This window comes from Sminthopsis crassicaudata, chromosome 1 (genome assembly GCF_048593235.1).
Source record: "Sminthopsis crassicaudata isolate SCR6 chromosome 1, ASM4859323v1, whole genome shotgun sequence".
NCBI classification, from domain to species: Eukaryota; Metazoa; Chordata; class Mammalia; order Dasyuromorphia; family Dasyuridae; genus Sminthopsis; species Sminthopsis crassicaudata.
In genome coordinates this window covers 314,206,374-314,278,462 of record NC_133617.1, presented here as the reverse complement: position 1 = coordinate 314,278,462, position 72,089 = coordinate 314,206,374, and positions in this window count along the sequence as shown.

Here is a 72,089-nt window from a genome sequence, read left to right as displayed (position 1 = left end):
TTTCTTTTATAAAAAATCTCTTTTGGAATTCATATCTAATAGTGATATTGTTAGGTCAAAGTATATCTATGATTTTATACCCTTTGGATCTTGGTCATATTGTTTGATCATTTATCAATTGGGGAATGACTCTTATATTTTTTTATAAATTTGGCTCAGTTCCTTGTACAGTTAGGAGATTGGGCTTTCAGATTTTTTATTTCAGATAATTTATACCATTCCACATATCCCTTTCCCTTTTCCCAAGTACATTCTTCTCTTTCCCCTCCATTTAATTTTTAGGTATTGAACTAATGTTCAATTCATAATTATCTCTTCTCTCTCTCTCTCTCTCTCTCTCTCTCTCTCTCTCAGTCTCTCTCTCTCCATATGACATATATATATATATATATATATATATATATATATATATATATACTCATATTTGTCATAATGTTAAGAAAGTTATAAATGAGTTATAAATATCATCTTATGATATTTATGATTTATAAGTTGTTATAAATATCACCTTCCTATGTAGGAATATAAACAGACAAACTTTATTAAGTTCCTTATGATTTCCATTTCCTGATCATATTCTAGTATTTCTATTAAATCTTGTTTTTGAAAATGAAATTTTTTATTCACCTCTGATATTTTCATCATGAATGCTTGAAAGTATTCTGTTTCCCAGAATATCTATCTTTTCCCCTGAAGGATTATAGCCAGTTTTGCTGGGAAGGTGATTCTAGTTTTTAATCCTAGCTTCCTTGCTCTCAGAAACATCATATTTTAAGTCTTCTAATTGTGTAAAGTAGAAGCTGCTATTGCTGCTAAATCTGGTGTTATTCTATCTTTGGCTCCATTACCCTTGAATTGTTTTTTTTTCTGGATATTTACAATATTTTCTCCTTTGACCTGGAAGTTCAGGAATTTGGTTATAATATTCCTGGGTGTTTTCATCTTTGGATCTTTTTCAGATGTTTTGTGAAATTCTTCAAATTCTGTTTTACCATCTGGTTCTATAATTTCAGGGCAGTTTTCCATGATAATTTCTTGAGACATGATGACTAGGTTGTTTTATTCATTTATTTATTGATTGATTGATAACGGCTTCAGGTAGTAAAATTATTTTAAAATTATCTCTCGGAGCTATTTTTCCATATCAGTTGTTTTTCCAATAAGATATTTCATACTTTCCTATTTTAAATTAGTTTTTCACTTTATGTTATTGTTGCTTGATTTCTTTGAAATAATTACTTTTCATTTGTTCATTCTAATTTGTAAGGAATCCTTTCCTTCAGTGAACTTTTGTACCTTCTTTCCAATTTGGCCATTTTTTGTTTTTTAAGTGATTCTTCTCCTCATTAGCTTCTTGCATTTCCTTATTTTTTTCCTTTTACATTTCTTACATTTCTTTTTGCATCATTCTTATTTCTCTTCCCAATCTTTCCCCTATCTCACTTACTTGATTTTCAGAATATTTTTAAGCTTCCATGGCCTGAATCTAGTTCTTTTTTCTTGGATGCAGGACATTTGATTTTGTTATCTTCTTCTGAGTGTTTGTTTTGATTTTCCTTCTCATCATGGTAACTTTCCAAGGTTAGAATTTTTTTCTTTTTTTCTTTGTTTTTGTTTTTATTTTTATTTTGTGTTTTTATTTTTTTTTTTTTTGGCTCATTTCACCAGTTCATTACTCATCTTTTATATCTCTGTTAAACTAGAACTCTGTTTTCTTGGTGGATGGTATAATGTCCAAAACTTCAGGTGGTTTTATGCAGCTGTTTTTAGAGATACTTCGATTATAAATTTTAATACTTTTAAGTTGTTATAATCCCAGGAGAAATATGATTGAGTGACCACAAGCACTCTTTTTTGCCCTGGACTTATGCTCCACTGTAGCTGTAAGTTCTAGTATACTATATATTATTAGGAATATAATAGTCCCCAAATTAAAACTAAGATTCTCAGTTGATCATTTTATTTTTCTAAGTTTATAGAAATTTTTTTGAATCAATTTTAGAGGGAAACAATTTCTCCAAACACATTATAGCTTGTACCTCTGCTGAAAGTATGTTATAATATAGATTGGGTTTTACATATTTTGTAATAGCCTGTGAATACAGGAAGAGTCATGTACTAAAATTCAGAAGCTGCTCTACACAAGTAAATTATATACATATATATATATATAATATATATATATATATCATTCCATGTAGTCAAATATTTTATGATATGTATATGTACCTGTATACAAACATATATACTTCAAATATGAACCTGTACATCTTTACATACAAGCACACACATAATATAACTGCTGGATAGGTTAGTAGGTAGAGCACCTGGGAATGAAGATGTTTTCCCATCTATTCTCAGGTATCAATTCTACACTGAGAAAGTCATGTGAATTTCTATATGACTCAGTTTTTTCATTCATAAAATGGGGATAAAAATATTTAAATGAAGTAATATTTTAAAAGCCAGGGTCACATAGTCAGTATGTGTCACTGACAGAAGACTCAGATCCAGATCTCATTAGTTTTAAAGTTCTCTTCCTATTCTCTATGTAATTATAACTTTCACTCTATTATATAAACACATTAATGAAATAAAAATTATAATAAAAACAATAACACATTATTTAACTATTAGCTCTTTATAACATACTTAAATAAGGAAGTTTATTTTATATTTTAGTTATAAATTAATGAATGAATGAAAAGACAATATAGCTGTTAGTTTACATGCAGAAATATACACAAATGCATAAATATCATAAGGTTTGTGTGAAAGTCATAAGATGACAGGTGCATGGGATTTTTACACAGCTCTATATGATTTCCTACAAGAATAAAGTTTGGAAAATATATCATATAGTATCATGCTATATATTGGTACTAATTTACAAATCTTTCTTTGCATGTCTTTGCATGATGGACATCAATACTACCTTTTATTCGCTTTATGGTTCTCTGCGGTTCCTCATAGGTGGTAACTGTCACAATTTCAAATTTGAAAGAGATCTCAGAAAGCAAGAATAAATGAAGGAATTAAAAAAAAATAAACATTTACTATGTGCAAAGAACTGTTGGCATGTGCTATGGATAAAAATAGAAAAGTAAGAAAATCCTTACTTTTGAGGAGTTTAGTAAGGAGTTTACACTCTAATTGAATAAACTGCACATAAAAATAAAATCAGTTGCAAGGCAGATGGGGTAGTGGAAAGGGAACAAACTATGTACTAAGTAGTATGCTAAGTTCTTAACAAACATAATTTTATTTGACTTTCCCAACAACCCTAGAAAAATGGATATCTTTTTTATCTCTATAATATAACTGAGGAAACTGAGAAATCTAGGTGTTAATTCAGGGAGTTCTGGGCTTTGAGTTGTTTAAGAGTTTAGTGCAAATCCATCCTAAGGTATTTACTAGCTGTGTGACATTAGGCAATTCACTGCATCCTAGTTTGCCTCAGTTTCTTCAACCATAAAATGGGAGGGGGGTAATAATATTATCTGCTTCAAGGGTTGTTGTGAGGATCAAATGAGATAATAAATGCAAACAGCACAGAATAGATGTTTTATAGAAATAAATTCCTGTTCCTTGTAATGGAGTCTTAAATCTGAACTGGTCTTAGGTGCAGAATATGAAGTTTACAGATGCAGGACAGATGGTAAACCTTGGTAATTCTGCAACTTATTGTAAGGAACAAAATGATTGCTACCTCTTCTAAACATTATGTCAAGTTCAAAAGGTTTTAGGGGTAAAAAAAAAAGCTTTATCTTTCTATTTCTCTGTCTCTTTCTCTTCTCTGTCTCTTCCTGTCTACTTCTCTGAAGTCCCAGCTCATCTCCAAGGAGCTTCCCATAGGGTATATGGGAATGAACAACAAATGTCCATCATTTTCCAGAGTAATTATATGATAAAAATAAATATTATAATCACATTTTTCCTATCCACATTAGAATGATTAATATTTTATAATTTGATGGCACTTTTGAAAGTGAATGCATATAACAACTCCTTGAAATAGATAGTACTGGCATTATTGTAATTTTGAAGAAATGGAAACTGAATCTAAGAAAATTTTCATCCAAAGTATTATACAACAAGTACACTTTGCTGTATGACATCATAATGCTTCTCCATTTCATAGAAGAAGAAATATATATTGCAAGTTTAAGATCTATAATTTTAATTTTATATATATATATATATATTTATATAAAATATCATATTTTCATCTTAAGAAAGTTTTCCTTGCTTCCAAATAGAAAATATATGCATATAAGATTATTGTTGATTGCCACAATATAAAATTTTATAACAATATCAAAATGTAAAATAGCATAATGTATTATTTTATTAGTTTTTAGCATTTTGATAACATGGAATGAAATTTTAATGATGTTAATATTTCCCACTGCTATAATACTCTAGAGCCACATTTGACTAGTCAAAGTGAAGTTGTTCTTGAAGCAGCTTTCTAGGGAATTCAGGCTGTTTCAAAAATCAATTCAGACTTTTTTTAAATCTGAAAATGTGCCATGAAAAAGCAATGCTGAGGATCAAGGACTCACCCAAAAGGAAATTTTTGTTATGCGGAAAAGGCACATACTTCACAGAGATGAGCAAGAGTCAATCATTTTGAGGAACTTTATCTTACAATATTTTTATATAAACATTAGAATGAGAGAAAGTATTTTTATAACTAAATTTTATTTCTGCACATTTGATCAGGGATAGCAAAGCCATTAGTATGATGTTTCCTTCCCACTACCCTGTCAAATATCATGCCTCCAGGTCATAGAAAACTTAAAATTTACTTAACTTTGGCCTTAGAGCTAAACTGTTTTCAATATTGAGTAAATCAGGGCAAACTCAACTGGTCCATTATATCTATTAGACCCTAATATTCAACAGCTTCTTTCATTTAATTGTCCATTCAATTCATTTTGCTATTCATTGGTCCTGCCTCTTCTTCCCTGCCTCCCTCAAACTTTTCACCTCTTACTGTAATTAAAATAATTGAAAGAATACTGCTGAGGTAGCTGGATGGTGCAGTGGATAGAGCACCAGCCCTGAAGTCAGGAGGACTTATGTTCAAATGTGGCTGCATATACTTAACAATTCTTAATTCTGAGACCCTGGACAAGTCACTTAACCTCCATTATCTCAGAAACATGTGTGTGTGTGTGTGTGTGTGTGTGTATGTGTGTGTGTGTGTATTCTATAAATAAAAAAAAATAAAAATGCTGCTATGGCTTCTGAAAAGTGCATATCAAAAAATTGTCCTATGTGTCAGATTGATATTTTTCAGACTATCCAGGACAATACTTTCTCTGGCTTCTGTGTCCTTTCCTTCTATTAGAATGGAAGGTTTTATAAGTGGGGATCAATTTTTAAATTTATATTCCAAATGGAGCTTATTTTATATTTAATAAATGGTTTATCCATTCATTCATAGGAATGATTTCAAATCTCTTTATCATTCTGGAAATTCTCCTTTAGAGGATGTCTCTTCAAATTGTCCATGTCTCTATTGCACTGTGTCAACCAGAACTGTTTGCATTAATCATTTTTTTTGTCAGGGAAGAATATATATTAACATTTATGGCTAGTTCCCTCCACAAAATACTTTAACCATGTGTGATTTTATAATTTGTAATAGCTTTATTTCATTTCATATTATTGATTCAAATTACTTTTGCACTATACTTCATCTTGCTCATATTCATTCAATACATATGTAACTTTGTCTTTTAACTCCTTACTTTAAAATAGCTTAACTATTTAAAGAAATAGATTCTATTTGTTTTATTTTCTGTCAAAGTCAAAACTATTCCCACTTATGTTCTTATATAATAAAGAAAAAAATAAAAAAGAGAACAAATCTTTCAATATACACAACTGTCTGGCCTATCACTGTCTAATTTCTGTGTTGAAATCACAGAAATTTAATTTATCATCTGTTCTCCATAGTTACTACTACTTTTTAAGTTACTCAATCAAAACTCCTTTCATTGATCTTTTTAATATGCTATTTTGAATTAAATCATGCATATTGTTCTTTTTAATCTGCTTATAAATTCAATATCAACTCAATAAATTTTTGTTTTGGTAAATTCCTCATATTCATAATTTCTAACTATAAAGTAATATTGCTTTATATTCATATGCCTGCTTTTTATCAATCATCAACCTGGAGTATTCATTATTTCTAGATATTTTCTTCCGTCAATAATGTATCTCTAAATGCATTATTTAGATAGCCTTTGTTTCTAACTTTGATTTTCTTATGGCAAAATACCAAAAATAAGATCACTAGGTGAAAGGAATAAAGAGTTTAGTTAATTTGGGGAGAATAAGGAGGGTCAGAATTTTAACTGATGTAAATATATATATCCACCATTCCATGGCTCCAACAAGTAGGTATTAACATTTCTCTATTCCCATGTTCTCAAGTTTGTTTGTGTGGTGTTTTTTGTTTTTTGTTTTTTGTTTGTTTTTTTTTGTTTGTTTGTTTTTGTATTTGTTTTTTGTCGGGGGGGGAGCTCTGTCAATTTGCTGTGAATGAAGTGAGATTTTAAGATCACTTAAACTTAATAAAACAATGCTATCTTTATGAAACGTACTTGAAATAAATCACAAAAAAAGTAAAAAAGAAAAGAGCTGAAGTAAAATGTATTGATTCAACTGAATTAAAAAAAAAGAGTGGAATGCAGATTTCAAACAAGAGAAAAGCAAAAATAGATTTGACTAAACAAAAAATAAATAGAAAAATTAGAAGATAAAAAGTATTAAAGAATGTTAATTAAAAACAGAAAATAAGACTAGAATTAGAGAAGCCTCATTATAATTCTTTTACAATTAGATAAATAAAAACAAAAGAATAATTTTATGGTACATTTCTTATTAAAATTTATTTTCAAAGAACTATTTTTATTCCAAAGTTAATTAAATAAAAGTTGTTTATACTTTTTTTGTGAATTATTTAATGAGGTGTGGTTTCTGTAGCAATATATATTTGTGATAAATTCTTTTAAAATGTATTTATATTAATATGCATTACTTTATGGATCACATTGAGAGAAAAATAATCAGAACAAAAGGGAAAAACAATGGGAGAGAAAAAAAAAGAAACAGAAAAACGAATTGAACATAGGACATGGTGATTAACATTTAATCTCTGTATTTATTTTTCTGTGATGCAGATAGCACTTTCTGTCTAGTTTGCTGGGGTTGCTTTGGATCACTGAATCAATAAGAAGAACTGAGCTTTTCATAGTTAATCCATCACATATTCTGGCTATTATTGTTTACAATATATTTGTGGTTCTACTTTTTTTTTTTTCTTCAACATCACTTCCTGTAAATCTTTTCAGACTTTTCTAAAATCAGCTTGTTTACATATTTATAGAACAATAATAATCAATTATTCAGCCATTTCCCCCATTGTTGGTCTCTACTCATTTTCCAATGCTTTGTTAACACAAAAAGAGCAGCTACAAACATTTCTGTGGGTCTTTTCCCTTCATTTAGGATTTACATAGGATATAGACCCAGTAATGGTATTGCTGAGAGATAAAGAGTATGTACGGTATTTCTGTAATCTTTTTGCCAATAGTTTATTAAAGATTTTTGCATGAATACTCATTAGGGAGATTGGTGTATAATTTTCTTTCTTTGTTTTCATCCTACCTGGTTTAGATATCAGTACCATGTCTGTGTCCTAAAAGGACTTTGATAGGACTCCTTCATTCTCTATTTTTTCATATATTTTTATAGCATTGGAGTTAATTGTTCTTTAAATGTCTGGTAGAATTCACATATAAATCCATCTGATGCTGGGGATTTTTTCATAGGGAGTTGATTAATAGCTTGTTCTATTTCTTTTTCTAAAATAGGCTTATTTAACCAATTTACTTCTTCCTCTGTTAATCTGGGCAGTCTATATTTTTGAAGGTATTCATTCATTTCAATTAAGTTATCAAATTTGTTGGGATAAATTTGGGCAAAGTAACTACTAATTTTTGCTTTAATTTCCTATTCATTAGTGGAAAGTATTCCCTTTTCATTTTCAAGACTAACAATTTCATTTTCTCTTTCATTTTTCTAATCAAATTTTCCAAGAGTTTATCTATTTTTTTTCATAAAACTAAACTAACTCTTAGTTTTACTTATTAATTCAATAGTTTATTTATTTATTTTTTTTTTACTTTCAATTTTATTGATTTAGAATTTCAAATTTAGTGTTTGACTGAGGTCTTTTTCTAGCCTTTTTAGTTGCAAGCCTAATTCATTGATTTTCTCTTTTTCTATTTGATGCATATAAGCCTGTAGACATATAAAATTTCTCCTTATTACCACTTTGGCTGCATGCCACACATTATTGTCATTCTCTTGGGTGAAGTTATTAATTGTGTCTATGATTTGCTGTTTCACCAATCATTCTTTAGGGTGAGAATATTTAGTTTCCATTTACTTTTTGGTCTATTTTCCACTGGCTTTTTATTAAATGTAATTTTTATTGCATCATGATTTGAGACATATGCATTTACCATTTACTATCAGCCTTTCTGCATTTGAATTTTTGTGTAGGTCCCACGAATAGCCAAGAAGAAAATATACTCCTTTCTGTCTCCATTCAGTTTGCTCCAAAGACCTCTCATAACTTTTCCAGTGTTCTTTTTGCCTCTTTAATTTTTTTTATTTATTTATTTTGTGTTTTGATTTATCTAATTCTGAGAGTACAAGGTTGAGATCACCCACTATTATAGTTCTGCTGTCCATTTCTTCTTGCAGCTCTCTTAATTACTTCTCTAGGAAGTTAGATGCTCTACCACTTGGTACACATATATTTAGTATTGATATTGCTTCATTGTCTATGCTACCCTTTAGCAAGATATAGTTTCCTTCCTTACCTCTTTTAATTAATTTTTTTTAAATTAAAAGTAATTAATTTTTTCTTTTACTAGATCTGATATCAAGATCATTACCCCTGCTTTTTTGGCTTTACCTGAAGCGTAATAGATTCTGCTCCAGTCATTTACCTTTACTCTGTATGTATCACTCTGCTTCAGGTGTGTTTCCTGTGAACAACGTATATTAGGATTCTGGCTTTTAATCCAGTCTGCTATCCATCTCTTCTTTATGGGGTTGTTTACCCCATTCATAATTATCGTTAAAACGACTAATTCTGTATTTCTTGCTATTTATTATCCCCAAATTATGCCTTTATCTTTCCTTTCCCTCTTACCTAGCTCTTCAGTATTAGACTTATGAGAACCCCTTGCCTCACGCAGCCCTCCCACTTTATAATCCCTCCCTCCCCCTTGAAGTTATTTCCCTTTTCTTAAACCTGTTCCTTACTATTTCTGTGTTCCCTTCTATTTATCCTAGCCCTTCTTGTTTCATTTTACCCCTCCCACTTTTCAATGAGCTGGAAGAAAATTCTATGTAATCCAAATATGTCTAATATTTTCTCTTTGAACCAAATCTGATGAGAGTAAGCTTCACACTATGTTCATCTTCCTCCTTTTATTACCTCAGACATAATAAGTTTCCTTTGCCTCTTTGTGAGATGCAGTTTCCCTCTTTTTACCTCTATTGACTGCAGCATAGAAGCTGCTCTACTGATTTGCTTCTCTACTGAGCCAGTATTGAGTATCTTAGTTGCTGACTTTCTGTGATGAAGACACTGTCACTTGCTTTCTTAAAATCAATATGACCTGGGCAGAATACCATTTTCACCCAGTGAGAATGACCTTTCTTGAAGTTTTCCCAGTCTATATTGACTATATGGAGAATGATTTCATTCCTTTAGGCTCTGTTCAGAATCTTGCTTTCATATGATTTTTGAGGGAAAGTGGAAGAGCTTGAGCAGCTTTCTTACTTTTGTCCACAACCTTGCTTCTAACCTCTGAAGTTTTATAATTCTTTTTTTTTTTTTTTTCCTTCGAGACAATTGGGGTCAAGTGATTTGCCTAGGGTCACACAGTTAGGAAGTGTTAAGTGTCTGAGGTCAGATTTGAACTCAGGTCCTCCTGACTTCAGGCCTATGCACTATCCACTGCACCACTCAGCTAGCCCAATTTTATAATTCTTAAATCGTTACATTTATTCTATTTTATATATGACTGTGTAAAGGCATTGGGAATTGTTTTAAATTTATTTCTAAAAATAAATATTTCTAGGTTGTCAGGATTTCTCTATATCAGTGAATAATATCTCATGTGATATAATAAAAAAACTCATCAGTACAAGCTTTTTAAAAATGATATATTTATCATAATTTATACAAATGTTATTCCTATATAACAGAGAATTGAATTTTTCACCATCAAAATTTGACTTTTTAAATCACTAATAGAAAAAGGAAACAGTTTCATAAATTAGACACTCTCTCCTCAAATATACATATTTTCTTTATTTGGGAATAATATAATGACTCACTTTTCATATTACCTGTCATATAACTAAAATCTACACAGATAAGAAGACCACCTGTTATATGTGTGGATGGATATATAAATCATTTTTCAAGTACTTATTATGTACCAGACAGAGGCCTAAGCACTAGGATTACAAATATGTTTCTTTCACCCTACTCTCTCCAAAAAAGCTTTTATATCAAAAATTTTACATTCTAATGAAATTCTAATTCTAATGAAAGAAGACAATACATATAAGAGGCCTGGAAAATTAGTGGCCTATATGCGCAGGGAGGGTGAAAGGTAAATGGTATCCATACAAGTACTGGCTACTATTGAAAAGACAGAAATGTCTATAAATCAAAGAGTGGCACCAAGAATAACATCCATAATTTCAAAACTAGAGGAAACCTTAGAGGTAATTTGCAAAAGAGCAGAACTAATTAAAGCTGGTATATAGTTGACTAAATATTAATAGTATTGAATACTATCCCTCTTGGGGAAAATGATCAGGGAGGAAAAATATAAGCCAGAAAATCCTTAAAAGGCAATGAAATGGCCTTTATCGTCAAGGATTCTTCTGTGGCATCAAATAGTACGGAAGTTAGATATTTTTTAATTGTCTGAGCATCAATCTAACTAAATGAGAAGAGGCTCTTCACAACAAAGTTGCATATCCCATCTATCTATCATTGTCTACATTACATAGGATGCTAGAGACCCAATATATACTGAGGATTTTTTTTTTCTGCTTATGATGGAAATACTGTGAGGAGAACACATTTGTATATCAGGTTCATGTACAGATATGTACACAAAAACATATATATAGTCATCATTTGCATAACTATGCAAAATATTAAATTTTCATGATTTTGTATATATCTATCTTTTTACAAAATCTGCAAACTTTTGAATACCATCTTTTTTGTTTGAAAGTTTTGTCATATATGGGGGGGTGGAGCCAAGATGGTGGAGAAGATACACGCGATTTTGTGAGCTCCCTTCTTCCCTCATTACCAATTAGTTAAATCAGCCTCAAAAATAATGCTGGACTGATAGAAAGCACAAGGACTGGAAGCACAACTTACCAGCTGAAGAGAAACTGGAATTTCAACAGAAAAGGTCGGTTCCCAGGGGAGGGAAAAAAAAAAAAAAGAGGCTCTGGGATCAGAGAAGCCACTGAGATAGAAGAATCCGGCACAGGCTGTTAGCTCTTCTCTGCTTATGAAACAGCAGTTCAGAAGAGAAATCAAGCCAAGTTAAAATATAAAGCCAGATACTAGTACCACCCCAATCTGGAAGTGACTCAACAGATCTCAGCACTGTGGGTGTGGCCGACTTAGGCTGTCCAGGCTTTCACCAGGGGGTAGTTAAGAGATTGAAAAGCAGGTGGACACAGCCCAAGGCAAGACATAGTGCCTGGCTGGGCTGGACGCTGTGGAACTCAGCCCCGGAAGTACCACAGAAGAGGAACCTTTAAATAGGGATTGCAGTTTCAGGGCAGACACTTCCAGTTTGAGCACAGGGGCTTTTCACTTCAGCTGCTGACATCCACGCCCCACCTAAGCGCATAGGCTGGGCTTTGTGTTGCCTTTACTGTTCAGTCTTAAACCTCAGGTAAGTCTCTAGGACACACAGCGCCCTCAAAGCACATCCCTGCTAATCGCCTCCAAGGCACTTCCAGGGAGGGGGAGGGGAACTCTCTCCAAGAGCTCTCTCTCAGCTCAGGCTCAGGAGCCACTGCATCCATCCGGTCTGGGAAGAAGCTGGTAAAGAGATAAATAAATAATTTCCTACCCCAGGGACAACCATAAAAGATTTTTTAAATATGAGTAAAAAGCAGAAAAGAACCATTGATTCCTTCTACACAGAGAAAGAGCGGGTATCCAACCCTGAAGAAGTTAACAGCAGAGAGTCAGCAGATAACAACCTAAAGGGGAACTATTCCTGACCCCCATAACATAACTCTCTCCTAGAAGAGACTATTAAAAAATTAAGAGAGTTTGAAGAAAAATGGGGAAAGGAAAGAGAAGCTATGGTAGAGAATAACAACGTTCTGAAATTGGAGTTGGAAAAAAATAATGAATTAACAGGAGATTCAGGGAAATAAAATCAAAGGAAAGTAGAGTTTCTGAATTGGAAAAGATAAAAATATCTCAAGAAAGTAAGATTTCTGAATTGGAAAACATAAAAAAAGTCTCAAGAATATAGAATTTCTGAATTGGAAAAAGAAAATAATTCTCAAAAAAAATTAAGGAAATGGAAAAAAAATCAATAGAGCAAAATAATTCATTTAAAAAAATCAATCGGGCATATAACAAAAGAACTAAAAACTGTGAATGAAGAAAATAACTCCATAAATTTCAGGATGGAACAAATAGAAATGAATGATTCATTAAGAACCCAAGAATCAGTCAAACAAAACAAAACAACAACAATAACAACAACAACAAAAAAAAAAGAAAAGCTGGAGAATAACATCAAATACTTACTGGGAAAATCTATAGACCTGGAAAATAGATCTTGGAGAGATAATCTGAGGATCATTTTACTTCCCGAAAACTATGACCAAAAAAAGAGCCTAGATTCTATTTTACAGGAAATCATCAAAGAGAATTGTCCAGAGATAATAGAAATAGAAGGGAAAATAGACGATGAAAGAATTCATCGAAGGTCTGAAATAAACCCTAAAAAAAGAACGCCACGGAATATTGTGGCAAAGCTGCAGAATTACCACACAAAGGAGAAAATCTTGCAAGCAGCTAGAAAAAAACAATTTAAATACCAAGGTGCCACAATAAGAGTCACTCAAGATCTGGCTGCCTCCACATTAAAAGATCAAGGGGGCTGGAACCTGATATTCCTAAAGTCAAAAGATCAAGGATTGCAACCAAGAATAAACTACCTAGCTAAGTTTAGCATTTTTTTCCATGGAAGAAGATGGTCATTCAATGAAATAGAGAACTTCCATATGTTTCTAAGAAAAAAAAACAGACTTAAACAAAAAATTTGATCTATATCCACAAGACTGAGGAGAAACAGAAAAAGGTAGACAGAACCCTTCAGAACTGTATCTCTGTTGTGGATATATAGAAAGTATGCATGGATAATTTGAATTTACTGATATAAAAAAGGGGAGTGTATTAAAAGGAAGGGGGTAGTATCAGAAAAAGGGGAAGGAATGATAAAAAGAGGGAAACTGCATCCCAGGAAGAGGCATAGAAAACATACCATATCTGAGGGAATTTAGAGAGGGAGAGAAATATTGTGTGAATCTTACTCTCATCAGAAGAGGCTCAAAGAGTAAATAATTGACATATTTGTTTTTCAGAGAATTCTCTCTCACGTCATTAAAAGGGGGGAGAGGAAAAGGGAAAAGGCAAAGGAGAATAAGGGAAGGGACTTGGAGGGAGGGGGGAGGGATACTAAAAAAATGGAGGGCTGAGCATCACAAGTGGGGTCTATAAATTAAATATCAGGGAAGGGGTTCAGGGGGGTCAAGGGAAAAGGCATAATCTGGGGATAATATGATGGCAGGAAATACAAAATTAGTAATTTTAACTATAAATGTGAATGGGATGAACACTCCCATCAAATGGAGATGGATAGCAGACAGGATCAAAAATCAGAACCCTACAATATGTTGTTTACAGGAAACACACTTAAAACAAGGAGATACATACAGAGTAAAGGTAAAAGGTTGGAGCAGAATCTATTATGCTTCAGGTAAAGCCAAAAAAGCAGGGGTAGCTATCCTTATCTCAGATCAAGCAAAAGCAGAAGTTGATCTAATTAAAAGAGATAAGGAAGCAAACTATATCCTGCTGAAAGTTAGCATAAATAATGAAGTCATATCAATACTAAACATATCTGCACCAAGTGATATAGCATCTAACTTTCTAAAGGAAAAGTTAAGAGAATTGCAAGAAGAAATAGACAGTAAAACTATAATAGTGGGAGATCTCAACCTTACACTCTCAGATTTAGACAAATCAAACCACAAAACAAATAAGAAAGCAATTAAAAAAGTAAATAGAACATTAGAAAAACTAGGTATGATAGAACTTTGGAGAAAACTGAATGGCAAGAGAAAGGAATATACTTTCTTCTCAGCAGTTCATGGAACCTATACAAAAAATGACCATATATTAGGACATAAAAATCTCAAAATGAAATGCAGGAAGGCAGAAATAGTAAATGCCTTCTTCTCAGATCACAATGCAATAAAAGCTACATTCAGTCAGAAGTTAGGGGTAAAAAGACCAAAAAGTAATTGGAAACTAAATAATCTCATCTTAAAGAATGATTGGGTGAAACAGCAAATTATAGAAACAGTTAATAATTTCACCCAAGATAATAACAATGATGAGACATCATACCAAAATCTGTGGGATGCAGCTAAAGCAGTAATAAGGGGAAATTTTATATCTTTAGATCCTTATTTGAAGAAAATAGAGAAAGAGAAAATTAATGCATTGGGCTTGCAACTTTAAAAAGCTAGAAGAAGACCAAATTAAAAACCCCCAACCAAAAATTAAACTTGAAATACAAAAATTAAAATGAGAAATCAATAATATTGAAATTAAAAAAAAAAAAACTATTGAATTAATAAATAAAACCAAGAGTTGGTTTTATGAAAAAGCCAATAAAATAGAAAAACCTTTGGTAAATCTGATCAGAAAAAAGAAAGAGGAAAATCAAATTATTAGTCTTACAAATGAAAAGGGGGATCTTTCCACCAATGAAAAGGAAATTAGAGAAATAATAAGGAGTTACTTTGCCCAACTTTATGCCAATAAATTTGATAACTTAAGTGAAATGGATGACCTCCTCCAAAAACATAGGCTTCCTAGATTAACAGAGGAGGAGATAAATTGCTTAAATAGTCCCATTTCAGAAAAAGAAATAGAACAAGCTATTAATCAACTCCCCAGGAAAAAATCCCCAGGACCAGATGGATTCACATGTGAATTCTACCAAACATTTAAAGAACAATTAGCCCCAATGCTATATAAACTATTTGAAAAAATAGGGGATGAAGGAGTCCTACCAAACTCCTTTTATGACACAGACATGGTACTGATACCTAAACTAGGTCGATCGAAAACTGAGAAAGAAAATTATAGACCAATTTCCTTAATGAATATTGATGCTAAAATCTTAAATAAGATATTAGCAAAAAGACTTCAGAAAATCATCTCCAGGATAATACATTATGAGCAAGTGGGATTTATACCAGGAATGCAGGGCTGGTATAATATTAGGAAAACTATTAATATAATTGACCATATTAATAATCAAATTAATAAGAACAATATGATCATCTCAATAGATGCAGAAAAAAGCATTTGACAAAATCTAACATCCATTCCTACTAAAAACACTTGAGAGTATAGGAATAAATGGACTATTCCTTAGAATAATCAGGAGCATATATTTAAGACTGTCAGTAAGCATAATATGCAATAGAAATAAACTGCAACCTTTCCCAGTAAGATCAGGAGTGAAACAAGGTTGCCCACTATCACCATTACTATTCTATATAGTACTAGAAACTCTAGCCTGGGCAATAAGAGCCTAGAAAGAGATTCAAGGAATTAGAGTAGGAAATGCGGAAATCAAACTATCACTCTTTGCAGATGATATGATGGTATACTTAGAGAACCCTAAAGACCCTGCTAAAAAGCTATTAGAAATAATTCAGAATTTCAGCAAAGTGGCAGGATACAAAATAAATCCACATAAATCCTCAGCATTTTTATGTCACCAACAAAATGCAATAGCAAGAGATACAAAGAGAAATTCCATTCCAAACAAATGTTGAGAGTATAAAATATTTGGGAATCCATCTACAAAAGAATAGTCAGGAATTATATGAGCAAAATTATGAAACACTTTCCACAAAAAAATAAAGTCAGATTTAAATAATTGGAAAGACATTCAGTGCTCTTGGATAGGCTGGGTGAATATAATAAAGATGACAATATTCCCCAAACTAATCTATTTATTTAGTGCTGTACCAATCAGACTCCCAAGAAACTATTTTAATGACCTAGAAAAAATAACAACAAAATTCATATGGAACAATAAAAGGCCAAGAATTGCAAGGGAACTAATGAAAAAAACTCAGATGAAGTTGGTCTAAGTGTACCTGATCTAAAGCTATATTATATAGCAGCAGTCACCAAAACCATTTGGTATTGGCTAAGAAATAGACCAGTCGATCAGTGGAACAGATTAGTTACGAAGGACAAAAAAGGATACATCTATAGCAATCTAATCTTTGACAAACCCAAAGATACCAACATTAGGGACAAAAATTCATTATTTGGAAAAAAACTATTGGGAAGACTGGAAATTAGTATGGCAGAAATTAGATATGGATCCACACTTAACACCATATACCAAGATAAGATCAAAATGGGTCCATGATTTAGGCAAAAAGAATGAGATAATAAATAGATTAGAGAAACAGAAAATAGTCTACCTCTTAGGCCTGTGGAGGAGGAAGGAATTTATGACCAGAGGAGAACTAGAGATCATTATTGATCACAAAATAGAAGATTTTGATTAGATCAAACTAAAAAGTCTCTGTACAAACAATACTAATACAAACAATATTAGAAGGGAAGTAACAAATTGGGACAATATTCTTAAAGTTAAAGGTTCTGACAAAGGTATCATTTCCACAGTGAGAACTGACCTTAATTCATAAGAAATGAAACCATTCTCCAATTGATAAATGGTCAAAGGATATGAACAGACAATTCTCAGATGATGAAATTGAAAGTATATCCACTGATATGAAAGAGTGTTCCAAATCACTACTGATCAAATTAAGACAACTCTGAGATACCACTAGACACCTGTCAGATTGGCTAAGATGACAGGGACTAATAATGATGATTGTTGGAGGGGATGTGGGAAAACTGGGACACTAATACATTGTTTGTGGAGTTGTGAAAAAATCTGGCCATTCTGGAGAGCAATTTGGAACTATGCCCGAAAAGTTATCAAACTGTGCATATCCTTTGATCCAGCATTGCTTTTATTGGGCTTAATATCCAAAAGAAATACTAAGGAGGGGAAAGGGACCTGTATTTGTCAAAATGTTTATGGCAGCTCTTTTCATAATGGCTAAAAACGGGAAGATGAATGGATGTCCATCAATTGGAGAATGGTTGGGTAAATTATGGTATATGAATGTTATGGAATATTATTGCTCTGTAAGAAATGACCAGCTGGAGGAATACAGAGAGGCTTGGAGAGACTTACATCAACTGATGCTGAGTGAAATGAATAGAACCAGAAGATCCCTGTACACTTCAATTTTGTATGAAGATGTATTCTGATGCAAGTGGATATCTTCAACAAAAAGAAGATCCAACTCACTTCCAGTGGATCAATGATGGACAGAAATAACTACACCCAGAGAAGGAACACTGGGAAGTGAATGTAAATTGTTAGCACTACTCTCTATATACCCAGTTTACTTATACCTTCAGAATCTAATACTTAATGTGCAACAAGAAAATGGTATTTACACACATATATTGTATCTGGGTTATATTGTAACATATGTAAAATGTATGGGATTGCCTGTCATCGGGGGAAGGGAGTGGAGGGAGGGCGGGATAATTTGGAAAAATGAATACAAGGGATAATATGAAAAAATTACTCATGCATATATACTGTGGAAAAAATTCTAAATAAAATTAAAAAAGAAAGTTTTGTGGTATATAAGTGGAAGTATATTCTATAACAATTTATATATCTTTGGAATAAGTGAATAAGAATAATCTTTAAAATCTATTTTTAGATTACCATTCTAAGGACACAATTTTATACAAATTTGGTTTTATATTTCGTTGATTTAATTTTGTTGTAAAAGTTAAAGAACAAACTAAATATGTCCAGTTTTTCTGATTATGGCAAATGAAGGTCAATGAAAGCTGCCTTGGTCTGATGAACTTCACATCATTTCCTAGGTTATGAAGACTTTTAGCAGCAGGGAAAGAAACTGAAAATGGTAAGTAAAATAATTAAGAATAGAAAGTATGATACATATAGATTAAAAATGATTTATCATAAACAGAGCACTGATTCTGAAATCATAGGTTCTGAGTTCAAAACCTAGCTCTGACATTTACTTCCTGTGTGCTCATTTGCTGGAGCTTAATTTTCATTTCTATAGAATGAAAAACTTTTATGGCTTATGTTTTCCTTTTTAGTTTTACATCTATCATGTGATACTAAAGAGATATATAGGCCAGCCAAAAATAGAGGAAATGGCCATATATGAAAATGTGTGTGTGTGTGTATGTGTGTGTGTGTGTGTGTGTGTGTGTGTGTGTGTGTGTGTGTGTTGTGTGTGGTATAATACATTTAAATGCATATGAAGCCAAATATCAGGAAACTAGAAAAGAATTACCTGAAGTTTGGGTGTATGATTAAGAATTAAAAACTAACAAAAAAATAATGACAAAGGTCTTTTTGATTCATGTATTTTTAATGGAGATACAATATTATCCAGCTCCCAACCCTTTTGCATCTTAAGATATGTACCAAGTCCTAGACCTATTAAAATTATTTCTCAATATCTTTTTTCTGAAGAAAATAAGAAAAGAGAAAAATTAGAAAATATACATCAAATGCTAATTTTTGATTTCATGTGTACATGAAGTATTAATGGGGAAACAAAAGTCAAAAATTATTCAGTTAAAATAATTATTCAGGGTACAATATTAACAATACTGGGAATAGAACAGTACCTCTCTTCTTTCCTTATTAGTTTTATAAAATTATATTTAGTCACTGCAATTTCATCTAGTTTTCAAAACTCCAGGTGGAGAGGTAAGGGTAACTTTGCAATAATTTGCTGTTATATAGTACCATAAGACATAGGAATAAGCACAAAACTCAGAGCTCCATTAGAATAGGGAGCAGTTTTTCGTTCCCTTTTTATTTTAAATGTTTAGTACATGCCTGGAACTAAATAGGCATTTAATAAAATCCTAATAGACTGACTAAATGGGGCCTTATGTGGCCTACTCAGGGTTACACAGCTAGCAAGGGAAGAATTTCAATCCTGATGCTGCCTCCCTACTTTTATATTAACAATAGGGAAAAAAATAATTAAATGACATAAATCACCCAGAAAAATTAAAAAAAAAATTAAAAAAAACTTTTCTCAGTAGGCATAACTTGCCATCTCTTTCTTGTACTGTTCATGGAATCTTCAATTCAGTGGGAGAAAACTATGGCATTGCTATACAAGAGAAATTCATCAATGACCTCCCTAAATAATTTTTATGAAGTAAGTTAGAACCTAAATTTTGCATGTGCTTGTATCAAATGTCATTTAGAAAGATGAATTACCTGTATTTATTAGAAAAATGGTTCTAAGAAGGCCAGATTAGATATAGATCCTGTTTATTGTGGTAATCTGCTGACAGAAATAGCTGTCTCTCGTATATCAATTCATTTCCAAGACATTAAACAATCCTATCATTTATATAGATGCATGTAGACAAATTATATATCATTTAATATATTCACTAAATTGTATCAGACATTTTTAGGGTACATAAAAGTAGATTATGTCTATAATATGTTATTTCTAATAAAAATAGATTAAATGTATTCAGTGGACAAAGAAAAAACAATGTACTCTATGAAACAAGTGTGGAAGAAATAGAAAATCATGAAAATTAGATGTTATGCATATGTTTTCAAATACTTAATATATGTGCATGCACACACACACACATACACACAAAGACAGAGAGACAGAGAGACAGACAGAGGCAGAGAGAGATGGGGAAAGGGGGAAAAGGGGAAAAGCTATAGCTATTGCTATGGTTATGGGTATAGAGTTGTACTCTTCTCACAGTATTTCAGTAATAAGAAGGAATAGAAATTTATCAATGATATGTTTGGTTTTCAAACATTATAGTTATTCAGTCATATACTATTTAATAACTATAAATTATATTTTAGAAGAATTCAAATAGGACCAAATTTGACAATCTTCTGTATGATCATCTATTGAGAACAACTCCATAAATCATTACCATGTTTCACTAAAAAAAAATTCTTCTGATTCCTTATTATAAAAAATGTCCTCATCTTCCCTGGAGATACGCTTTTTGGGGGGTCTTGGAAAGCTATATTAGAAACTATAGTTAACTAAGATCCTTCAACTTTTGATTCAAAGCATCTTCCCCTATTGCAATTTCTGAAATTCTATTCTAACCTTATTTTTGATTCCCTCTTTCCAATGGTGGTGAGCCCATCAGTTGCAGACTTTTTGTTCTATGTAAGAGATACTTTCATGTACCTTGAAGATTCCTGGACATCTGATCTTCTCTCATAAGTCCTCTTTCCCCTTTATATTATAAATTTTTAGATTATACTTTTCAAATTAATGGACAGCTTTATTAAGAAATGACTTTTCATGTTTGTCTATCAATCCAATGATCTATTTCTGTATTCACATCTATAATCCACCTAATGTATGAGTTTAGAATCTAAAATTTATAGAAAATATATAAATTTACATACATGTTTATCTATCTATCTACCTATCTGTCTGTCTGTCTATCTTTCTATATATGTATAGATATCAAATTCTACTATATGTCTTCCTGACATTTAGCACTTTGGTTGGCACATAGTATTCAAGAATTCTTTCCATTTATCCATTCATTTTCTTTCATTTATAAAGGTAACCTTTAATTTATAAAAGCTATGATACTTCATATAAAGCGACAAACCCACATCTGCATTGGTCATTTTAAAAATATATGTCTCATTATAAACAATGAGTTATTGAGTTCTTTATTTCTCTTTGAGGAAATAAATGTGTTTGATTCTATTATCTTTTGTAATAATAATTGGTAATTGTTCTTGAGTCTTTCAAATTTCTTCATCTGTACCATCATGCTGTCTTTGTAAAAATTGTTCTCCTGGGCAGCTAGGTGGTGCAGTGGATAGAGCACAAGCCCTGAATTCAGGAGCACCTGAGTTCAAATCTGATCTCAGACACTTAACACTTCCTAGCTGTGTGACTCTGAGCAAGTCACTTAACTCCAGCCTCAGAGGGAAAAAAAAAACAAAAAACAAAACAAAACAAAACAAAAAAAAAAACAGAAAATTTGTTCTCATTCCATTCATTTCAGTCTGTATTGATTTACTGATTTACCTAAAATTCTCTTAAAACATCCTCTTTGTCAGAGAAGGAATATGGGGAAATAGTTTGTTGTGTTTTGTTTTGTTTTGTTTTTTGTGCAAATATTTTATGTAATTGGGGAAGTAATTGTTCTTTAAAAGTTTGACACAATTTAGGGGAAAAGCCATCACATTTTTTTTTTGGAGGGGGATGTAATTTTTAGCTTTTAAAATTTTTTTGACTTGTTTTACATTCAACATAGATGTGCTATGTTTTTGAAAACAGTGGTTTCACTTGTGTTCTCACTTTTGTGAGTATATAATTTAGCATTTTTTCTTTTCCTAAGACAGATTTTCTTGAAAGATCTTGATTTTTACAAGACTAGAATTTTTGCTAGTTTTTATGTCTTTCTATACCGATATTCTTTGTTAAAATAAAATGAAAAAGAAAAAAAAAGCACATTTTTTTTAAAGAAAAAGAGGAGAAGAAAAGAAAAAAAAGTTCAATAACTTTTGAGTCAGTCTGAAAATATATATAATGTCCTTCACCTCATAAATTCCTACAGAAATGTAAGGGTGTGGAGTTTAATAGGGAGAGAGTCTTTTCCCTTCTATTATTTAAGGATGTATTTACTTTCTGTAATCTTGCCACAAACAGTTTTGTTTTGTTTTGTTTTGTTTTGGCCTCTCTTATAAATATGTATTAATGAAAACTAAATTCAAAATATGAAAAAAAATGAAAAAGAAAGATAAGGATTCTTTTTTTTTTAATTGTCAAATGCTTAGCTGAACATCAAGGATAATTCAAAATATGTAACAATAAATTTCCATTTCAAGAAAACATATACAATAATAAGATTGCATTCATGGCTTCCATCTTTGTTTCCTTGTTGATTATTTGTTTGTGTACTTTTTCTTTTTTTTTCTTTTATTCCCTTTCATTCTCCCCATCTTCCCCAGAAAAGACTATAGGACAGATATCTTTACACAAACACACATGCACACACACATAATCCACACACTCCCATGAACCCACACACATTCATATATCTATATACACACATTCATATACCTACAAACATATATTCATATATACAATATGTATATACATACAAAGATGTATTTACACAAATATAAACATGAATGTAAAACAATATTAATATGACCGACATATAATGTAGATTTTTATTCATTGAATGTTTTAAGTTTAACTTCATGTGAGATCAATTCTTATTCTCACTTTTTTTTTCCCTAATGCATTCTATTTCTGATCCTTCTTGTAGTGTTTTTGTTTATCTATATCTCCTAATCTTATTAATTCTTCTACTTTACTCCTACTTCTTAACTATTATTACTTAATCTCTCCCCCTATAGATCTTTCCTTTATCTTTGCTCCTCATCCTTTCCTTTTCTCTTTATTACATTTCCACTAATCTACAAAACTTATCCTACTGCTGTAAATTTACATACCTTTCTCTATCTACCATATCTTCTTTCTTCTCTCCTTCTCCCTTTATTTCTTTATAAATTTCGGCGGGTGCTATATCCTATATGGCAAACATATATCACACATGTCCACACACATGTGTTTGATGTAGAAGCTTTGGCTTTTTTATCTTTTTTATGACTGTGTGTTTTGATCTTTCTTGTCACCATAGTAACTTCTTGTAAGATACAGTGTGCTAAAGCAACAGAGTCTTCTGTCAGGATACTAAAGAGACCTCCTGTGAGCTGAGGCCTCAGGTACTTAGCACCATTAACACTGCCTATGCCTACTCCTGATAGGCTGGTTTCCCTAGTTATCATTGGCTGGAAAAAAAAAATCTAGTGCTGTTTTTGTGTGTTCTGAAATTCTAATTTCAAGGAATTTTGAGCAGTTTGAGAGAGAGCACAGTGAGTTCCTACCTTTACTCCACCATTTTGTTTCTGCTACCTCCCTCAAAAAATGTTTTGCTTCTAACTACCCTCTTCCTCAATCTGCCATTACTTTTCATTTGGACAAAGCACCAGAGTCCTACCTCAGTGCTAGCAAAGACTTCCCTGTTATCTTCTTCTGACCAATGGTTTTACTGTCAGCATCTGTGAACTAAGAACTCTGGAAGAGAATGAGTGTAGTCCTGATGCAATAGGTCCCAAGGAATGTCACTGGTTTTCTGGGCCCAGGCCTAAGCTAGTGAAGCCTCTGTTGGACTACGCTCTATTATGATCCTTGTGCAGTGGACCTTTGCTGCTTACCTTCTAACTTGTCTTGTACTGAAAAATTGTTTCACTGCTTCTTTTGTGAGTTCTGCTGCTCTAGAATTTTTTTTAGACATTTATTATATGTATTTGTAGAGGTTTGTGAAAGAGCTCAGACATGTCACTTCCTTTGCTCATCCATCTTGACTCTGTCTCCCTTGTTTATATCTTTTAATTCAATAATTTTTGCTATTGGTTTATCTGAAATTCTGATTGTTATTCATTTCTTTTTTCAAAAAGCTGTTTGTTGCATATTCCAACTGTTACTCATCCACTTTTAAAAAAGGTTGTTTGTTTCGTTTTCAATTCTATTCAAATCCCTTATTTTAACTCTATTTAAAACTTTTATGTTTCATGGTGTGTTCATTATCAATATTTATTAGGTTTTGCTTTCTGATTATTTCCACTAACCTTTCCTGTTTTATTAAGTTCATCCAATTCATGTTCATTGTTATCCTATCTTCATACATTTTATTCTTTTGCCACCCCTCTTTATCACTAAAAGAACATCAAGAAGGAGAAGAAATATAACAAACATTATTTTTCTGTAATTGAAAATTCATTTCTGTGCTATTATCCCTACTGCCTTCATATAGATTTAGTTCTGGTCACTGTTTTTTTTACAATCACTTATTTTCATTTATGTACTAATTGTATCTGACACCACAATGTTAAAAGTTTTGTGAGTGTTTTCTCCTTTCTTGATCATATCTTCGTGTTCTCTCTCATGGATCTTCTCCCTGTTTTACTGTTGAATTAATTTCTTCAAAATACTTGGTTATTTGTCTGTTTATTTATATGTATATTCAAACTTCATTTGTCAGGTTCAGATAAGGATGATATTCATAACATGTTCTCTCTTTCATTCCTTGTTGTCTTTGTACACATTTCTTTTCCTAGCCTCCAATAAAAAGAAATAATAAATTTCTTTTCTTTTATCTTCATTTTGCAACTAGGATATTCTTTTTCTTTCCCACTTCCTTCTCCTCCCCCTTAAGTCATTAAAAGTGAACAAAATAACAATCAGGTTTTGTTGGGTTCCTGACCACTAATTTCTCTTTGTGACTTTTTGTTTCTTTGCCCCCATCCATTTTGATTTAATTACTTGATAATTATTATATAATTCCTTTTAATTGCTCAAATGTGTTTACTTTTCTAATTTTCTCTTGGTGCTTGTGATTGTTTTTTTAAATTTTTGTATACTTTTGAACTTTTCATCTGGAATATTTACAATCCTCTAATTTATTAAAGTTCCATTGACTCTATCACCACTACCATGACTCCCCTGATAATATTTTTCTATCTCAGAATTTTACTTATTTATTCATTTTTATTTTTATTTTTTTTTAAACCAACCTGAGTCTTTGTCCTCAGTGACTTCTGGGGCAAAAATAGACTGTGGTCCAATTGGATGTCAATTAATTTTACCTCATGTTGGTGTCCTGACCAGGTGAAATCTTGAATTATCTACCTGAATACTGCTGACAAGTTGCTATCCAAGACAGAATAAAATTTTACCTTTTAGTTTTCCCTGACTCTAGTGGAGGGAATCAGGCGGTCAGTCAAATGTTGCATTCTGATTCAAGTCCATGGCCTGTCTTGTGAAGCCCTACCAGAGTTTGGTGGCTAGTAGGAAATGGAGCACTGAGTAGCAAATTAGAAGTATGATGAAAGCCTTTTTAATCTTAGAGTACTGGGTTGTTGTATTTCTAGAATTCTTGAGGTATTGCACTATGGTGACAACTAACATTGCTTTCTCCACTGTGGTTAATTGTCATTTCGGAGACATTGACAAGTACTCAGGACTGAAGAAAATGTCTACCTATTTTGTGGGTATATAATCAGAAGTATAAATTTATATGTAAATTTAATATTAAATTTTGATTGTACAATTTAGGGAAGGGAACAAATATTTATATAGCACCTACTAAGTGCCAGGTGCTAGGCTGAGCACTTTAAAAATATCTCATTTAACTAACGTTATTTTTCCCCTAGTTTTATCTCCATGGCATTCCTAAATCTAAAATGTATTTTCATGTGTTCAAAATTTTACATAGTTTTTGAATGAGAATGTTCTGCCAAATCTAGGTATTCTCTGTTCTACAGCTTTGGAGAAGGTAATGTTGCACTATTTGCTTCTGCCAAGAGTCATGTGTGATGGATTTCATCTTTCCTGCAACAAGGATAGAGGGAAAAACTAGGTAGGTAAGGATTTAAATCACTCCTATATGTCAGAAATTCTCATAAACACTTTAAAAAAACCACATTAAACCATTAAAAAGAAACTACTTAACATGTATGAGTGTGTAGATAGATAGGTAGATTAAAAAGATATATCTATATATTTGGTATCTCATTTCATCCTTATAACAATCCTTAGAGATAGTATTATTATTATCATTTTCATTCTAAAGTCAAAGAAACTGAGAACAAAAACAAAACAAACAAACAAACAAACAAACAAACAAAAAACTATTAAGTAAGCTTTCAGGATTACATAGCTAACAATTGTCTGAAGAATTTCAAGACTTCTTAACTCCAGACCTAGTATTTTTTCTAATATACTAGAGTACTTTTGACTTAATGCTTATTTGAAGCATCATTTTTCAGATTGCTCTGAATTCTTTGTATGCCAACAGTCAGAGAAAAGAAAAGTGCCAAGTGACTTGATATATCCCTGGATAACAATTTGGCAGGCCAATAACCTATTAACCTAAGCTTACTTCTCTAGGAAGTATTTTTTCCAAGTAACCTTAGACTTTCAGCTGTCTTTAAATGTAACCCTGGTATGGGTACAAGAATAAATAATGTTGTTTTTGTTTTTTTTTCCCCTTCAGGTTTCTTAAATGGTCAAGTGCTTTTTATATTTTCATAGATTATATGGGAAAGAGTTATTTTCCTTTATGATCTTTCTTGACACCATTGTTAATAAAATGTCTTATTATCATTTATTCTTTTATTCATGTCAGATTTTATTTTATTCCTGTTGAAAATTATACTTCATTTTTATTATTGAAGATAAACAACAACAAAACAACTATTGGGATATTATCTAGACTATTTGGTCTCTTAGTAAAGTAAATAAATTCTTCAAATAAACTAATAGGGACTTCAGAAAGACAACAGAATTTTACTATGTTCCTTTGTCCCTATACAATAATATTATCTATATCTGATTTTTTTTCTTTATATCTATGATAAAAATTGGAAAAACAATTTCCTTTTAAAAAAAATATGTCAATATTTTTATTTTACTAATTACATGTAAAAAAAAACTTTTTACATTTTTTTAAACTTGAACTCCACATTCTCTCTTTCTCTCTTTTTTTTTTTTATCCCACTCTCTCTTCACACATTTAGAAGACATTTGTGATGTTTTGCAAAATATTTCCATGAAAGTCATGTTGTGAAAGAAAACATAGACCTTCCCTAAAAAAAATTAAAAAAAGTACTTAACTAAACTTTAAAAAAAGAACAAAAACTGAGGCAGCTAGGTGGAGCAGTGGATAGAGCACCAGCCCTGGATTCAGGAGGACCTGAGTTCAAATTTGATTTCAGACACTTAACACTTCCGAGTTGTGTGACCCTGGGCAAGTCACTTAACCTCAGCCTCAAAAAAAGAAAAAAAAAAAAGAAAAAGAAAAAAAAGAACAAAAACAAAGAATACTCAATCAAGTTAAAAAAAAAAAGTATGCTTCAATGTGTATTGAGACACAATTAGTTCTTTATTTGGTATGAATTAAATTCTTTCATCATAAGTCCTTCAGAATAATTTTGGATAATCTTATTGCTGAAAATAATAAAGTAATTCAGAGCTGATATATCCCAAACTGCTATTATGTTGTACATATTATATTTCATTTTGCTTGAAATAAAAGATAATTTTTTTAGATTTTTTTGAAAGCATCCTTTTCATCATAGCTTATGAAATAATAATATCCCATCCTAATCACATAGAATAATTTATCCAGCCATTCCGCAATTGATGGGCATCCCCTCAATTTTCAATTCTTTGCCCTGAGAATAGGGCTGCTATAAAATTTTTGTACATATAGGTCCTTACCCTGCCCTCCTTTTAAAAAATCTTTTTTGGACTTCATGCATAGTAGTAGTGATATTGTTAAGTCAAAATATATGCATGGCTTTATAATCCCTTTGGTATAATTAATATATTTAGATCATTTATCAATTGACAAATGGCTTTTATTTTTCATAAATTTGACTCAGTTCTCTACACATTTGAGAAATGAAATCTCCATCAGAAAAAAAAAAAAAAACTTGCTTAAATTTTCTTTTCTTTTCACAATTACTATTTTTGAACTGTATTCTCTCCCCCCCCCCATTTATTATATTTTTTTCTGTCTTCACACTCTTCTTCCTCAAAAGTCTTTTGCTTTTGATCACCACCTCCCAATTATGGTCTCTCTTTTATCATCTTCCCCAAGTATTCTGTACTCTTTCCCTCCTACTTTCCCACAGGATAAGATAGATTTCCTTAACAATTTCTGTAACAATATTAAGTGTTTCACTTCTGATGAAGTAAGGGTTACTCAGTCCCCAAACACTTCCCTCTTGCCCTCTATTGTAAAAAGTTTTCTTTCTTCTTACAAGATAGATAATTTATGCTATTTTACTTCTTACTCTTCTTTTCTCCTCACACATTCCTGTCTTACCCCTTAATTTCATCATTTCAAAAAAATATTTTCATATTCAACTTGCACCTGTTCCCTCTGTTTATATATACACTTTCTGCTCTAAAAGAATGAGAAAGTTCTTATGAGTTACAAGTATCATACTTCCATGTAGGAGTATAAAGAGATTAATCATTTTGAGTCCCTGATGAGTACAATTTCCTGATTACCTCATTATTCTCCTGAGTTCTTTATTTGAAAAATCATATTTTGTATTCAGCTCTGGTCTTTTCATCATGAGTGCTTAAAAGTCCTCCATTTCACTAAATATCCACCTTTCACCTTGAAAGTTTGTATTCAGTTTTACTGGACTGATGATTCTTGATTGTTATATTAGCTTCATTGCTTGAATGGGATATTATTTTCTAAATGCTACAATCTTTTTATGTAGAAGCTGCTAAATCTTGTGTTATCTGGGTTGTGGATCCATTATATTGAATTGCTTCTTTTTGGATACTTGGAATAATTTTACCTTGACCTGATAGTTCTGGACTTTGGCTACAATATTCTTGGGAATTTTCATCTTGGAATCTCTTTCAGGAGGAAAAGTGTTAATTCTTTTAAATTCTATTTTCACTGTCTAGACTAGAAAATCAGAACTTTTCCTTTTTTTCTTCTTTTAATTTGTTTTTTTTTTAATCATAGGCTTGCAGGCTGTTCAATGATTCTTTAAATATTTCTCCAGGATGTATTGTCCAGGTCAATGGTTTTTCCAAAGTGATATTCCATGTTGTGTTCTATGTTTTCATTCTTTTGCTTTATTGTTTCTCAATTTCTCATAAAGTCATTATGTTCCATTTTCTTAATTCTAATTTTTAAGAAATAATTTTTCCGATGAAAACAAGCCTCTAAATAGAGTCTGAAGAAATGAAAGCACTCTCCAGCTTAAGATAGATTGGAAATACTTCAAGAAAAGTCAGTCTCACTGGAGGAAAGGGGATTTTCAGCCCAGCTCAGATAAAATCTGGAAAAGCCAATAAAAGGATCTTGATCACAGGAGATCAGCAAGTTAGACCCTGAATCCTGGCTCAGTAGCAATGAAAACCAATAGGGCAGACCTCAGTTCCAGGCAAATTCTGGGAAACCAAAGTGTTTCCTGGAAAAAAAAGTAGATAAAGCTAATCCCTACAAAAATAAGGGTCCCTGTGTTCAAAACCAAAGCTCAGATCTGTGCAGGAAACTTGGAAAAATGCTCCTTTTACCTCAGGAGCAGAACTTAACCATAAAAATAAAAGAGAAGGAAATACCAAAAGAAAAGGAAAGAAAACAATCAAGAAACAGCAAAGAACCTTGAATATAGAAAACTACTATGCTGATAGGAAAAACCAAAACACCAACTGAGAGAAGCAAATAATGTCCACAAAGAAATCTCAGAGTAATATGAGTTGGCCTGAAGTCCAGAGTCTTCTTGGAAATGTTCACAAAAGTCAAATTAGATCACATGAAGAGACATAAAAAAAATATCATAATGGATAGAAAGAAGGGAGTGGAATAAGCATTGTGTGAAGGCTTGATCTCATCAGTTTTGGTTCAAAGAGAGAATAACTTAATCATTCAGTTGGGTATAGAAATTTATCTAATTCTATAAAGAAGTAGGAGGAGAAACAGGAAAACAAATGGAGGGGCTAGATAGAAGGAAGGACAGAAAAACTAGGTAAAAACTTTAAGACAAGGAGAGCAGGGTGGGAGAAGATAAGGTCGTGGGTGGAATAGGTTCAAAAAACCCCAAACACTACTGAAGACAGAATTGAAAGGGAGAACAAAAGTATTTACAAGGGAGAAAATAAGAGCGAGGAAATACTGAACTCAGAATTTTAAGTAGGAATGTGAACAGGATGAATTGCCCCATAAAAAGGAAGGGAATGGCAGAGTGGATTAAAACAGAATCCCACAATATGCTGTTTACAAGAAGCAGGTTTGACATAGAGAGAGGCACATAAGGTAAAGAAAGGTAAAAGGCTGGAAACAGAAATTATTATGTTTCAGATAAAGTTTAAAAAAAAAAAAAAGCAACTGCAGCAATTATGACCTCAGATAAAGCAAAAGTAAAAATAGATCCAATTAAATGAGATAAAAGAAAATACATCTTGACAAAAGTACCACAAAAATGAAGAAAAATGATATTAAATGTATATGCATCAAGTGGTAGATCATGCAACTTCCTAGAAAAGATTTTAAGCGAGTTACAGGAAGAAATAGCAAAACTACACTAGTGGTGCACCTCAACTTTCCACTCACAAACTTAGAAAAATTTAATCAGAAAATAAACAAGAAAGAAAGTAGGAAGGTTAATAGGATCCTAGAAAATCTAGATATGATAGACCTCAAAAGAAAATTGAATGAAGACAGAAAACAATACACCTTTTTCTCACAAGTACTTAAAATTACACAAAACTGACCTTGTATTAGGACATAAAATACTCACAAAAAAATGCAGAAAGGCAGAAATAATGAATGCCTCCTTTTCAGAGAGTGATGCAATAAAAATTGTATTCAATAAAAGGCCAGGGAAAGGTAGCCTAAAAATCAATTGGAAATTAAAGTATCTAATTCTAAAGAATGAGTGGGTCAAACAACAAATCACAGAAAGAATCCATAATTTCATCCAAAAGAATAACACTATTGAGACAATGTATGAAAACCTATGGAATGCAAGAAAGCATTTCTCAAGGGAAATTTTATATTTCTAAATAGATGAATAAAATAGAGAAAGAGAAGTTCAAAGAATTGAGAATGTAATTAGAAAAGCTAGAAAAAGAACAAAGTCAAAACTCCTAATTAAATACCAAATTACAAGTTCTGAAAGTCAAAAGAGAGATTAATAAAACTGAAACTAAGAAAAATTATTAAACTAATTGATAAAAGTAAAAGTTGATTTTATGAAAAAAAGTAATAAACCTCTGGGTAATTTGATTAGAAAAATAAAAAAAAAGCAACAAATAACTAGCATCAAAAATGGAAAGGGTGAACTTATAACCAATGAAAAAGAAATTATAGATATAATTAGGAGCAAAGCTCACAATTTAATCAAAATGGATGAATATTTGCAAAAATACATATTGCTCAACTTAACAAAAGAGGAAATAAACTAGTTAAGTAGTCCTATTCAAGAAAAATAATTTGAAGAAACTATTTAAAAAAACAAACAAACAAACAACAACAACAATAACAAAACTTTCTAAGAAAACATTTCCAGGACCAAATGGATTCCCACCTGAATTCTACAAAACATTTAAATAACATTTAATTCAAATAATATGTAACCTATTTGCAAAAATAGATCAAGAAAGAATCCTGAGATATTCCTTCTATGACACAAATATGGTGTTGATATCTAAAACAGGAAGAACAAAAATAGAGAAAGAAAATTGCAGACCAATCTCCTTAATAAATATTGATACAAAAATTTAAGTAAAATATTAGCAAAGAAATTATAGCAATTTATTAGCAGGATAATATATTATCACCAAGTGGGATTATACCAGGAATGCAGGGTACATTCAATATCTGGAAAACTATTACATAATTGACCATATCAATAATTAAACCAACAAAAATAATATTATAATCTCAATAGACACAGAAAAAGTTCATGACAAAATATAGCACCCATTGCTATTAAAACAAACAAACAAACAAACAAACAAACAAACAAACAAACAAAAAAAAACAAAAACTAGAGAGCAAAGGAATATAGATAACTTTTCTTAAAATAATATGCAGGACTTATCTAAAACTTCCAGCAAGCATTATTTGTAATGGAGAGAAATTAGACAGTTTCAATAAGACCAGGGGTGAAACAAGCAAGCCCATTATCACCACTATTATTCAAAATTGTACTAGAAATGTTGGCTTTAGCAATAAGAAGAAAAAAAAAAAAGATATTAAAAGAATTAAAACAGGTAATGAGGAAATAAAACTATCACTTTTTGTGGATAATATGATCAAATACTTAGAGAATCCTAAAAAAAATCCAGAAAATTACTGGAAATAATTCACAAAATGTAAGAAAACAATAACCAAAAATACTGTGAAAGTGGTTTGTTGTGGTCTATACTCAGTCCCCACTGTCCTCTCTCTGAGTACAAATGGCTCTTTCCATTACAACTCCACTGAAACTGGCCTGAATCATTTCATTATTGAAAAGACCCACATCCATCAGAATTGATCATTGCATAATCTTTTTGTTGCTTTGTACAGTGTTCTCTTGATTCTACTCACTTCACTTACCCTCAGTACATCTAAGTCTCTCATGGTCTTGCTGAAACCATTCCCCTGATCATTTCCTTTAGAATAATAATATTCCATAATATTCATATACCATAACTTATTCAACCATTCTCCAACAAATGAGCATCCACTCAGTTTCCAATTCCTTGCCACTACATAAAGGCCTGCTACAAATATTTTTGGAAATATTCATCTTTCCCCCCTTTTTATGATCTCTTTTGTATATAGGCCTAGAATAGATACTGCAGGATTAAAGAGTATGCTCAGTGTGATAGTTCTTTGGACATAGTTCCATATTGCTCCCCAGAATGATTGGATAATTTCACAAGTCAACCAACAATGTATTAGTGTTCCAGCTTTCCCATATCCCCATTTACACTCATCATTGTCTTTTCTTATCATCTTAGCCAATCTGATAGGTGTATAGTGATACTTCAGAGTTGTCTTAATTTGCATTTCTCCGATCAATAGTGATTTAGAGCATTTTTGATATGACTAGAAGTATTTTTAATTTCTTCAACAGAAACTTGTCTCTTCATATCCTTTGATAATGGTCAAAAAAAAAATTCAGGACCAGTTGGATTGGATTTATAAGTTAATTCTACCAAACATTTAAAGAACAATGAATTCCAATACTATGCAAATTATTTGGAAAAATAGAGAAAGAAAAAGTCCTACCAAATTCTTTTTCTGATACAGATATGTTGATAATACCTAAACTAGGGAGTGTCAAAACTGAGAAAGGATAATACACCATGACCATATTTACACAAGGAATGCAGGGCTGGTTCAATATTAGGAAATTATTAGCATAATTTACTGTATCAATAATAAAACTAACAGAAGTCATATGTTTATCTCAATAGGAACAGAAAAAGCATGTGACAAAATCCAATACCCATTCTTATAGAAACACTAGGGTGTGTAGGAATAAATGGAGTTTTCCTTAAAATGATCAGTAGAATCTTTTTTAAAACGAAGAGTAAGCATTATTTATAATAGGGATAAACCAGAACCATTTCCATTTAGATCAAGGGCGAAACAAGGTTTCTCATTAACATGATTACTATTTAATAGTGTATTAGACAATAAGAGAAGAAAATTAAAGGTATTAGAGTAGGTAAAGAGAAAACCAAATTATTGCTTTTTACAAATGATGTGATGACATATTTACAGAATCTTAGACAATCAAATAAAAAAGTCCTAGAAAAATTCACAACCTTAGCAAAGTTACAAGATATAAAATAAATCTATGTAAATTGTCATTAATTCTATATGTTACCAACAAAGCCCAACAACAAGAGATATAAAATATAATAATAAAAATATATAAAAAGTTCCATTTTAAATAACTGTCGATAGTATCAAATATTTGGGAGTCTATTTTCCAAGACAAAATTAAGAACTATATGAACACAATTGCAAAACACTTGTCACATAATAAAGTCAGATCAATAATAAAGACAAATGAGTCACAATAAAGATAAATAAAGTCAGATCAAAATAACTAGAAAGATATCAATTACTCATGGGGTAAGCCAAGGTATTATAATAAAAATAGCAATTCTCCCTAAATTGTTCTACTTATTCAATGCCATACCAATCACACTGTCAAAAAATTAATTTATAAAACTAGAAAAAATAATAACAAAGTTTATTTGAAAGAACAAAATGTCAAGATTAACAAGAGAATTAATGAAAAAATATAAAAAGCAGAACCAGACCAAACACTATTTTAAATTGGTAGTCATCAAAACTATTTGATAGGCCAAGAAATAGAGTGATGGATCAGAGAAATAGAATAGGTACACATGACACAATAATAAAGACCTATAGTAGTCTAGTATTTGATAAACCTCCAACCTTCAGCTTCTGGGATAAGAACTCAACATTTCACAAAATTTCCCAGTAAAATTAGAAAATATTTTTTCAGAAAATTGGCATAGACGTTCATCTCATACTCCATACCAAAATAAGGTCCAAATGAGTACATGATTTGGGCAAAGTGATACTATAAGCAAATTAGGAGAGCAAGGGATAATTTACCATCAGGCTTTTGGAGAAGGGAGGGATTTATGACTAAAGAAAAACTAGAGAACATTACAAAAGCCAAAATGGACAACGTTTATTACATTAAATTGAAAAGGTTATGCACAAACAAAATCAACAGACATAAGATCAAAGTGAAAGTACACAGCTGGGAAAAATTCTTTACAAAAATCTCACTTCAGAAATATGTATAGAAATGTGTGAAATTTATAAGAATACAAGTTATTCCCTAATTGATAAACCGACAATTATCAGATTATGATGTTAAAGCCCTCTATAGTCATTTGACAAAATGTTCCAAATCATTATTGATTAGAGAAATACAAATTGGTAAATGATAAAAGGATATGAACAGGCAATTTTCAGATGAAAAAATTAGTCTTAAAAAAATTAAAATACTTATATGAAAAAATATTATCTAAATTACTATTGTTTAGAAAAAATGCAAATTACAACAACTTTCAGTTAATACCTCATATCTCTCTGATTGGCTAAAATGACAGGAAAAGATAATGATAAATGTTGGAAGGGATATGGGAAACCTGGGACAGTCTTTCATTGTTGGTTGAGTTGTGACATGATCCAAGCATTCTGTATAGCAATTTGGAACTATAATAAAACTATTATACCTTTTGACCCTATAGTGCCATAATGTGTCTATATGCCAAAGAAATTATAAAGGAGGAAAAGGGAACCACATTACAAAAATATTTATAGCAGCTCTTTTTGTGGTAGGAAAGCATTGGGAAAAGAGTATATGCCCATCAATTGGGTAATGACTGAACAAGTTGTATATGAACATAAAGGAATATTAATGTTGTATAAAAACGATGAAGAAACTTATTTTAGAAAGGCCAGGAAAGATGTACATCAATGCAACCTAGAATGCATTGTACACAGTAACAGCAAGAATGTATTATAATCAAGTATGAAAGACATTCTTCTCAGTGGTTCAGTGATCCAAAGAATCCAAATAGACTTTGGATAGAAAATGAAGTCTGCACCAGAAACAGGACTATGGAAATTGAATGTAAATCCACACATTATATGTTCATTATTTTTCTGTTTTTTTTTTTTCTTTCCCATGGATTTTCCCCATTGTTCTGATTTTTGTGCCCCAACATGATTCATAAAGTAATGTGTATATATATATATATATTTTTTTTTTTCTTTTTTGTTAAAGGAATTATTTTCCTAAGTAAGCTTTTGTATTTCCCTTTCCATTTGGACAGTTTTGCTTTCTAAGCTATTCTTACTCATTCATTTTTTTTTTTTTATGTTGTTGTTGTGTTTTCTTTTACATCAATCTCATTTCTGTTCCTATTTCTTCCTCTAACTCTCTTATCTGACTGTTTTTCTTCATGGTTTTGTTTTATTTATTTAAAAAATTTCCTAGTTACATTCAAAACAAACATTTGTTTTTACATTTATTTCTAAAATTTTTGAGTTAGGTTCTCTCCCTTATCCACACCCACAATTAAAAACGCACTTGTGATGTTATGCCAAAACATGAGGTTCTGGAGGTGGAGCCAAAGTGGGATAAAGTCAGAAATCTGCTCAAGCTCTCCCAGTTTCCCTCAAAAGTATATGAAACCAAGCCTCTGAAAATAGTCTGAAGGAATGAAACCACTGTTCAGCTTAAGATAGACTGAAAAAAAATCTTCAAAAAAAGGTCAGTCTTAGGAAGAAAACGGTTTTCAGCCCAAGTCAGATGAACTTTGGAAAAATCATTGAGAAGGTCTTAATCAAAGCAAATTAACAACTAAGACCCTCATTCTTGGGTTAGTAGAGGAGCAAGTCAGTGGGGTCAAAATCTACTCCCTGTTCAGAAAACAAACTCTGGGAAATCAGGTTGTTTTCTGAACAGAACAAGTAAATCTACCACTTGTAAATATAAGTGGCCCCTGTGCGCAAAGCCAATGCTCAGAGCTGCACAAAAAGCTTAGGACACAGCCATCTTTTTAACCCAAGAGCAAAACTCCACCTTAAAATTTTAAAAAGAAGAAATGCCAAAAGCAAGTAAGCAAGCAAGCAAGCAAGCAAGCAAGAAAGAGACAAATAAACAAAGAAAGAAAAAAAGAAAGAAAGAAAGAAAGAAAGAAAGAAAGAAAGAAAGAAAGAAAGAAAGAAAGAAAGAAAGAAAGAAAGAAAGAAAGAAAGAAAGAAAGAAGGAAGGAAGGAAGGAAGGAAGGAAGGAAGGAAGGAAGGAAGGAAGGAAGGAAGGAAGGAAGGAAGGAAAGAAAGAAAGAAAGAAAGAAAGAAAGAAAGAAAGAAAGAAAGAAAGAAAGAAAGAAAGAAAGAAAGAAAGAAAGAAAGAAAGAAAGAAAGAAAGAAAGAAAGAAAGAAAGAAATCAGTAAGAAATAGAAGAGAACTTTGACCAAAAAAAGCTACTATGGTGACAGGGAAGACCAAAACACTAATTCAGATGAGGACAGAATGTCCACAGAAAAAATATCAAAGAGTAAGATAAATTGGTCCTCAGGCCCAAAGATGATTCTTGGCAATGCTCATAAAAGACTTCAAAAGACAAATAAGAGAGGTAGAAGAAAAACTGAGAAAAGTAATGAGAGGTACACATAAGTGAGACAACAGCTTGAAAAAGAAGGAAAAAAAGTTACCTAAATAAATAAATAACTACTTAAAGAGTAGAATAAATCAAATGGAAAAAGAGATACAAAAGCTAAGTGAAGAAAATCACACATTAAAAAGTAGAACAGGGCAAATGAAAGGTAATGACTTTGTGAGACAGCAACAATCAGTCAAACAACCTAAAAAGAAATTTTTAAAAAGTGCAAGAAACTGTGAAATATCTCATTGGCAAAACAGCCAACCTAGAAAATAGATACAGAAAAGCTAATTTTAAAATTATTGGCCTAGATGAATGTCATGACCAAAAAAAGAGCCTGTGTTGTAGTCTACAGGAGGTCATTAAGGAACACTGTCCCAATATTTTAGAAAAAGAGGGGGAAACACTCATTGAAAAATCCATCTGTTGCCTCTGGAAAGAGATCCTATCTCTGAAAAAGATTGTTGTGAAATGGCAAAACTATAATCTCAAGGAAACATACTGCAAGCTGCTAGATAAAAGCCATAAAAATATCAAAGAACAACATAAACAAGGATTATCCAGGACATGGCAGCTTCTATAATGAAGGACCAGAGGGACCATATTCTGGAAGGCAAAGGATGTGGCTGAAAACCAAAAATTAATGAAACAGACAGACTCAGCATCATTTTTGGGGGAGAAGATAGAGCTTCAATGAAGTAAAGAAACTTCCAATCATTTCTACTGAAAAACAGAACTAAACAGAAAATTTAATCTACAAACACAATTCTCAAGAGAACCATAGAAAGGTAGTGTGGCTAAGAAATCATTAATCAGAAAAGTGAAAATTAAGACAACTCTGAGATATCACAACACACCTGACAGATTGGTTAAAATGACTGGGAAAGATAATGCTGAATGTTGCAGGGGATGTGGGAAAAATGGCACACTGATACATTGTTGGTGGAATTGTGAATACATCTAGCCATTCTAGAGTGTGATTTGGAACTATGCTCAAAAAGTTATCAAACTGTACATTACTTTTGACCCAGCAGTGTTACTACTCGGCTTATCACAAAGAGATATATTTTTAAAATTAATTTTATAATTATAAATTTTTTGACAGTACATATGCATGAGTAATATTTTTTAAATAACATTATCCCTTGTAATCATTTTTCTAAATTTTCCCCTCCCTCCCTCTACTTCCTCCCCTATATAACAGGCAATCCCATACAAATTAAATGTGTTATAGTATAACTTAGATACAATATATATGTGTAAATCCAATTTTCTTGTTCCATGTTAAGAATTGGATTCCGAAGGTATAAGTAACCTCTGGGTGTAGCTGCTTCTGTCCATCATTGATCAACTGGAAGGGAGTTTGATCTTCTTTATGTTGAAGATATCCACTTCCATCAGAATATATCTTCATACAGTATTGTTGTAGAAGTGTATAGTGATCTTTTGGTTCAGCTCATTTCACTCACCGTCAGTTCATGTAAGTCTCTCCCAAACTCTCTGTATTTATCCTGCTGGTCATTTCTTACAGAGCAATAATATTCCATAACATTCATATACCATAATTTACCCAGACATTCTCCAATTGAGGGGCATCAATTCATTTTCCAGTTTCTAGCCACTACAAAAAGAGCTGCCACAAACATTTTGGCACATACAGGCCCTTTGCTCAAACTCAGTATTTCTTTGGGATATAAGTACAATAGTAGCACTGCTGGATCAAAGGGTCTGCACACTTTGATAACTTTTTGCGCATAATTCCAAATTGCTTTCCAGAATTGCTGAATTCTTTCATAACTTCACTAACAATGCATTAGTGTCCCAGTTTTCCCAAATCCCCTCCAACATTCATCATTATTTGTTCCTGTCATCTTAGCCAATCTGACAGGTGTGTAATGGTATCTCAGAGTTGTCTTAATTTGCATTTCTCTGATCAGTAGTGATTTGGAACACTCTTTCATATGAGTGGATATAGTTTCAATTTCATCATCTGAAAATTGTCTGTTCATATCATTTGCCCATTTATCAATTGGAGAATGATTTGATTTCTTATAAATTAGGGTCAGTTCTCTATAGATTTTAGAAATGAGGGCTTTATCAGAACTTTTAACTGCAAAAATATTTTCCCAATTTATCACTTCCCTTCTAATCTTGTTTGCATTAGTTTTGTTTGTATAAAAGCTTTTTAATTTGATGTAATCAAAATCTTCTATTTTGTGATCAATAATGATCTCTAGTTCTCCTTTGGTCATAAATTCCTTCCTCCTCCACAGGTCTGAGAGGTAGACTATCCTCTGTTCCTCTAATCTATTTATGATCTCACTCTTTATGCCTAAATCATGGACCCATTTTGATCTTATCTTGGTATATGGTCTTAATTGTAGGTCCATATCTAATTTCTCCCATATAATTTCCAGTTTTCCCAATAGGTTTTTTTTTTTTTTCAAATAATGAATTCTTATCCCAAATGTTAGTATCTTTGGGGTTGTCAAACACTAGATTGCTATAGTTGTACTCTATTTGGTACTGTGTACCTAATCTGTTCCACTGAGCAACTAGTCTATTTCTTAGCCAATACCAAATGGTTTTGGTGACTGCTGCTTTACAATATAGCTTTAGATCAGGTACAGCTAGACCAACTTCATCTGATTTTTTTTTTTCATTGATTCCCTTGCAATTCTTGACCTTTTACTCTTCCATATGAATTTTGTTGTTATTTTTTCTAGGTCATTGAAATAGTTTCTTGAGAGTCTGATTGGTATAGCACTAAATAAATAGATTAGTGTGGGGAGTATTGTCATCTTTATTATATTTGCTCGGCCCATCCACTTGCACTGAGTGTCGTTCCAATTATTTAAATCTGACTTTGTTTTTGTGGCAAGTGTTTTGTAATTTTGCTCATATAATTCCTGGCTTTTCTCTGGTAGATGGATTCCCAAATATTTTATACTCTCAACATTTGTTTTGAATGGAATTTCTCTTTGTATATCTTGCTGTTGCATTTTGTTAGTGATGTATAAAAATGCTGAGGATTTATGTGGATTTATTTTGTACCCAGCAACTTTGCTAAAGTTGTGAATTATTTCTAATAACTTTTTATTAGAATCTCTGGCGTTCTCTAAGTATACCATCATATCATCTGCACATAGTGACAGTTTGATTTCTTCATTACCTACTCTTAGTCCTTTAATCTCTTTCTTGACTCTTATTGCTGAGGCTAGCATTTCTAATACAATGTTGAATAGTAATGGTGATAGTGGGCAACCTTGTTTCACTCCTGATCTTACTGGGAAAGGTTCCAGTTTATCTCTATTACATATTATGCTTACTGACAGTCTTAAATATATGCTCCTGACTATTTTAAGGAATAGTCCATTTATTCATATGCTCTGAAGTGTTTTTAGTAGGAATGGGTGCTGTATTTTATCAAATTTTATCTGCATCTATTGAGATGATCATATGGTTTTTATTAATTTCATTATTATTATGATCAATTATAATAATAGTTTTCCTTATATTAAACCAGCCCTGCATTCCTGGTATAAATCCTACTTGATCATAGTGTATTATCCTGGGGATGATTTTCTGAAATCTTTTTGCTAATATATTATTTAAGATTTTAGTATCAATATTCATTAAGGATATTGGTCTATAGTTTTCTTTCTCCGTTTTCCACTTGCCTGATTTAGGTATCAGTACCATGTCTGTGTCATAAAAAGAATTTGGTAAAACTTCTTCATCCCCTATTTTTTCAAATAGTTTATATAACTTTGGGGCTAAGTGTTCTTTAAATGTTTGGTAGAATTCACATGTAAATCCATCTTGTCCTGGGGATTTTTTCCTGGGGAGTTGATTAATAGCTTGTTCTATTTCTTTTTCTGAAATGGGACTATTTAAGCAGTTTACCTCCTCTTCTGTTAATCTACAAAGCCTATATTTTTGGAGGTAGTCATCCATTTCACTTAAGTTATCAAATTTATTGGCATATAGTTGGGAAAAGTAACTCCTTATTATTTATCTAATTTCCTCTTCATTGGTGGAAAGATCCATCTTTTCATTTTTAAGACTAACAATTTTATTTTCCTCTTTCCTTTTTCTGATCAGATTTAGCAAAAGTTTATCTATTTTACTGTTTTTTTCATAAAAACAACTCTTAGTTTTATTTATTAATTCAATAGTTTTTTTTAACTTTCAATATTATTAATTTCTCCTTTTAATTTTAGAATTTCAAGTTTTGTTTTTGGTTGGGGGTTTTTAATTTGGTCTTTTTCTAGCTTTTTAAGTTGCAGGCCCAATTCATTAATCTTCTCTTTCTCTATTTTGTTCAAATAAACCTCTAAAGATATAAAATTTCCCCTTATTATTGCTTTAGCTGCATCCCACAAATTTTGCTTTGATGTCTCATCGTTGTCATTATATTGGGTAAAATTATTAATTGTTTCTATAATTTGCTGTTTCACCCAGTCATTCCTTAAGATGAGATTATTTAGTTTCCAATTACTTTTTGGTCTATTTACCCCTAACTTCTTGTTGAATGTAGCTTTTATTGCATTGGGATCTGAGAAGAAGGCATTTACTATTTCTGCTTTCCTGCATTTAATTTTGAGACCTTTATGTCCTAATATATGGTCAATTTTTGTATAGATTCCATGAACTGCTGAGAAGAAAGTATACTCCATTCTATCACTATTCAGTTTTCTCCAAAGATGTATCATACCTAGTTTTTCTACTATTCTATTTACCTCTTTTATTTCTTTCTTATTTGTTTTGTGGTTTGATTTATCTAATTCTGAGAGTGCAAGGTTGACATCACCAACTATTATAGTTTTGCTGTCTATTTCTTCTTGTAGCTCTCTTAATTATTATTAATTCTTGAGAACAGTATCTTTCTCTGGGGCAGATAAAAGGTAGCATCAAATGGACTTTGAATGAGATTGTGCTATAACTCTCATGTGATGACATCAAAGCAAAAGACATTAAGGTATGGAAAAAAGATCTGTATTGGAAAAAGAAGAAAAGGGAAGTATAATGGAACAATTTGTTCACATCAGGAAGCTCAAAAGTCCTATTACAATTAATTTATAAAAAGGGAGGTGGGTGAGCATTGTTTGAAGCTTGACATCCTCAATTTTGGCTCTAAGGGAATAACTTAATCATTCTGATGTAAATAAAAAAATATTTAATCTAATAAAGAAGTAGGAGTAGAAAGAGGAAAAAAAGAGAGGGACAAAGTCAGAGCAGAAATATTAAGGAAAAAAGATAAGAGAATGGGAGAAGGATAGATAAAAATTAAGATTTTTTTTTCATAAAACCAAGACTTTAAAAAAGTAACAAAATAGATAAACTTTGATTAATTTGATCAGAAAAAGGGAAAAAAAATCACCAGCGGCAAAAATCAAAGGGGTGAACTTACTAGCAAAGAGAAAGATTTTAAAACAATAATTAGAAGCTATTAAAAATTATGCAAATCCTTTTCATAAAAGTCAAGGTGTGGGTGAGGGGGGGAACACATAGACCTTTCAACCTAATGAAAATTCAAAACCTTCAAAAAAGTATGTTAAAAAAAAGAAACAAAGATAGAATGCTTTAAAATATATTCAGACACACTATGTTCCTTCCCAGTTGATGTATAGCATTTTTTATCATTAGTCCTTCAGAGTGCTCATGAGCTATTTTACTATTGAGAATATCAAAGTCTTTCACAGCTGGCCATACATGAACATTACTATTATTTTGTAAACAGTACCTTTCACTCTACTTAATTTCATGGAGAACTTTCATGTTTTTGTTTTTTTGTTTTTTTTTTCCTTCCTGACAGCATTCTGCTCATCATTTCCTTTAGAACATTAATATTTCATCATAAATACACACCACAGTTTATTGAGTCATGCTAAATCAATGGATATCCTTTCAATTTCCATCTTTTTTGGTCCCCCAAAGAGAGCTGTTGTGAATTTCTTTGTTCATATAAGTAAATTTTATCTCCCTCCCACCTCCCCCTGAAAATCTCTTTTGTATTCCTGCCAAGTAGTGGTATTGTTATGTGAAAGGACATACATTAATTTATAGCCCTTTGCATACCAATCATATATTTTGATTATTTATTGACTCAGTCAAGGCTCTTATCTTTCTTTTTTTTTTTTTTCTAAATATGTTTCACTCTGTTACTGGTATGTTTGAGAAATCAGGGCTTATCAAAGAAACTTGCTATAACATTCTTTTTTTTTTAATTTTTTATAGCTTTTTATTGCCATATATGCATGGATAATTTTTCAACATTGACCCTTGCAAACCCTTCTGTTCCAACATTTCCTTTCCTTCCCTTCACCCCCCTCCCCTAGATGGCAGGCAGTCTCATACATGTTAAACATGTTAAAGTATATCTTAAATACAATATATGTGTACATATTTATACAGTTCTCTTGTTGCACATGAAAAATTGGATTTAAAAAGGTAAAAATAACCTGGAAGAAAAACAAAAATGCTAGCAAACAACAACAGAAAGAGTGTTAATGACATATTGTGGTCCACAATTATTTCCCAGTGTTCTTTCACTGTGTGTAGCTGGTTCTGTTCATCATTGATCAATTGGAATTGAATTGGATCTTCTCATTGCCGAACAGAGCCACTTCCATCAGAATTGATCCTCATATAGTATTGTTGTTGAAGTCTATAATGATCTCCTTGTTCTGCTCATTTCACTTAGCATCAATTCATAAGTCTCTCCAAGCCGCTCTGCATTCATCCTGCTGGTAATTTCTTACAGAACAGTAATATTCCATAACATTCATATACTATAATTTACTTAGCCATTCTCCAATTGATGGACATCCATTCATTTTCCAGTTTCTAGCCACCACAAAAAGGACTACCACAAACATTTTTGCACATACATGTCCCTTTCCCTTCCTTAATATCTCTTTGGTATATAAGCCAATTAGTAACACTTCTGTATCAAAGGGTATGCACAGTTTGATAACTTTTTGAGTATAGTTACAAATTGCTCTCCGGAATTGTTAGATATGTTTACAACTCTACCAACAATGCATCAGTGTTCCAGTTTTCCCACATCCTCTCCAACATTCATCATTATATTTTCCTGTCATCTTAGCCAATCTGGTATGTAGTGGTGTTCTAAATTCTTTTAAGAATTACTTTTGATAACTATATTTTCCCCCATTTCTTCTGTGCTTTCACTTGTCCCTCTTCAAGAATAGTTTGGTACTGACAATTCCCTCTGCCAATATGGCCTCTCTTTTATTAATCTTCCTTCTTCCTAAATGCCATTCCCTTCTTATTTTCCTGCAGTGAAAATAGATTTCTTTACCCCCACTGAGTATGCATGTTATTTCTTCTTTGATCCAGTTCTAATAAGAGTAAGTTTTACTTTCTCACCCTTTCCTTCCCCTCTACCTCTCCAAAATCAAAATAATTTTCTTGCCTCTTTTTTGACAGATATTTTGTACCATTCTACTTCTCCCTTTCCCTTTGTCCTCATTCATTTATCTCTTACATCTTAATTTCATAATTTTTAAAAAAGATACTATCCTTTTCTATTGAACTTACACCTTTGCCCTCTGCCTATACATACTCCTAACTGCCATAATAATGAGAAATTTCTAATGAATTACAAGTATCACTTTCCCAAATAGGGATGGTATCAGATAAAACTTATTGAGTTCCTTAGGATATAACTGTTGTAATTACTTCTTTATGCTTTTCAGGGTATTATATTTAAAAATTAAATTTTCAATTCAGCTCTGGTTTTTCATCACAAATCTTTTAAATATTTTATTTCACTGAATAGTCACCTTTTTCTCTGAAAGATTATACTCAGTTTGCTGGGTAGGCGATTCTTGGTTGTAATCCTAGCTCCACATTGCTCTCTGGAATATTATATTTAAATTCCTTTGGTTGTTTAATGTAAAAGCTGCTAAACCTTGTGTTATCCTGACTGTGGCTTCTCTATACTTGAATTCTTTCTTTTTTGAATGCTTTCAATATTTTCTTCTTGACCTAGGATTTCTGAAATTTGGCCATAATATTACTTGGTGTTTTCATGTAGGGATCTCTTTCAGAAGGTGATCAGTGAATTTCTTCAATTTCTATTTTACTCTCTGGTTCTCCAATATCAGAACAGTTTTCACTGATAATTTCTTTAAAGATGATGCCAGGATCTAATTTTGATCATGACTTTCAGTAGACCAATAATATTTATTTATTTGTTTATTTGCTTTTCTAGTAAATTTTATTTTTAATACACATTGACTTATGGAATCATGTTGAGAGAAAAAAAAATCAAAGGAAAAGAAAAAATGGGAGAGATAAAAAAACAGAAAAAAATAAGTGAAAATGACATGTGTTAATTTATATTCAGTCTCCATATTGCTTTTTCTGTATGCTGATGGCATTTTCAGTCCAAAATCTATTGGGATTACTTTGGATCACTGAACCATTGAGAAGAATCAAGTGTTTCATAGTTGATCATCACATATTCTTACTATTATTGAGTACAATGTATTCCTGGGTCTGCTTGTTTCACTCAGCATCAGTTCATGTAAATCTTTCCAGGCCTTTTTAAAATCAGCTTCTTCATCATTTTTATAAAACATAATATTTCATTATTTTCATATACCCCAACTTTTTCAACCATTCTCCAATTGATGAACATCTACTCATTTTCCAATTCTTTGCTCCCACAAAAATATCTGCTACAAATATTTTTGCATGTGTAGGTTCTTTTCCCTCCTTTATGAGTTTCTTGGAATGCAAACCCAGTAATGGCACTACTAGATCAAAGAGTTTGCACATTTTGATTGGTTTTTGGATCCAGATCCAGATTGTCCTCTAGAATGTTTGGATCATTTCACAACTCTACCAATAATGCATTAGTGTCCCACCTTCTTCATATTCCTTCCAATATTCATAATCATATGCCCTGGAATTATTAGGATTGTCTCTGCCCCAATGTTGACTTAAGATCTAATGTACTGAATCAACAGAGTTATTCTTTGTTGATGCTTGGGTCCTGAAATGGGGGACCTTGCACAGAGATTTCAAACCTGACTTCCACCCTGTTGCTATACACTATCTTCACTGACTTTCTGATTTCTCCCTGTTATTCCTAGGGCAAGAAGTCCAGAAGCCTCTAAAAGTAATTCTGTATAGGGCCACAGATAATGGGAGAACTCTGAGTGAGGTATAAGACCCTTCAGCCCAAAGGAAACCTGGTAAAAATATCTGATTTGGCTTCCCATTTTCCCTTCAGAATTTCTCATCTCCCCCCCTGAGAAGTCAGGGAAGTCATAACAACCTGTGTTCTACTTGAAGCAAGTATACTTACAGCAGGGTGCTTATACTTAAGCAGTTAGTCAGTGTGACTGATGAGATAATCATTCTCTAATTCACATATACTTAGTGTGATATGATGATGAAATTATACTGAGGTATTTAAGGGCTGAGGGGACAGGAGAGGAAAGCCCCAGCTATATTTCAAACTTGGACATAGGGAGTGGCATGACTCAGACACTGAAGAGACACAGAAGACTGAGACAGAAACAGAGATCCTCTTGGTGTCTCTCCTACCTCCATCAGTCCTCTACCTAAGACCAAGGCTCGTCCAGAAATCCTCCAGAGGGCTAGTCTGGACATTACATTTTGCTGATTCAAATGTTCCGCCTCACTGATGCTGAGGTACAGTTGCACTTGGACTGGAGCCAGGGCTGGTGGGGTTGGGCCCCAGACTAGGGCTGGGGCTAGGACTTCATGTGTGGAGCCTGAGGTAGGCTCCCAACCTTGTTCCACAAATCTTTTCTGCTGACCTTCAAAGTCCTCTTTGGTGTCTCAGAGCTGACATTGGTGCTGATTTAAAGATTAAGCTTGGGTCAGAACAGGGCTGCTGGTGTCCAGTATTGGGAGTATGTGCTGGACAGCAACCCAGGTGTCAACAGACTTCTCCTTGTGACATTCTAAATTCTTTTTTAGAGTGTTCTGATTCTCTAAAATGTGTTTTGAGTCATTATTTAAAGGTATTTGGAGCAGTTCAGGGGATAAATTGGGTGATTTCCTAATTTTAATCCTCCATCTTTGCTCCATCTCTTAATTGATTTTCAAAATCCGTTTTGAGCTTTTCCAAGACTGGACCATTTCTTGTTTTTGTTTGAGTCTTTAGATGGAGGATCTTTGACTTTGTTTTCTTTTTCTCTGTATGTGTTTTGATTTTCCTTGTCACCATAGTAACTTTATTTGGTCAGAATCTTCTTTCTGTTATTTGTTCATTTTCCTGACCTATTTCTCGGCTTTTTACTTGTTGTTAAAATAGAACTCTGTTTCCAGGGTAAAGGGTATAATGTCCTAAGCTTCAGGGGTTTTCAAAGATCTTTTTGAGGAGTTTTCAGTTTCAGTTCTTCCAAGGTGTTATGATACAAGAATAGTTTTGAATTACTGCAAGCACTCTTTTGTGGCCCAGAAGTTGGAGGGTCCCTGTTCCACTCTGGTTGTTAAATTCTAGTATGCTAAAGCAACAGAGTCCTTTCTCAATGTTTGTAAAGAGACTTTGTTCTGACAAGTTTGGCACCCATACCATCTATGAGCTAAAATCTCTTGAAGTTACTTCTCCCCACCCCCACTATTGTTGCTATTGCTACAAGGGCTGGCACCATTATTGATACTGATAGTTCAGTGGCTTCGAAGACCTGCTTCTGATTTGGGGCGTTCCTAAGGCCTTCATACCTAGTGAGATGAACATTTCCTGCTGACCTTCCAAGTCTTTTTTGGTGTCTCTGCATTGAGAAATTATGAAACCAGCCCCAAGGGCTGCTCAATAATTGCTAGGGCTGGGGTTATTCTGATGCTGTCATACTAGCACTGTGGATTCTAGAGACTCGTGTAATAGACCTTTCCTGCTGACATTCTAAGTTGGAAAAATTCCACTCTGACATTTGAGTTCTGATTCTTTAAATTTTAAGTCATTATTTAAAGGACTAAATTTGAAAATATCTGAAGATTTAAATTTATATGGAATATATATATATATACATCTCATATATAAAATAGAATTTATATGGTATAAAATATAGAATATATATATTTGCATATATATACATATAATATTTATAGAAATTTAAAATAGAAAATTGAATCAAATTTATAAGAATTCAAACTATCTCCAATTGCTAAACTGTCAAAAGATATGAACAGACAATTTTAGATGAAGAAATTAAAATCATTTCTAGTCATCTGAAAAGATGCTCTAAATCACTATTGATCAGAGAAATTCAAATTAAGACAACTCTGAGATACCACTACACACCTCTCAGATTAGCTAAGATGACAGGAAAAGATAATGATGAATGTTGGAGGGAATGTGGCAAAACTGGAACACTAACACATTATTGGTGGAATTGTGAATGGGTCCAGTTATTCTGGAGAGAAATTTGGAACTATGCTGAAATAGTTATCAAATTGTACATGTCCTTTGATCCAGCAGTGTTTCTATTGAGCTTGTATCACAAAAAGATCTTAAAAGACGGAAAGGGGCCTCTATGTGCAAAAATGTTTGTGGCAGCCATTTTTATAATGACAAGAAACTGGAAACTTACTTGATACCCATCACTTGGAGAATGGCTGAATATGTTATGGTATATGAATGTTATGGAATATATATATTTTTTTTTCTATAAGAAATGATCTGGGGGATGATTTTAGAGAAGCCTGGAGAGACTCCCAAGAACTGATGCTAAGTAAAATGAGTAGAACCAGGAGATCATTATACAAGCAACATCAATATTATATGATGATAAATTCTGAATAACATGACTCTTTTTAACAATGAGATGATTGATGATAGTTCCAATGATCTTGTGATGAAAGAACCATCTATCCCCAAAAAGAAAACTGTGGGAACTGTGTTGGGAGCCATTGGCTTTGGCCCAGGTGTCTCTCCCTCCTAAGTGGGCATTACCCTCAGACAAGTAGTTCTGAGAATCGGCCGACCACAAGTGGGTATCACCCTCAGACAAATAGTTCCAAGAATCGGCCAACCACAGATTGTTCCAACATTGTATATCTTAATTGCAAAATGTTCCTGTTCATTGAACCAGCCATCCTCATGCTCCTTTCCCAGGCCCTACCCTACTTCTCTTTCTCATGCTTTTTGCTATATAAGCTGCACCCCAAGAGCAATAAACTGAGACCTTGACAAGAATCTGCTTGGTCTCGCTTTTCTTTCTCACCCATTTCTCTTTCAGGCTGGGTTCCCCTCGACCCCCTGAATAACTGAGTCCCACTGGACAGGACAGAACTGAGTGTGGATCATAGCATGCCATTATCACTCTTTTTTATGTTGTTCACTAGAATTTGTTTTCTTACTCATTTTCTTTCCCTTTTGATGTGTTTTTTTCTTGTGCAACAAAATTGTTTAAACATTTATATCTATTGGTTTTAATATTTATTTTAACATGTATAATGTATATTGTATTGATTGCTATCTAAAGGAGGGAGTGAGGAAGAAGAGGGGAAAATATGAAACACAAGGCTACACCAAGGTCAATGTTGAAAAATTATCTGTGCATATGTTTTGAAAATAAAAAGTTTAAAAAAAAGAAAAAGAAATGAGTCCTTTATCAGAACCTTTAAATGTCAAAATATTTTCCCAATTCTTTGCTTTCCTTCTAATCTCATCTATATTACTTTTGTTTGTACAAAAACATTTTAACTTAATATAATCAAAATTATCTTGGAATTCAATAATGAGTTTCAATTCTTCTTTGGTTATATTAAAAAAAATCTACATAAATCGTTAGCATTTTCATATATTACCAAGAAAGTCCAGCATCAAGAGATACAAAGAGACATTCCATTTAACATAACTGTGAATAGTATAACATATTTGGGAATCTATCTGCCAAGTGAAAGCCAGGAACTATAAGAATACAATTACAAAACACATTCCACACAAATAAATTCACATCTAATCAGGAAAAATATCAAGTGCTCATAGGAAGGCCTAGTGGATAATGACAATACTAACCAAATTAATCTGCTTAGTTAGTGCCACACTAATCAAACTCCCAAGAAATTATTTTATAGATCTAGAAAAAATAATAGCAAAGTTCATCTGAAAGGGCATAGGTCAAGAATTTCAAGAGAATTAATGAAAAAAAAATGCCAATGAAGATGGCCTAATACAACATTTTAAAGCAGCAATCATCAAAACCATTTGGTACTGGCTAAGAAATAGAGTAGTCAATCAGTGGAATAGATTAGGTTCACAGGACAAAATAGTCAATAACTACAGCAATTTTTTGTTTGATGAACCCTAGTTTAGGATAAGAACACAGTATTTGATAAAAAACTACTGGGGTAATTGGAAACTATTTTGACAGAAACTAGGCATTGACCCAAATCTAACATCATATACTAAGATATGATTTAAATGGGTTCATGATTTAGCCATAAGGAATAATATTATAAGCAAATTATAAGGACGTAGGTTAATTTAACTCTCATATCTGTGGAGAAGGAAGGAATTTGTGACTAAAGAAGAACTGAAACTCATTATTGAACACAAAATAGATTATTTTGATTATAATAAGTTTTTTAAAGAGCTATTTAACAGCCTATTCTTGCATATGTTAACTTTTTAATAAAATTTTCAATTTTACCTTTTCAAATAAATATATTACATTTATCCCTAGAAGTGACATGCTTAAATAATTGTTTTTCAAAAATATCTGAGAAACAACATAGTTTTTAAAAAAGCCAAAAATCAATATGGGAAAAATTAATATCTGCTCAGTCAGTTTTATAACAACTTCATCTTGCAGTTTCAATAACCTATTGAAACTTGGCTTTCTTGAGATGCACCTTACATCTACATAAAGTCACAAGCTTTTGTTATTGCATTCCATGTGTTTGAAAATATTTGAAAAGAAACAACTGTTAAGGACATAGGTTTTAATGAAAGTAATGATTTTTTATAGAATGGAGAAGCATAACATCTAATTAGTGATTTTTTTTTTTTTTTTTTACTACAAGTTCCTCCTGATATGGATAGATAGATCATCCAGTATGAAAACATTATATGTTCATTGTTTCCAGCTTTAATTTTTGCTAAAAATTCAACATATTTATCTATCATTGTTCTGATACTTTCTATACAGACTCTGATGCAATTTTTCCATTGTAAATCTTCTTTCATGAAAAAGAAATTAATTTAAAGATATATATTTTCACTCTTCTTACAAGAGACAACAAAACAATAATTCCTCATGTATACTTCCTTCACAAACATATTTATATAAGGGAAAAATGTGCTATGTTAGAAATATTAGTGATTTTATCAAACTAAATTGCAGGAGGCGTAGCCAAGATGGCGGAGAAGAAACAAACTTCTCTGTGAACGTCCTCACTCCCTCACAACCAATTAGATAAATTAAGTCTCAGAATTAGCTCAGGACTGATAGATACCACAAGGACTGGAAGCACGACTTACCAGCTGAAGAGAATCTGGAGTTTCAACAGGAGAGGTCAGTTCCCCGGGGGAGGACTAAGAGAGACCAGCACAGACGGTGCGGTAGTGGCACGCTGCGCCCATTGCGCTGGGAAGGGCTCTGGGATCAGAGAAGCCACTGAGGTAAAGGAACCTGGCACAGGCTGTTAGCTCTTCTCTGCTAATTATTTAGCAGTTCAGAAGAGAAAGCCAAAATATTTTAAAACTCAGATTAGATTTTCCCCAGACCCTGGAGGTGACTCAGCAGATCTCGGCACCAGGGGGTGTGGCCTCAGCTACCTCCTGAGAATAGTTAAGAGATTGACAAGTGGGTGGATACGGCCCAAGGCAACACACACTGCCTAGTTTAGCTGGAGGGAGTGGAACTCAGCTCCAGGAAGTCCCAGAGAAGCGGAACCTTTGAACTAGGGACCGCGGTTTCTGGCAGACACTTCCAGTTTGAGCACAGGGGCTTTTCATGTCACCTGCTGCAGACATCCACTCCCCACCCGGACACATAGGCTGGGCTTTGTGCTGTCTTTACTATTCTACGCCCTCAGGCACAGTAGTGCTAATCGCCTCTGAGGCACTTCCAGGGAGGGGGTGGGAAACTCTCTCCCAGAGCTCTATCTTAGCTCAGGCACAGGAGCCGCTGCATCCATCCGGTCTGGGAGGAAACTGGTAAAGAAGTAAATAAATAATTTCCTACCCCAGGGACAGACCCCAAAAGATTTTTTTAAATATGAGCAAAAAAGCTAGAAAAACTATAGATTCCTTCTATACAGAGAAAGAGCAGGTATCCAACCCCGAGGAAGTTAACAGCAGAGAGTCAGCAGATAACAACCCAAAGGGGAACGATTCCTGCCCCCCATCACATAACTCTCTCCTAGAAGAAACTCTTAAAAAATTGAGGGAGATTGAAGGAAAATGGGGAAAGGAAAGGGAAGCTATGATAGAGAATAACAACGTCCTGAAATTGGAGTTGGAAAAAATAAAGAATTCACAGGAGATGCAGGGAAACAAAATTTATGAATTAGAAAAGGTTAAAAAAACACAGGAAAGTAGGATTTCTGAATTGGAAAAGATAAAAAAGTCTCAAGAAAATAGAATTTCTGAATTGGAAAAAGAAAATAATTCTCAAAAAAAAATTAGGGAAATGGAAAAAAATTCAATAGAGCAAAATAATTCATTTAAAAACGAAATTAGGCATTTACAAAAAGAACTAAAAACTGTGAAAGAAGAAAATAACTCCTTAAAAGTCAGGATGGAACAAATAGAAATGAATGATTCACAGAGAACCCAAGAATCAGTCAAACAAAACAAAAAAAAAATGAGAAGCTGGAGAACAACGTCAAATACTTACTGGGAAAATCTATAGACCTGGAAAATAGATCTTGGAGAGATAATCTGCGGATTATTGGACTTCCAGAAAACTATGACCAAAAAAAGAGCCTAGATTCTATTTTACAGGAAATTATCAAAGAGAACTGTCCAGAGATAATAGAAACAGAAGGGAAAGTAGATGTGGAAAGAATTCATCGAACTCCTTCTGAAATAGACCCTAAAAAAAGAACACCACGGAATATAGTGGCTAAGCTGCAGAATTACCACACAAAGGAGAAAATCCTGCAAGCAGCTAGAAAAAAACAATTTAAATACCAAGGTGCCACAATAAGGGTCACCCAAGATCTGGCTGCCTCCACATTAAAAGATAGAAGGGCCTGGAACCTGATATTCCGTAAGGCAAAAGATCAAGGACTGCAACCAAGAATGAACTACCCAGCTAAGTTTAGCATCTTTTTCCATGGAAGAAGATGGTCATTCAATGAAACAGAGGAATTCTATATGTTTCCAAGAAAAAAACCAGACTTAAACAAAAAATTTGATCTACATCCACAAGACTGAAGAGAAACAGAAAAAGGTACACAGAACCCTTGAGAACTGTAACTCTGTTGTGGGTATATAAAAAATACTCAAGGATAATTTGATTTTACTGATATAAAAGAAAAAAAGGGGGGTGTAGTAAAGGGAAGGAGGTCGGTTCAGAAAAAGGGGAAGGAGTGATAAAAAGAGGGAAACTACATCCCAGGAAGAGGCATAGAAATACACCATATCTGAGGGAACTTAGTGAGGGGGAGAATCATTGTGTGAATCTTACTCTCATCAGGAGAGGCTCAAAGAGTAAATAATTAACATATTTGTTTTTCAGAGAATTTTATCTCACCTCATTAAAAGGGGTGAGAGGAAAAGCGAAAAGGAAAAGGAGAATAAGTGAAGGGACTTGGAGGGAGGGGGGAGGGATCCTAAAAAAAAAAAAAAAAAAAGAGGGAGGGTTGCGCGTCACAAGGGGGGTCTGTAAATTAAATATCCGGGAGGGGGATCAGGGGGGTCAAGGGAAAAAAGCATAATCTGGGGATAATACGATGGCAGGAAATACAGAATTAGTAATTTTAACTGTAAATGTAAATGGGATGAACGATCCCATCAAAAGGAGACGGATAGCAGATTCGATCAAAAAAGCAGAACCCTACAATATGTTGCCTACAGGAAACACACTTAAAGCAGGGAGATACATACAGAATAAAGGTAAAAGGTTGGAACAGAGCCTATTATGCTTCAGGTAAAGCCAAAAAAGCAGGGGTAGCTATCCTTATCTCAGATCAAGCAAAAGCAGAAGTAGATCTCGTTAAAAAAGATAAGGAAGGAAACTATATCCTGCTGAAAGGTAGCATACATAATGAAGCCATATCAATACTAAACATATATGCACCAAGTGGTATAGCATCTAACTTTCTAAATGAAAAGTTAAAAAAACTGCAAGAAGAAATGGACAGTAAAACTATAATAGTGGGAGATCTCAACCTTGCACTCTCAGATTTAGACAAATCAAACCACAAAACAAACAAGAAAGAAATTAAAAAAGTAAATAGAATATTATAAAAACTAGGTATGATAGACCTTTGGAGAAAACTGAATGGCAATAGGAAGGAATATACTTTCTTCTCAGCAGTTCATGGATCCTATACAAAAATTGACCATATATTAGGACATAAAGATCTCAAAATTAAATGTAGGAAGGCAGAAATAATAAATGCCTTCTTCTCAGATCACAATGCAATAAAAGCTACATTCAGTAAAAAGTTAGGGGTAAATAGACCAAAAAGTAATTGGAAACTGAATAATCTCATCTTAAAGAATGACTGGGTGAAAGAGCAAATTATAGAAACAATTAACAACTTCACCCAAGATAATGACAATGATGAGACATCATATCAAAATCTTTGGGATGCAGCTAAAGCAGTAATAAGGGGAAATTTTATATCTTTAGAGGCTTATTTGAAGAAAATTGAGAAAGAGAAGATTAACGAATTGGGCTTACAACTTAAAAGGCTAGAAAAAGACCAAATTATAAACCCCCAACCAAAAATTAAACTTGAAATACAAAAATTAAAAGGAGAAATCAATAAAATTGAAAGTAAAAAAACTATTGAATTAATAAATAAAACCAAGAGTTGGTTTTATGAAAAAGCCAATAAAATAGATAAACCTTTGGTAAATTTGATCAAAAAAAAGAAAGAGGAAAATCAAATTGATAGTCTTACAAATGAAAAGGGGGATCTTTCCACCAATGAAGAGGAAATTAGAGAAATAATAAGGAGTTACTTTGCCCAACTTTATGCCAATAAATTTGATAACTTAAGTGAAATGGATGACTTCCTCCAAAAATATAGGCTCCCTAGATTAACAGAGGAGGAGATAAATTGCTTAAATAGTCCCATTTCAGAAAAAGAAATAGAACAAGCTATTAATCAACTCCCCAGGAAAAAATCCCCAGGGCCAGATGGATTCACATGTGAATTCTACCAAACATTTAAAGAACAATTAGCCTCAAAGTTATATAAATTATTTGAAAAAATAGGGGATGAAGGAGTCCTACCAAATTCCTTTTATGACACAGACATGGTACTGATACCTAAACCAGGTAGATCGAAAACTGAGAAAGAAAATTATAGACCAATCTCCTTAATGAATATTGATGCTAAAATCTTAAATAAGATATTAGCAAAAAGACTTCAGAAAATCATCTCCAAGATAACATACTATGATCAAGTAGGATTTATTCCAGGAATGCAGGGCTGGTTTAATATTAGGAAAACTATTAATATAATTGACCATATTAATAATCAAATTAATAAGAACCATATGATCATCTCAATAGATGCAGAAAAAGCATTTGACAAAATCCAACATCCATTCCTACTAAAAACTCTTGAGAGTATAGGAATAAATGGACTATTCCTTAGAATAATCAGGAGCATATATTTAAGACCTTCAGTAAGCATAATATGCAATAGAAATAAACTTCAACCTTTCCCAGTAAGATCAGGAGTGAAACAAGGTTGCCCACTATCACCATTACTATTCAATATAGTACTAGAAACGCTAGCCTCGGCAATAAGAGCCGAGAAAGAGATTCAAGGAATTAGAGTAGGAAATGAGGAAATTAAACTTTCCCTTTTTGCAGATGACATGATGGTATACTTAGAGAACCCCAAAGACTCTGCTAAAAAGCTACTAGAAATAATTCAAAATTTCAGCAAAGTGGCAGGATACAAAATAAATCCACATAAATCCTCGGCATTTTTATATATCACTAACAAAATGCAACAGCAAGAGACGCAAAGAGAAATTCCATTCCAAACAAATGTTGAGAGTATAAAATATTTGGGAATCCATCTACCAAAGAAAAGTCAGGAATTATACGAGAAAAATTACAAAACGCTTGCCACAAAAATAAAATCAGATTTAAATAATTGGAAAGACATTCAATGCTCTTGGATAGTCCGAACGAATATAATAAAGATGACAATACTCCCCAAACTAATCTATTTATTTAGTGCTATACCAATCAGACTCCCAAGAAACTATTTCAATGACTTGGAAAAAATAACAACAAAATTCATATGGAAGAATAAAAGGTCGAGAATTGCAAGGGAACTAATGAAAAAAAACTCAGAGGAAGGTGGTCTAAGTGTACCTAATCTAAAGCTATATTATATAGCAGCAGTCACCAAAACCATTTGGTATTGGCTAAGAAATAGACCAGTAGATCAGTGGAACAGATTAGATACAAAGGACAAAAAAGGGTACATCTATAGCAATCTAATCTTTGACAAACCCAAAGATTCCAACATTAGGGATAAAAATTCATTATTTGGAAAAAAACTGTTGGGAAAACTGGAAATTAGTATGGCAGAAATTAGATATGGATCCACACTTAACACCATATACCAAGATAAGATCAAAATGGATCCATGATTTAGGCGTAAAGAGGGAGATAATAAATAGATTAGAGGAACAGAGGATAATCTACCTCTCAGACTTGTGGAGGAGGAAGGAATTTATGACCAGAAGAGAACTAGAGAGCATTATTGATCACAAAATAGAAGATTTTGATTACATCAAACTAAAAAGTTTCTGTACAAATAATACTAATGCAAACAAGATTAGAAGGGAAGTAACAAATTGGGAAAATATTTTTAAAAACAAAGGTTCTCACAAAGGTCTCATTTCCAAAATATATAGAGAACTGACCCTAATTTATAAGAAACCGAACCATTCTCCAATTGATAAATGGTCAAAGGATATGAACAGACAATTCTCAGAGGAAGAAATTGAAACTATATCCACTCATATGAAAGAGTGTTCCAAATCACTACTGATCAGAGAAATGCAAATTAAGACCACTCTGAGATACCACTACACACCTGTCAGATTGGCTAAGATGACAGGAACAAATAATGATAAATGTTGGAGGGGATGTGGGGAAATTGGGACACTAATACATTGCTGGTGGAGTTGCGAAAGAATCCAGCCATTCTGGAGAGCAATCTGGAATTATGCCCCAAAAGTTATCAAACTGTGCATACCCTTTGACCCAGCAGCGCTACTACTGGGATTATATCCCAAAGAAATACTAAAGAGCGGAAAGAGACATATATGTGCCAAAATGTTTGTGGCAGCTCTTTTTGTTGTAGCTAGAAACTGGAAGATGAATGGATGTCCATCTGTTGGAGAATGTTTGGGTAAATTATGGTATATGAAGGTTATGGAATATTATTGCTCTGTAAGAAATGACCAGCAGGAGGAATACAGAGAGGCCTGGAGAGACTTAAATCAACTGATGCTGAGTGAAATGAGCAGAACCAGAAGATCACTGTACACTTCAACAACAATACTGTATGAGGATGTATTCTGATAGAAGTGGAAATCTTCAACATAAAGAAGATCCAACTCACTTTCAGTTGATCAATGATGGACAGAGGTAGCTACACCCAGAGAAGAAACACTGGGAAGTGAATGTAAATTGTTAGCACTAATATCTGTCTGCCCAGGTTGCATGTACCTTCGGATTCTAATGTTTATTGTGCAACAAGAAAATGATATTCACACACATGTATTGTACCTAGACTATATTGTAACACATGTCAAATGTATGGGATTGCCTGTCATCGGGGGGAGGGAATAGAGGGAGGGGGGGTAATTTGGAAAAATGAATACAAGGGATAATATTATAAAAAAAAAAAAAAAAATATATATATATATATATATATATATATATATATATATATATACATATATATATATATATATATATATATAATAAAAAAATTAAAAAAAAACAAACAAATAAACAAAAAAACAACTAAATTGCAAATTGTCCTTAAGCCTGGTAATAAGCTACTGAAATTAGTAGTGGATAATTTCAGAAATTCTTTGGGAAACAATCATTTGATAAATAATTTTTATGAATTTTATACCCACATACTTTTATCATGTACTATTTCTGACATTTTAATAGTAGCAGATAACATAAGATCTTCCTCTATTTCCACTTTTAATTTTTCTCAATTAAATAAGTTCACAAGATGCAAGTAAAGTTTTATGAACAGTAACAAATTTATTAAAACATTGTTTTTTTTAATTTGAAAGTTATTTAAGTCATTCAAAATATCATTTTTGCCTATTGCAATATGCAGCATGCTTGATATTAAGATGCTGTTTCCTTTGGTTGGTTTCATTTTCTCCAGCCAAAACTGCATTACAAAATTAAGCAGAGATTTTTATATATCATTATTATTAAAAGTAAATCCAGGTTGTGAAATTAATTCAATATATTTTCTTACTCTTGTGAATATAGATGTATTACAACCTCATAGAGACAATTCTGCTGCATTATCATCAATATTTTGTGTTTTCTCTCTAAATTTAGGTACTTATCAATAACCAAAATATTTTTGTTCTCAATACAAAGAAATAATGCTATTAATTTCTCAAATAAATATGAGCTTTAGTTTAAAAAATTCAATTTGTGCTTAATTAAAAATGTTTACACTTCTAAGTACACATACAGTGGTGGCAATGGAGAAATATTACATTACACAATCCAAAGATATATAAATCTCATGCTTACATGCTGAGGAATGACAATAGGAAAATAGTAAACATCTTTATTTTCTGTAATTAAAGTATTATATTTACATAAGAACAGAAAATTGTATATGCAATAAAAATACCACATTTCATAAAATATAATAGTCTCAAATCAGAAACAAGATATTTCTGGCAGCATTCATTAGTGTTTCATGACATGATGGCATGTGCAGTGTATAGTATTCATGTTGTGTATTCAGAGCCAAGGTTGTAGTGAAGTCAGGCAATGTAACATGAACTAGCATTGCCAGAAACACCTTGAAATCATTATCTATTTAATTTTGAATTAATATGTGTTTGGTCATTCATGACAAATTTTTCATGACCCCCACATTTTGAGTTATGCAAACCAATAGGAAGTTGTGACCCATGGTTTAAGGAGCTTTACTTTATACTTCTTTTAGAATTAAATGCTTTAAATATGGAATGTTAGGTGCACAAATATAAGTAACCTGATTGATTCATTTCATCTCAAAATCAGTTTATCTTTATTAGAAGTTGAATTTTGGGGGAAAATAATCAGGTTTTATTCACTAAGTCATTAAACCTGCCTGAAGGATATTTTGTGTTATTCTATCCTTGCAGCTTAACAGGACCTTTATTTATTCTTCACTCCTGAAAAGGCAAGGAATATAGAATGCCCGGCCTATCATCAGAAAGAATCACCTTTTGGCCTTAGACACATGCTATCTTTGTGCACATGGGCAAGTAGCTTAATCTTATTTACATCAGTTGTCTGATCTGTAAAAGGAACTGGAAAAGGAAATGTATCTCCAGTATCTTTGTCAAGAAAATCCCAAATGCAATCACAAACAGTTGGACAAGAATGAAAAACTACAACTTAAAAATTCTAATCTATTTGATTCAGGTCAATACTCCCCATTCCAAGGAGTGTCTTCTCTCATCATTTCAATCTCTTAGGATATCTAGTTTCCATATAAAATCAACCTCCTTTTTATCTCCCTCTATTAAAGGATCATCTAAGTATTTCTCTGTTAATATGTGATAATGAATGGAATATAGTAAGTACATTCCTTGAAGGTAGAAAATACTATGTTTATATATATATGTGGAAATGCATGTCCATAGCAATAGGTACAATTTCTTGCACATATTTAACAAGTACTTTGTGAATGTGAATTAAAACCTGTACAGCAAAATAAGCATATAAGATGTCAACAAGGAGGGACTCTGTAGAAAGAGGTGGGGAGTAGGCATATAGTAATACATATTGATATATGGTCAAAAGTATTTGCTTGCCATAGATCTTGACATAGTTTTAGGAGATATAGAGGAAACTCCCTTCACAGTTAAGATCCCTTGTTCAAGACTTGGCAGAGGACATTTCCTTGACTGACAGAGAGTGAGAAAATATATCAATATATTCTTTCCCATATTGATGAGATTTTACAGATCCTTAGAAGTAACTAAGTAGAAGTTAATGTTGATACAATGCTTTCAAAGAGTTTTATTCTTTAACAAAATATTTATGAAAATACAGATATTGAAAGAAAAAAATATGGTCAATGCTGTATGTTTTCCATTGCTTTGTAAATTGCTTGAACAGATATTGGTGTTAACAAAGTAAATTCCTGTTTCTAGACCAATAATTCTTTGCTGTCCAAAAAATTTTATTTTGAATGGCTTTATCCATATTTCAAAACAGCATTTAGGTATTATTGCCTAAGTCTGAAAGTTAAGGTCAAGTGAACTCTTTATGTATAGTTATTAACTGTTAAAATATATCTTTCTAGACTTTAAAATTATATTTTACAATGTGAAAAGTTTGATTTAATATTCAATATTTCACTTCACCTTTAGTCAATTTTTTAAGACAGGTGACTAGATAGTATAATGAGTATTTTAAAACAATGTGGTGCCAAATTAAGGGATTTATCCCAGGTGTAAATTTGAATTCGACTTTAATCTCTAAGATATGTTTAAGATATATGTTGCTTAAAACAAACATTTTACAGATGAGAAATCTGAGGATAAAAAAGGAAGTGATTTTAGAAGTAGAGAGCCTGAATACATTTGTGTCAACATATTGGAGAAATAACAATTTTTAAAGTTGTAGATCAAAAATACCTCAAGCAGATAATGATACAAACATTCCAAAACATATTCTTTATGTTACCCTTCCCATTTAACTAGCACACATAGATAATGTCAAGGTCATCTTCATGTTGGGCCATTACCAGTTGTATTTTTGTGCTGCCACTGGACTTTGTTAATTCAGGACAGGAAATTGAGACTTATGACATTTACACATGAGTCAGGACATTACCTCATGGTGCCATTGGTCTTCAAAAATGAAGGACACTACCTTCTAAGAATACTACTACTAAGAACTAGTTACATAGATTTTTTGAAAGACTAATGTTTGGCATTTACTAGCTGTGAGATTTGGAAAAACTAATGCTTGACACTTTCTAGCTGTTTATAGAGATCAAGTCATTAAATTTCATGAGCATTAGCTTTTTATGTATAAATGTGGTTTTAGTGCATATCACAGATAATTATGAAGCTTAAATTACATACATATGTGCACACACACACACACACACACACACACACACACACACGCTGCTTTCCCAACTCTTAAGTTCAATATAAATGAGACTATATTAGTGCTACTACAACTACTAATGTAAATCTGATTGAATAAATAACATCTCTACTGTTAGAACTCTTCTTTTAAGACAATTTGATGCTATAGTTTTCGTATTTACATTGTACTACTTTATATACAAAGTTAAATTATTATAGATTGAATACGCTTATCTATGCTGCCAAAATGTCTGACTCAGCATTGACTATGGGATAATAAAAGAGTCATCTTGGTTTTCTAATTTCCCCAAAAGACTCTATGGCAGAACATTGTGTTTGCCTTTCATTCCTATTTTTTCCTCTTCCCACTTCCCCAAAGATAGCAGTAAAAACATAGGTCCCCATTTCCAACATTCTTCTGAATATCACTTTTGCTTTGAACATGAAGTCAGATTTGCTTGTTTCTAGGTACACAAAATGATGAGCAAACTGACTTTTACTCTGAAAAATTATCTTCTGTTTATACCTCCTTAAATAAGGTTTAATCAAACTAAGATTTTGTTAAAGAGTAAAAGAATTGGAAGGGCTGAAATAAGGGCAGTATCTGTGTTTTCTGCAGGTGATACAAGGCAGAGAGGAGAGTAAAAAAGTTTTTTTGACCTGAATTCTATGTTATTTCTGAAGAAAATAAATCAACTCAAAAAAGCAAAAAAAATCATTTAAACCACATTATATCATATCACTTGTAATCCAGACCCATGTCTGCTAAGACCTATGTAACTTTAAGGTATTTATTTTCAAGGTCAATTTAATGGAAATATACATTTATGTTGTCTCAATATATCAGAGCAAACCTGGCCTGGCCTATTATTTCATGTAAGTGAATCATGTTAAATTCCACAGTAGAAATAAGCTAATGTTGTATTTTTGAATAATTAGTGTGAACTAATTAAAAATAATAAAGCAAGCCATGGACATTAAGCTTGAGAATGAGAAAATTTTAATTTAAAATGGATAGATTTATAGAAGAGTCACTGAAGAACACAGCATGCTATCTGCTGCTGCACTTGATTCCAATGCCCACTCACAATGTCAAGTTTGACTTGGTAAGTAGTCACAATGATCAGCTCATTAAAATGCCAATTTATTCTTTTCTTTCTCTTGTATTGTAAGAGTGCCTTTTCTTCTTAAGCACAGGTTCTAAGAATTAGATGTCTAGCCATGTTTAGACACTTATAGATAAACAAGATATAACTGCAAATTAAATTATTTCATTACCAAATAAGAAATGAAAGAAAAAGACATGTTTGGAAATAAATAAATAATTAATTGATTTATTAATTAATTAAATATATGTACATATCTATGGATGTATATGCATTCATCCATCCATTCATCCATATATGGGTATATACACATATAAACAAACACATATGTAACAAATAATACATGTGCTTATGTGTGTGAAAATATATAAATACATATTAACATTGTAGCAATCTTCTTCTTTTGAGTCTTTCTCTCTTGAAATATTTTCTCCAAAGTAGGGCTACTATTAGTTTAGAATAACGCAGTTCTTTTTCCAACACTTGTCTAAATTATATTTAATGAAAACTTCAGTGAAATTTTCTAATAGTATTAATTATATAAATAATAAAATATTAAGGGATAACATTTTTCAGAAGGGCCACTGAAAAGAATGGCATGCCACTTTGATGCAAAACTTAATGGAAAGATTAGAATTAGAGAATAGTAGAGCCTTACAGATGATGCAATGCAATCTATTAATTTACAGATGATGAAACAGAAGCCTGGAAAAGTTAATAAACTTGATCAAAGTCATAAAACTTGTCATTTGAAAAAATGGGCGAATACAATCACTTGTTAATATACATGGATACAATTCAAGTGGACACAATCATTTGTGTAAGGAAACTTGCCTAGAGATTGCAGTCTAAATTATATTTTAGATGATTTTCAATGGATTTAATCAATTTCAACAAAGATTTCATCAAGAAACAGTCTACTAACTTAGGTTAATCAAAAATTAAAATAAAGTACAATGAAATAAAGGCAAAGTAAAATAAGTATGTTCTGATGGCAAAAGCAAAACAAAGTTATTTGAAAAATATTAAAAAAAATTATCCATCAAAAATGTTCATTAATACAATTGGTGCATAATAGCTCACAATCAAATGAAGAAAGGAAGAAATATTAAATATATCCTTTTCAGATCATGATGCAATAAAATTACATACAATAAAGGGCTAAGGAAAAATAGAACAAACATGAATTGGAAACAAAACAATCTAATTATAAAGAATGAGAGGGCCAAACAATAAATCACAGAAACAGTCCATAAATTTATTCAAGAAAATGATAATAATGACCAACTGATGTGATATAGCCAAAGTAGTTTTTAGGGGAAATTTTATACATCTAATGCTTATATGAAAAAAAACAAAAACAAAAACAAAAAAAAACAGAGAAAAAAGTAGAAAAATAAACGGGGCATGTAGCTAAAGAAATTGAAAGAGTACAAATTAAAAACTCTCAGTTGATTTTCAAATTAGAATTTTTGTAATTCAAAGAAGAGATTAGTAAAATCAAAAATAAGAAAACTATTGAATTAATAAATAAAACTAAGAAGTTGGTTTTTTTTGTTTGTTTGTTTTGTATTCATAAATAGCATTTATATAGTGCTTCAACTTTTCCAACCCACTTTACATGGCTCATTTGGTCCTCACAAAGAACCTTTGAAGTAGGTACTATGATTATCTGTATTTTAAAGTTGAGTAAATTGAGGGTTAGGGTTAGGGTTAGGGTTGAGAGATCAAGTCATAGAGATAAAGATTTAAGGTAGAATTTGAACTCATGTCTTTCAGATTACAAATCTGACCTTTTATCTATGATGCCTTTTCACTTCTTGATTTCCTTCAACTCTCAAATAAATTCCTATTTTCTGCAAGAAATATTTTCCAATTACCTTTCATGTTAATGTCTTCCCTCTATTTATCTCCAATTTATTCTGTCTGTCTTGTTTGCACAGAGTTGCTTGCAAATTGTTACCCCCCATCAAACTGTAACCTCCTTGAAGGCAGAAACTGTTCAACAGTATCCTACTTTTCTTTGTCTCCCCAGGACTTAGGTTCTCACTGGATTTACTGCCAGACTGCTGAAGGAGCCCTCCTTGATTTTCCCAAGCAATACTATTTCTAGTGGCCACAAAGAACAATGTTCATGTTTCCTCTCTCTCTTGATCATGATTAAAGGTGAAATTTACTTAAAATGAACACCAAGGACAGTCTTAATGATGGATCCTAGAGCTGGATCTTCAGCAATCATTCAAGGATTCATCAAACATTTACTCAGTGCCAGCACCTTGGCAATAATTTTGCCATTAGTAACAAAGAGAGATACCCCTATTACTGCCACAGGACAACCTATTCTCTTTACTTTAATATAAATGGACAATGGAGGCATCCTTGAACTCCTCTTGCAATTTAATATGAAAAATTTCAATGAGCCTTTGTATGAGCAATGGACCCTGCCCCCCCACTTTGTAAATCTCAGCTGGAATACAATCAGCATGAAGGGCTTTGCTTCACTTAAGTACCCTAATCTTCCTTAGTTGAAGCCTTCACCTAGTGAGCAATTAATTTCAATCTAAGATAAACAGTCAATGGCTTCAGCATTGATTTATGACAGTCTGCTGAGAACACTATGGAAGTGTTCAGCCCATCTCTCTAGGATTATGTCCTTATCACTAATCAATGTTATTTCATCAGCACTGAATAATTGAAATGCACCATAGGTCTTTGGCTCATAAATAGACTTCAGAGACTGCAACTGCATTGCACTGGCCACATTGTTCAAATGCTAAGTGTGTGCTTGCTTAAAAGATTATAGAAAACTCACCCAGGAAAGCAATCACAAGGTGAGAAAAAGTGAAATAAAGACACTCTCAACATCTCTCTTAGGAATTTTAGAACTTATTTTATGACTAGAGAGATACTGGCACAGAACTACCCTAATCAGAGAGAAGAAATTTTAATCTATGAGCTATGAATTAGCTCAGAAGAAATGCTAACTCGATGTGCAAAGTGAGAGAAGCCATCACAAATATTTATAAGGATTAATTGTATATAACCTAGGGTAGAACATTCCAAGCTCATATTGATCTGATTAGCCGGTCAGAAACACTGATTTGACTCTGACATAGTGATATCATATTGTTCCTCTTTAAGAAACAGATATAGTAGGCACTCTTAAAGACACCAGGAATCCAAAAACTCTAGCCCTTAAGAAACATATATTCTATCAAGAGTGACAGCATCAATATGTATACATTTGAGCAAGAGATTTTGAAACATGAATACCTGATGGTTTGGGGATGAAAAGGGATTAGCTGGTGGAGTAGGATCAGGTAAGGGCTTGAGGTGAGGAGGGAGACTACTCCATGAATGAGGAACAGGCAGTCTAAAGCCCAAGGACTTTTTGCATGCTCCCTCTACAAAGGCAGGTTGAACATTTTTGTGATTTAAAATTAAAATAGTGCTTGTCTAAGTGTAGTCTGGGAACTGACTCTCAGGTGTTCCTGAGAGTCTCTGGAAATATGTTTTCATAATCATCTTAACATGTTTACATTTATAATACACTAAACATTAATACATAGAGACCACATACACAAAAGCTCTTTGCCAAGGCTCCTTAAAATATATGCATTTTATTTTATTTTACATGTGTATTAATTTTTTAAATGCATATTTCTTTTTAAAAAAATTTCATCAGAAAACCATTTTTTTTATATTGACTATTAATCTTATCTTGATGAGGCCATTTTTTCCCCCTGGATCTAGCATTTATTTTTCCCTATAGATTTTTTTTTAATGCCTCTGCTGTATCTTGATTTTATTTTTATTTTTTATTATACCTTTTTATTTACAAGATATATGCATGGGTAATTTTTCAGCATTGACCCTTGCAAAACCTTCTGTTCCAAATTTTCCCCCTCTTTACCCCCTACCCACTCCCTCAGATGTCGGGTAGACCAAACATATTAATTATGTTAAAGTATATGTAAAATACAATATATGTATATATATATATATATTCATATAAACAGAGGGATTAGAAATTCTATCTAGTGGTTCATACTCATTTCCCAGAATTCTTTCATTGGGTGTAGCTATTCTATTCATTATTGAACAAATGGGATTAATTTGGTTCTTCTCATTGTTGAAGAGAGTCTCATCCATAAGAATTGATCATCATACAGTACTGTTGTTGAAGTATATAATGATCTCCTGGTTCTGCTCATTTCACTCAGCATCAGTTCATGTAAGCCTCTCCAGGCCTTTCTTAAATCATCCTGCTAGTCATTTATTATAGAACAGTAATGTTCCATAACATTCATATAATACAGTTTATTCAGCCATTCTCCAATTGATGGGTATCCACCCAGCTTCCAGTTTCTGGCTACAAAGAGGGCTGCCACAAACATGCTTGCATATACAGGTCCCTTTCCCTTCTTTAAGATCTCTTTGGTATATAAATCCAGTAGTAACACTGCTAGATTAAAGGGTATGGACAGTTTGATAACTTTTTGAGCATAGTTCCAAATTGTTCTCCAGAATGGCAAGATGTATTCACAATTCCACCAACAATATAAATACATAATTCTTTAGGAATCATATTGGGAAATAGAAATTGAAGCCAAAGGGAAAATCCATGACAAAAGAAAAAAAAGGAAAAAAAAAGTAAACATAGTATCTATTGATTTATATTTGATCCCCATAGTTCTCTTTTTGATGGAGATGGTGTTTTCTATCCAAAGGTTTGTTAGATTGCCTTATATCACTGAACCACTGAATTTTTCCTACTTAGTCGTGGCACATTATTGCTGTTCCAGGATAAATGAATTATTGTTTCTGTTTGTTTCACTCAGCATCAGTTTGTGTAACTATTTCCAATCATTTCTGAAATTAGCTTGTTCATAATTTTTATAGAATAATAATATTCCATTATTTTCATATATTATAAGTAATTTAGTTATTTCACAATGGATAAGCATCTACTCATTTTCTAATTCTTTGAGACCACAAAAAGAGTTACTACCTGGGATACAGACCCAGGAGTAGTACTAGCCCTTGGAGCATAGTTGCAATTTGCTCTCCAGAATGATTAGATCATTTCACAGCTCCAGCAAAAATATATTAGAGTCCCAGTTTTCCCATATCCCTTCCAATATTTATCATTATATTGTCCTGTTATTGTAGCCAATCTGAGAGATATAAGGTGGTATCTCAAAAGTGGTTGTAATTTGAATTTCTCTAATAAATAGTGATTTGGAGCATTTTTTAATATTACTATAGATTGCTTTACTTACACGATCTGAGAATTGACTATTCTTATGTTTTGAACATTTATCCATTGGGAAATGATGTGTATTATAAATTTGATACAATTCTTTATATAGTTAAAAAAAAAAAAAGCCTTGATCAAAAACAATGTTTATTAAAAAAAAAATTCACCTGCTTCTTACTTCCCTTTTAATCTTGTCTGCATTGGCTTTGTGTGTATAAAACCTTTTAATTGTTTTTGTCTGGCAGCTGGCGGTAATTTTTCCTTGAGATTATTGTATGGAAGTATTGCAATAATGTGCCTTGCAGTTTTTCCTTTTGAGATTCTTTCTGGAAGTGTTCTAGGACATCAGGGCAATTTTCCTTGATCATCTCTTGAAGAACGTTATCTTTTTTGTCATGGCCTTCAGATAGACCAATGATTTTTAAACTGTCTCTCCTAGATCTATTTTCCAGGTTGGCTATTTTTCCAATGAGGTCTTTTTACATTTTCTTTGATTCTTTTTTCATTGTTTTTAATTAGTTTAACTGATTCTTGATTTTTTACAGAGTCTTTAGCTTCTTTTTGCTCTGTTCTGTTTTTTTTAATGTGTGATTTCCTTCAATTAGCTTTTGTATTTATCTTCCAATTTATTAATCCTACTTTTCAAGGTATTGTTTTATTTAATGATTTTTTTTTTTTTTTTGCATTTGGCCTATTGTGTTTTTCAAGGAATTGTTTTCTTCAGTGAATTTTTCCCTTCCTTTTATAAGATGTTGATGCTCTCTTGCATAATGTAGAGGGCCACAGATAGTGGGGGAACTCTGGAGTGAGGTATAAAACCCTTCAGCTCAGAGACAACTGGCTCACAATTCCTGATTCAGATCCCCATCTACCCTAAGGGCTCTCAGCTTTCCTAAGAAGTCAGGGGCAGTGACAACCTGTGTTGTAATTAAAGCAGAGTGATACCATACCATTGCTACATACTATAGTAAGTTATTTATGTGGTCCTGCATGTGTGGTATATAGTGAGCACACCTTATATAAGGGTGAGAGAAAATTTGAAAAAAAAAAAACAAAACAAAAAAAAAAAAATGACTCCATGTTTTGACTACCCACATGAGTCCCACCTCATGACTTCTCTTGTAAGACCAAGGACTCAGACTGATACCAAGATCTTCCAGAGAGCTAGTGTGGACACAACAGCACACCTCTCTTTTCTTTTCTCATTTTTTCTTCTACTTCCCTTATTTAATTTTTAAAATATTTTGTGAACAATTCCAAGGAACCTTTTTAGGCTTGAAACCAATTCATATCACCCTTTGAGATTTCAATGTGAATATTTTGTCTTCATCTGAGTTGGCATTTTTTTTTCTGTCATTATAGTAGCTTTCTCTGGTTAAGATTCTTTTCTGTTTTTTGTTCATTTTCTTTCCTTCACTTTTTGAATTTCCTCTTTTATTACTTTTAGGATTCAACTGTGCTCCTGGAGTAAAGGCCATTGTCCCAAGCTTTCCTGCAGCTTTGAGCCTTGACTTTGAGAACAGGGACATTTGTTTTTAGCAGGGAGTAGCTTTGCCTGCTTTTTCCAGGAAATAACCTGGTTTCCCATAATTTTGAGCTTGGATTGGAGGTCACCCCACTAGTCTGTTCTACTATAGAGCCAAGACTGATTTTACTGTGATTAAAACCCTGTATTTCCTAGACACTATTAAACTGAGCTGGACACTGACTTCCCTTGAAATTTTCACAATCTGTCTTGAACTAGAGAGGGGTTTCATTCCATCAGATTTTGTTCAAAGTCTTGTTTACATGTGTTTGTGAAGGAAACAGGGAAAGCTTGAGCAGCTTTATGGCTTCATCCTGCAATCTTGACTGTATTCCTGGCTGTCCAGAATTTTGTTTTGTGAAAACAAAAACAAAAACAAAAACACTCAATAAGATAGATAAACTTTTGTATATTCTTGATTAAAAATAGTAAATAAAAAAATTATCACTATCAAAAATGAAAGTGGTGAATTCGCAACCAATAAAGAGGAAATCAAAACAGTAATTAGGAGAAATTTTGCTCAACTGTGTGCCAAGAGATCTGGCAATCGCAGTGAAGTGAATAAATATTTCAAACACATGAATTGACCAGATAAAAAGAAATAAAATATTTTATCATTAAAAAATTGAACAAATCATCAATGAGCTCCATAAAAAAATCTTCAGAGCCAGATGGATTCATAAGTGAATTTTTTACCAAACATTTAAGGAACAATTAATTGAATATTATATAAATTACTTGAAAAAAAGTGAAGATTTAAAAATATATATATTTTATGTCACAAATATGCTGCTGATACCTAAAACATTAAGAGTCAAAACAAAGAAAGAAAATTATAAATCACTTTCCATAAGGAATATTAATACAAAAATTAAATAAAATATTAGCAAGGATGTCTTGGGGGCAGGAGAGGAAAGCAAGGAAGAGAGAAAAAAAATTTGTGAAACAAAATTTTGCAAAAAAAGAATGCTAAAAACTATTTTACATGTATTATGAAAATAAGGTGATTAAAATATTAGCAAGTCAATTATACTAACTTATAAGCAGATGGTCAGATGGGATTTATACCAAGAATGCAGCACTATCAATGTAATTAACCACATTAATAACAAAACCATTAAACTACTAGAAAACATCTGATTATTTCACAGATGGAGAAAAAGCCTTGGAAAAAAGACAATAACTATTCCTCTTAAAAACACTAGAGAACATAGGAATAGACAAGAGTTTTCCTTCAAATGATAAGCAGAATCTAACTAAGACCATTAGCAATCATTATAGATAATGAGGATATGCTAGAAGCCTTTTCAGTAGTTGGCCGAAGCAAGGATTTTCATTATCAACAATATTATTAATATAATATTTGAAATCTTAGCTTTAGCAATAAGAGATGAAAATGGAACTGAAGGAATTAGAGTAGGCAATGAAGAGACAAAACTATCTTTCTTAGCATATGAGATGATAGTATACTTAAATAATCCTAAAGAATCAACAAAAAAAGCAACTTGAAATAATCAATAACTTTGGTAAAGAACAGAAAATAAAACACATAAATTATCAATATTTTTATATGCTAAAAAAAAGTATTGAAGCAAGAGATTGACAGAGAAAGAATATTTAAAATAACTCTAGGAACTTTACAATTTGGGGAATGTAACTGCCAAGACAAACCCAGGAAACTGTATATACATAGACATAGACATATGTGTGTGTGTATGTAGACATATACATTTAATTTATTTATTTAACATAATATTTTCCCAGTTAAATTTAAAACATCTTTTATATTATTTTAAAAAATTGGAGTTCCTGATGCTTTTACTTATCCCCAACCCTAATTATTAAGTCACAAGTGAATTTATCCTAAAATATTTTCATAGAAGTCACATTGTGAAAAAACAAACATAGAATTCCTACTCTATTAAAAAAAAAAAAAAACCTCATGAAAGAAAAGTTTAAATAAAAAAAAAAAGAGAGAGGGAGGATTCTGGGAAGATGGCAGAGTAGGTTGGCAAATTTCCAAGTTTCCAGGTTTCCCCCACAAACAGAACAAATTTGTACCTCAGGAAAAACACAGAATGGTAAAAAATCAAAGTTTGAGGCAAAACGGGATTTCTCCTAGTATAATCCAAAATGATCCAAAGAAAGACTTCAGCTGAAGATTAACTAATATGCTGTGGCAAACACTTCCTAGCTGGTTCTCTGGAAATATTTCTGGGTTAGATCTGCAGAAACAACAAAGGGGAAACCTTGGAGGTAGCTGGGTTTGTATTAAACCTTAGCAGAAAGCACAGAACA